General features: G+C 44.3%; 1 long non-coding RNA gene across 1 annotated transcript; it reads right to left on the bottom strand.

The window, feature by feature from the left end:
• Positions 1 to 42,731: 42,731 nt before the first annotated feature.
• LOC140739459 (uncharacterized) lies at positions 42,732 to 50,489 on the bottom strand. The gene is made up of 3 exons (XR_012101651.1): positions 50,304 to 50,489; positions 47,182 to 47,300; positions 42,732 to 42,941 (listed from the first exon to the last, which is right to left on the bottom strand). It is a non-coding gene; the product is annotated as an uncharacterized lncRNA (long non-coding RNA).
• Positions 50,490 to 72,089: the final 21,600 nt, after the last annotated feature.

Below are 72,089 nucleotides of genomic sequence, written 5' to 3'. Positions count from 1 at the left end.
ATGCAGTCTGTCAGAATGCTCTCCACGGTACATCTATAGAAGTTTTTGAGTCCCTGTCTCATGTTCTCGATATTTATTGCGAATTTATTTTTCATTATTATTATTTCTTCTTTCTTTTGTATTTGCAAAGTTTGTTGTATTTTGCACATTGGTTGTTTGTCTGTCGTGTTGGGTGCAGTCTTTCAATAATTCAATTATGGTTCTTGGATTTACTGAGCATGCCCACAAGAAAATGAATCTCATGGTTGTATATGTTGATATATACAATACTGTGCAGAAGTCTTAGGCACAAGCAAAAAATTCTGTAAAGCGAGATACTTTCAAAAATAATGAAAAGTTTTTAAATATTAAATAATTTATTATAAAGAGCAGTAAATAGTAAAAAGCTGCTAAATCTAATCAACATTTGCTGCGACCAGCCGTTGCCTTTAAAACTGCATCAATTCTCTTAGGTAAACTAATGTGTAGTTTTATAAGAAATCGACTGGTAGGTTGTTCCAAGCATCTTGGAGAACTTGCCACAGTTCTGCAGACTTTGCCGGTTCTCTCCAGGTAATCCCAGACAGTCTCAGTGACATAACATAACATAAGAGATAGGAGCAGGAGTAGGCCAATCGGCCCCTCAAGCCTGCTCCGCCATTCAACAAGATCATGGCTGATCCAATCTTAACTCTAGTTTTCACCGAATCCCACAAGGCAACAGTGCCAACCAACAGGGCACCATGCCGCCCATTTTATTTTATTATTCATCCCGCCCAAACCCATGTGATCACCCGGGGAAAAAAAAAACGAGTTGCCAATTGAGTAGAAAAAATCTGGAAAATTCCTCTCCGACCCATCCAGGCTATTGAAAACTGGTCCAGGAGATCACATGGCTGATCTAAACCTAGCCTCATGTCCACTTACCTGCTCGCTCACCATATCCCCTAATGCCATTTTTATCCAGGAAAATGTCTATCTCCGTTTTGAATTTATTGAGTGTAGTAGCTTCCACAGCTCTCTGGGGCAGTAAGTTCCACAGCCCCACTACCCTCTGAGTGAAGAAATTTCTCCGCATCTCAGTCCTGGAACGGCATCCCCTTATTTTAAGATTATGCCCCCTAGTCCTAGTTTCACCCATCATTGGGAACATTGTCCCCACATCCACCCGATCAAGCCCCTTCACAATCTTATATGTTTCAATAAGATCGCCTCTCATTCTTCGGAACTCCAATGAGTAGAGTCCCAATCTACTCAACCTCTCATCATACATCAACCCACCCATCCCCGGAATTAACCTAGTGAACCTTCTCTGCACTGCCTCGAGAGCCAGTATGTCCTTTCTTAAATATGGACACCAGAACTGCATGCAGTACTCCAGGTGTGGTCTCACCAATACCCGGTACAACCGCAGTAAGACCTCCCTGTTCTTATACTCCATCCCCCTAGCAATAAAAGCCAGTATTCCATTGGCCTTCTTGACCACCTGCTGCACTTGCATACTAACTTTTTGTGTTTCCTGCACCAGGACCCCCAGATCCCTTTGCACAGAAGCACTTTCCAGTTTCTCTCCATTTAGATAATAACTTGCTCTATTATTTTTCCTGCCAAAGTGCAAGACCTCACACTTGTCAGTATTATATTTCATCTGCCAAATGTCTGCCCAATCACTCAGCCTATCTATGTCCCCCTGCAGGGTTTCAATGTCCTCCGCACTCATTACACTCCCTCCCATCTTTGTGTCATCAGCAAACTTCGATACGTTGCACTTAGTCCCTTTCTCCAAATCATTAATATAGATTGTAAAGAGTTGGGGTCCCAACACCGACCCCTGCGGAACACCACTAGTCACCAACTGCCAGTCTGAGAATAAACCATTTATCCCAACGTTGAGATCAGGGCTCTGTGGAGGCCATACCATCTGAAACGATAGGGTGCACGGTACTGTATGCACTTTGATAATACATTTACTTTGAACTTTGAAATTTTTTGCTTTGGGTGGTAAAATGGAAGGAAAGACTTGCATTTCTGTGTGTCTTCCTGGAAATCCCAAATAATGCAACAACCAATGTCATTGAAATGTACTCAACAAAATGTACTTGGGCCCTCAGCTCCAAGTAGAGGACAGGCCATCAATGATCTCCCACCTCTATCGTCCAAAGTTGATGTCTGGTTGGAGTTGATCAATGCTTCTGCAATCCATTATATCAACTGTACAGGGGATCGGCCGAAACTGCTTCTCCAGAGCCCTATTGGCCTGTTTCCACCTCCCACGATGGGAACGTAGGCTTGAACTTTGTGAGATGTGTGTAGGAAATATGGCAGTCGATTTGCGTACAGCAAGATCCCACAAACAGCAATGTGATAATGACGTGATAATCTGTTCTGCTGACATTGAAGTGTGGAGTGGGGGAGAATTAACAGGCTCCAGTGTGCAGGGAGTTAGCATTTAGTACAGCAATCTGATCTGGTTTAAAAAAACACACGCTCTCAGGTCTCCTTGATCTTTTAATGTTTGATTTTAAAGAATACCAGAATCTGGACTAACAATGCAGGGATGCTGGAGCAGCTGGGAAAATGAATGTTAGTAATTAAATAAATCTGCAATATAAGACTAGCATTAGCTATGGTGCCTTTGACTAGCTTACTAATCTTTATAAGAATAGGAGCAGAATTAGGCCATTTGGCCCATCGAGTCTACTTCACCATTCCATCACAGCTGATTTATTTTCCCTCTTAACCTCATTCTCTAGCTTTCTCCCCATAACCTTTGACGCCCTTGCTAATCGAGAACCTATCAACTTGCATTTTAAATATATCCAATAACTTGGCCTCCACAGTCATCTATTGTAACAGTGAATTCCACAGAATCACCACACTCTGGCTAAATAAATTCCTCCTCAACTCCTTTATAAATGGATATCCCTCTATTATGAGGCTGCTCCCTCTGGGCCTAGACTCTCCCACTGTTGGAATCATTCTCTCCACTTCCACTCTATCTGCTCCTTTAACTATTCGGTGGGTTTCAATGAGACCCACCATCATTCTGCAAGACTCCAGTAAGAACAGACCCAGAGCCATCAAGTGCTCCTCATAAGTTAACCCTTCCAACCCCAAATTTATCAAAGGTAAATTATGCCCTTGCCTGTAGCATTGCCTGCTTTCTGAAATTGCCGCATCTCATGAATGGTTAAAAACGAACACTTTGCATAATTTTTCTGGCAGTTGTGCGTTGTAGGAGATTTAAGTTCCGATATGTGCTCTAAATTGGGCTCTGAACTGCGAGCCCAAAGAGACAAAAATAATCAGCCAGATGTTTTAACCACAAGTTCAAGTTCAAGTTAATCTTGAAACAGTGCTACTCTGAGGCCAAGGTGCAACACACTATATCATTAGTTATACACAGCACAAGGCACGTATAATACATATTAGATAGCAAACACATTAAAGATATCAGAAAAAGACAGTCATATACAAAAAACTATGTAGTCAAAGACCCTGAGTCCATGAATGCTGCAGCAGTCTGCACTCGAGCACTGTCTTCTGCCGAGTGAACACTGGGGGGCAGCACCAACGCCAGATTGGACATGGTGCCTCACTGCCCCGCGACTCTGTTGGAGCACGCCGACTCTAATGCCTCTTTCCTGGGCAGCTGTAAGCCGGTGACACCGGGGCTTGAGACCTCATCCTTGCTTCCTTGCCACCCGCCCCTAACGTCCACCAATTAATCAGTAAACTGGACTTGTAGCATTCCACGTTAACAATGTTCATCAGGGTCTTGCGATCACAAGGAAAGCAACTAAGACGATCACTTCAAGGACTGTTTCTACCCTATCATTATAATACAATTGAACAATCCCCTAGTAAAATAAGATGAGGTCTTGACCGAACAATTTAACTCGAAACGACCTTGCACATTATTGTTGACCTATCTTGCACTTTTTTTGTACCCATAACACCTTATTCTGCATTATGTCATTGTTTTCCCTTGCACTGTTGTAATGAATAATCTGTAGGGATGGCATAGAAAGATTTTCACCGTATACCTTGGTACAGGTGACAATGATAAACCAATTTGCCAATTTATTTAGGGGCCCCATGCAAACCTTGGGCAACAGTGAAGATGGAGTCATGCTTTGATACTCCCACCACCCAACTCCACAGCACCTACTCTTACTGGAGCAAGATGGGCAATCCTGCTACACCCCAGCAAACAACAGTGTCCTTAGAGGAGTTGGGACATCAAAACTAGAGCAAGAATTGCCAAATAATGCTCAGCTTGCTTCCCCACCCCTCCCACACCACAGAAGAGGTTCGTCATAACCACACTCATACCTTGAATGCTTTCAGGTGAGCTGCCATTGGAAATACCCCGGAAGTTCGGTTCCACAACACCAAGAGTCTCATTTCCTGTGCCATTCATCTTGAAAGTGAGGCCAGAGTGACCTCAACTAATTGAAAGAAGATGTCAGGAAATGAGCAGGCGTACAGCCGCAGGACAAAGACTCACAAGAGCTGCGTTTGTGGCTGCCACTGGTGGGATAATTTCTTACCGTCCGCACTTTGTGATTATCCACTGTGTAAAAGTGAAAATAGGGGAAGGGCGCTGGAGAGATTACTCTGTGGCCGATTGCAATTGATGCATTGCAATCCAGTTTCATGGGGGGGGGGGTGGGAAATCAAGGCCCGGGTCTTGGAGTTTAGTGACTGGTTTCGAGGAGACGATAGTGTTGAATGCTGAGCTGTAGTCAATGAAGAGCATCCTGAACTGGATCGGTAACTTAAATTCCTTGGGTCTGTCCAGGGACCAGCATATGAATGCCATCACAAAGAAGGCATGACAGGGCCTCCTCTTGAACATTGAACGCCAGAGAAATGTATACAATATACATCCTGAAATTCTTTTTCTTTGCAAACATCCACAATAACAGAGGAGTCCCCCAAAGACAGTTAAATGTTAGAACCCCAAGACAAAACCCCCCAGCTCTCCCTTCCCACAACCCAAGCAGCAAGGCAACGGCCTCCCACCTTCTCCCACCAGCCAAAAAGCATCGGTGCCCTCCTCCGAGCATCAATAAAGACACAGACTTGCAGTACCCCAAAGACTGCTCGTTCACCCAGTATTCAACATTCCACAGGCTCTCTCTCTCCCCCTCATAAGGGAAAAAGAGGTGTCCCCATTTTTAGAGGTTTTGTGCAGTTTCGGCATGTCACCTAAAATTTTGACAAACTTTTATAGACGTATGTAGAGTGGAGAGTGTCCTGACTGGTTGCATCATAGCCTGGTAAGGATATACCAATGCCTACAAACAGAATACTCTATAGAAATTGATGGGTGCAGTCCAGTCCATCATAGGCAAAGCCCTCCCCACCACTGAGCATCGCAATGAGGAGCGCTGTCACATGAAAACGGCATCCATCATCCAGACCATGCTTTCTTCTTGCTACTATTATCGGGCAGAAGGTACAGGAGCCTTAGATCTTACACTACCAGTTTAGGGAACAAATATTACCGTACAGCCATCAGTCTCCTGAACCGATGTGCAACTCACCTCAACTCTGAACTGATTCCACAACCTATAGTCTCTCTTTCATAGACTCTACAACTCATTTTCTCAGTGTTTTTCTTTTGCATATTGGACATCTGTCCATCTTTCATTGTGCATAGTTTATTTATCATTAATTCTATTGTTTTTTTTAATGTTCCTGTAGATGTTGTTTCATATGACAGGTGTTTTTCTCTTCACTCTTCTAACTGGTTTATGTCAAACCATTCCTTCAGCTCATGGCCACACCAATGGACCGCAGCAAAATCATCTCGGATCTTGGTGAGAGGGCGTGTTTGGACCAGGTTGAGGACGTCCTGGGTTGAAGCACCACAGGGGTTATATTGGAAAGTTGGCTCGATTCATGAAGAAGTGCACCCCAGGAAGGGCAGATGCGAGTCTGCCCATTCAGGAGCCACGGTTGGATCAATATTTGCCTGGTATCTGGTCCACAGCAGTTCCGACATGGCTGGCCCTGAGTTGGCATCGCCTGATGGAGAGCTTGAAGCACGCAAGCTTCAACGTGTTGATCCAGGTCGTGGAGACCTTCCTGTAGATGCCTACAAGTAAATAAATCTCAAGGTAGTCTGTGGTGATACATACACCCTGTGATGATATATTTACTTTGAATTTGACAGAGAGAGGGCGAGTGAGTTATACTGACAGAGGAAGACAGAATTTACATCGCACCTTCCACATCAAGGTCAGAACATTTCGAAGCCCCTCACGTCCAATGAAATCGTGGAAGTGTAGAGTTGTATTGTAAGTATCAAGGCATCCAGTGTGCCTGCAGTAAACGCCCACAAATAGAAATATGAGAATGGCGAGGTAATCTTTATTTGGTGACAATGATTGAAGGATAAGCATGGGACAGTACAAGAGAAACAACCCCTGATTCTCTGTAGAATGAGGCTTTAGGACCTTGTACCCCAGGCTGAGAGAGCAGAACAGAGCTCGGTTTCACAATGAAAGATGATGCAGTGCTTCTGTTCTGCACTCAAATGTCAGTTTAATTTCATGCACTCAAATTCCTGGAGTGACTTTTAGCCATAAGCTGTAGGAGCAGAATTAGGCCATCCAGCCCATTGAGTCTGCTCCATCATTCAATCATGGCTGATCTTTTTCCAACCCCGTTCTCACTCCTTCTGGCAATAATCCTTAACCCTCTTACCAAACAATAAGACCATAAGATACAGGAGCAGAAGTAGGCCATTCGGCCCATCGAGTCTGTTCCGCCATTCAGTAAAGGGCTGATCCAATTCAAGTCAAGTCAAGTCAAGTCAAGTTGTCACTTTTTATTGTAATTTCGACCATAACTGCTGGTACAGTACATTGTAAAAATGAGACAATGTTTTTTCGGGGTGCGTGGGGTCCTTCATAATGCTGTTTGCTTTGCGGATACAGCGTGTGGTGTAAATGTCCGTAATGGCGGGAAGAGAGACCTGGATGATCTTCTCAGCTGATTTTACTATCCGCTGCAGGGTCTTGCGATCCGAGATGGTGCAATTTCCAAACCAGGCAGTGATGCAGCTGCTCAGGATGCTCTCAATACAACCTCTGTAGAATGTGATGAGGATGGGGGGTGGGAGATGGACTTTCCTCAGCCTTTGCAGAAAGTAGAGACGCTGCTGGGCTTTCTTTGCTCTGGAGCTGGTGTTGAGGGACCAGGTGAGATTCTCCGCCAGGTGAACACCAAGAAGTTTGGTGCTCTTAGTGACCTCTACCGAGGAGCTGTCCATGTTCAGCGGGGAGTGGTCGCTCCATGTCCTCCTAAAGTCAACAACCATCTCTTTTGTTTTGTTCACATTCAGAGACAGGTTGTTGGCTCTGCACCAGTCCGTTAGCCGCTGCACCTCCTCTCTGTAAGCTGACTCGTCGTTCTTGCTGATGAGGCCCACCAAGGTCGTGTCATCGGCGAACTTGATGATGTGGTTCGAGCTGTGTGTTGCAGCACAGTCGTGGGTCAGCCGAGTGAACAGCAGTGGACTGAGCACACTGCCCTGGGGGGGCCCCCGTGCTCAGTGTGATGGTGTTGGAGATGCTGCTCCCGATCCAGACTGACTGAGGTCTCCCAGTCAGGAAGTCTAGGATCCAGTTGCAGAGGGAGTCGTTCAGGCCCAGTAGGCTCAGCTTTCCAATCAGTTTCTGAGGGATGATTGTGTTGAATGCTGTACTGAAGTCTATGAACAGCATTCGAATGTATGTGTCTTTCTTGTCCAGGTGGGTTAGGGCCAGGTGGAGGGTGATGGCAATGGCGTCATCTGTTGAGCGGTTGGGATGATACACAAACTGCAGGGGGTCCAGTGAGGGGGGCAGCAGGGTCTTGATATGCCTCATGACGAGCCTCTCGAAACACTTCATGATGATGGATGTGAGTGCAACGGGACGGTAGTCATTTAGGCAGGACACTGAAGACTTCTTCGGCACGGGGATGATGGTGACGGCCTTGAAGCACGTTGGAATGGTGGTGCTGCTCAGGGAGATGTTGAAGATGTCAGTGAGAACATCTGCTAGCTGGTCTGCAGATCCTCTGAGCACTCTACCAGGGATGTTGTCTGGTCCAGCAGCCTTCCATGGGTTGACCCTGCACAGGGTTCTTCTCACATTGGCCACAATGAGACACAGCACCTGGTCATTTGTAGGAGGGGTGGACTTCCTCGTCACCACGTCATTTTCCTCCTCAAACCGGGCGTAGAAGTTATTCAGCGCATCTGGGAGGGAGGCGTCACCTGCCCAGTCAGTTGATGTTGTCCTGTAATTGGTGATGTCCTGGATGCCCTTCCACATGTGCCGCGTGTCGCTGCTGTCCTGGAAGTGGCTGTGGATTCGCTGGGCGTGCACACTTTGCCCCTCTGATGGCCCAGGACAGTTTGGCCCTTGCTGTTGCTAGGGCTGCCAGTTATCCCCACTCCCCTTCCTTCACCCCATACCCTTTGATGCCAAATCAATGACATACATTGAAAAAACAGCAGTCCCAACACTGACCCCTGTGGAACTCCACTGGTAACCGGCAGCCAGCCAGAATAGGATTCCTTTATTCCCACTCTCTGTTTGGCCAACCAGCCATTCCCACTCTCTGTTTGGCCAATGGCCAACCAGCCATTGCTCCACCCATGCTAGTATCTCCCCTGTAATTCCATGGGCTCTTATCTTGCTAAGAAGCCTCATGTGCGGCACTTTGTCAAAGTCCTTCTGAAAATCCAATTACATCACGTCTACTGCAGCTCCTTTGTCTACCCTGCTTATAACTTCCTCAAAGAATTGCAGTAGGTTAGTCAATTGGGATTTTCCTTTCAGGAAACAATGTTGGCTTTGGCCTACCTTGCAATGTGCCTCCAGGTACTCCATAATCTCATCCCTAACAATCGATTCCAACAATTTCCCAACCACTGATGTCAGGCTAACAGGTCTATAGCTTCCTTTCTGCTGCCTTCCACCATTGTTAATTAGCAGAGTAACATTTGCAATTTTCCAGTCATCCACTACAATGCCAGGATCTATCGATTCTTGAAAGATCATCGTTAATGCCTCCGCAGTCTCTCCAGCTACTTCCTTCAGAACCCGAGGGTGCATTCCGTCAGATCCAGGGGATTTATCCACCCTCAGACCATTAAGCTTCCTGAGCAACTTCTCAGTTGTAATTTGACAATCTCCGCTTTTAATATACCCAATGACTTGGCCTCTACAACCTTCTGTGGCAATGAATTCCACAGATGTACCACCCTCTGCTTGAAAATAAATCCTTATCTCTGTTTCAAAGAGGCATTCTCCAATCTATTGCCTTTCCCTTGCATTCTAGACTTTTCTACTGATTGAATAATCCTTTCTATATCCTCTCCACCCAAGCTTTTCAAAATCTGATACGTTTCAATGTAAAGTGACCCCTACCCCCAACTTACCCTTCTGAACCACATTGAGTTCAGGCCCAGAGGCATCAAACACACTTCATATGTCAAGTCTTCATTCCTGGGATCAATTTCTGAATATCTTTGGACTCTTTGCAGGGCCAAAATATGTTTCCTTAGATGCAGAACCTGAAGATCTGCTGTCCGTGTACCTGTCTAATTGTCTTTGAAATGTTGATGCAACCACTTCCTCTGGCAGCTTGTTCCATATACTGACTGTGCTTTGTGGGGAACTTGTATTACATCTTTCACCTGTCAACATATACCCACACCCTCTAGTCCTTGGTTTTCCAACCGTGGGAAGAAAGACCGTGTATGTTCACCCTATCCTTGGTCTCCAGGGTTAAGGAAGGACATCCTGGCTGTAGAGGAAGTGCAGCGTAGATTCACGAGGTTAATTCCTGGGATGTCTGGACTGTCTTACGCAGAGAGGTTAGAGAGACTGGGCTTGTACACGCTGGAATTAAGGAGATTGAGAGGGGATCTGATTGAAACATATAAGATTATTAAGGGATTGGACAAGATAGAGGCAGTAAATATGTTCCAGATGCTGGGAGAGTCCAGTACCAGAGGGCATGGTTTGAGAATAAGGGGTAGGTCATTTAGGACAGAGTTAAGGAAAAACTTCTTCTCCCAGAGAGTTGTGGGGGTCTGGAATGCACTGCCTCGGAAGGTAGTGGAGGCCAATTCTCTGGATGCTTTCAAGAAGGAGCTAGATAGGTATCTTATGGATAGGGGAATCAAGGGATATGGGGACAAGGCAGGAACCGGGTATTGATAGGAATTGATCAGCCATGATCTCAAAATGGCGGTGCAGGCTCGAATGGTCTACTCCTGCACCTATTGTCTATTGTCTATTATCTGTATATACTTCTATGAAATCATCCCTCAGTCTCGTATGGTCCAAAGAATAATGTGCTACTCTGCCCAGCCTCCTCCAAGAGGACCACAACCTTGTCATAGGGTTTGGAGACTTGTGTGCGTCAATGACCCGGAGAGCTATGTAGGCTGGAGTCAGTTTATGCTTTGGCTCTTGGTAGGGTCGCCCATGCCAAACAGGTCAAAGGGTAGAGGTCAGACTAAGAGTGGTCCACTGATCCTCAAGGTTCAGGGGTTCAGCTCAGGGCTAGCAACCTTGACTGGTAAGTCAAAATTGTTACAGAAACAGCAATGAAGTATGCTTCTACATCCGAGTGTGACCGAATTCCTGAGTCTCCACCTGGGTCTTGCATGACTGACAGTGGTGAAAACCGAGAGGAAGCTACTGACATGACAAAGGAAGACCTTCATTGCTACCCTAAATTCCAGTGGCATAATGGGCAAAAGAGGGAGGCCAGCCTTGCCCTATAACCTGTCCCTCAAGTTCTGGCAACATTCTCTTAACTTCTTTCTGCACCCTGTGGTGAAGCCATCCCACTGCACCCAAACAGCCCTCCCCATTTGGTAAAGCGATTCATTTCTCATTCGGAAGGGAAAATTATAGCCTGGACATAATGTTGACAATCCAGGGGAAATATCAGGGGATTGGACTGTACCACTCAAGGAATTAATGCTTCTGGAGAAATGAGGGAGAAATGCTGGAAACAAGAGAGTCGGAGGGAGACATGATGTGGTGTTTAAGAGGCTGTTAGATAGACACATGAAAATGCAGGGTATGGAGGGGCATGGATCACATTTAAGCAAAAGAGACTTAGCTTAATTCAGCTTTGTGTTTGGTACAGACATTGTGGGCCGAAGGACCTTTTCCTGCATTGTACTGTTCTGTTCTATGTTCGAAGAGAAAGCATACAGAGACTCCAAGTGATGCCAACATGTGGAGCTGAAATGGACAGAAATTATGGATTCTGAAATAAACAGGATAGTCTAAATAGAGTGAATATGGAGAGGATGTTTCCAATGATGGGGAAGTCTAGGACCAGAGGGCACAGCTTCAGGATAGATGGACATCCACTTAGAACAGAGATAAGGAGGAATTTCTTTAGCCAGAGTGGGTGAATCTGTGGAATTTGTTCCCACAGGCAGCTGTAGAGGCCAGGCAAAATGGAGAGAAGGCAGGAGATTGGGACAGAGAGGGAAATGGATCAGCCATGATGAAATGGCCTACTGCTGCTCCTATACCTTATTGTCTCATGGTCCAAATCTATAATGGATCAGAGGTAAATGCACCTGCAAGATCAATGAAAACCAAAGATAAAACATTGCACAGGAACATTAACAAACCTGGACAATATTGCCAAAGAAAAGTGCAACACGTCAGAATCTCCATGGCTTTCTGACGTTCCTCTTCGCAAGGAAAAAGCAGCCATTTCTGGGGCTCTGCAAGCCAGGTTTTGTGCAATGGCAAAACAAGTGTGGATGGACAATATTCAGAATGAGATCGAAAAGAAGTGGAAGCGTCCATCAGCACCCATTGCTGATGGAGATAGATAGATAGATAGATAGATACTTTATTCATCCCCATGGGGAAATTCAACATTTTTTCCAATGTCCCATACACTTGTTGTAGCAAAACTAATTACATACAATACTTAACTCAGTAAAAATATGATATGCATCTAAATCACTCTCTCAAAAAGCATTAATAATAGCTTTTAAAAAGTTCTTAAGTAGTTTACTTAAATACATTAAATACAATCAACCCCAGCACTTTAACATATCTTACTCCTGGCGGTTGAATTGTAAAGCCTAATGGCATTGGGGAGTATTGACCTCTTCATCCTGTCTGAGGAGCATTGCATCGATAGTAACCTGTCACTGAAACTGCTTCTCTGTCTCTGGATGGTGCTATGTAGAGGATGTTCAGAGTTATCCATAATTGACCGTAGCCTACTCAGCGCCCTTCGCTCAGCTACCGATGTTAAACTCTCCAGTACTTTGCCCACGACAGAGCCCGCCTTCCTTACCAGCTTATTAAGACGTGAGGCGTCCCTCTTCTTAATGCTGCCTCCCCAACACGCCACCACAAAGAAGAGGGCGCTCTCCACAACTGACCTATAGAACATCTTCAGCATCTCACTACAGATATTGAATGACGCCAACCTTCTAAGGAAGTACAGTCGACTCTGTGCCTTCCTGCACAAGGCATCTGTGTTGGCAATCCAGTCTAGCTTCTCGTCTAACTGTACTCCCAGATACTTGTAGGTCTTAACCTGCTCCACACATTCTCCATTAATGATCACTGGCTCTATATGAGGCCTAGGTCTCCTAAAGTCCACCACCATCTCCTTGGTCTTGGTGATATTGAGACGCAGGTAGTTTGAGTTGCACCATATCACAAAGATTGATACTGTTAAGAAAAAAACCTAGAGATATGCGCTTAGCATAGAAATAATGGTGGTTGAAGATCTGTCACAGTCATACAGAAAAGTGGCACGTGCTTGTTGAAAAGATTTCTCCCGCTTCTTACAGATCCATGGAGAGATACAGCTCAGAACGAGGCTCTTCAGTGCTCATGAGTTTACACATTCTAGCTAATTACTGTTTCATTATGGTGGTATTCTTTTCGTTCTAGTTTTGCCAAGAATTGGCCAAAAGCACAGTAATATTTATGCTCCCTGATTACCCTCATCCTTGTCCGGGAAAGACGACAGATGCTGTCAAAGAGTGTATACATTTAGTATTAGTTATTGCTTCCAGCCTCAGTGTTGGCATTAACTTTCAGTTTGACAGTCTTAGTTAACGGCCTGATTGGCCTGCTGTTTATTATTTTTGTTTTCCTTTAAATTCTGCTACAGTTCTCATTAAAGTCAGTGAACCGCATCAGTCTCTCTCTCTCTCCCCCCCCCCCCCCCCCACACTTGGGCCGTATCTGAAGGTTTTGACACAGGTAAGCAGCATTTCTTAGAAACACAATAACAAATTCTAGACAAATCTCTCCACACTCTTCACACATGGGCCCATATCCAAACGTTCTGACACAGGCAGTACCATTTCTAAGAAAGGCAAACATAAATTCTAGACAAATTATACAAGAAAGAACACAATTGGAACAAAAAGAATGTTCACGTTAGTGCAGAGTGAACAAAGCGGTCATAGTTTTGCGAAACCCTGCTGATTAGAGTTGTACCAGTTGGTTCAAGAATTCAATGGTTGAAGGCTGGTAGCTCTTGAACCTGTTGGCTTGGGACTTCAGGCTTCTGTACCTGCCGCTGGGATGTACAGAAGCCTGAAGTCCATTTTGCACCTCTTCTCCAACTGATGGGAGCTGAAAGGCGGCCTGGCTTGGATAGTGAGGATCTTTGATGATGGCTGTTGCCTTCCTGAGGTGGTGCCTCCTGTAAAACAATTCCCCGTGCCTAATTAACCTATTCAGCCTACTTATCGACACTTTGGGTTGTGGGAGGGAACGAGAGAAGCCAGAGCAAGCTCACATTGTCACAGGGAAATCATGCAAACTCCATGCAAACAGCAAAATTGAGCCCAGGTCACTGGAGGTGTGAGGCTGCAGCTCCACTCACTGTGCTGATCCACATGATGAGTTTAAGTTCTCAGTCACTGGCCTGGAATGTTTTTCTCTATCTAGACACTGGCAGACCTGAGAGCTCTCAGCAGTTTCAACCGCTCTGAGAGAATTTTTCCCCTCTGTAAGTGACCACGGTTTCACACCACCTGTTTCTTGAGAACGTACATTTGGGATTCAAATTTCTTTATCGCGTGTATGTCGGAACATACGGTGAAATGCTTCATTTGCGTTAACACCAACACGCCCGAGGGTGTGCTGGAGGCAGCGCACAAGTGTTGACACACATTCTGGTGTCAACATAGCCTGCCCACAATACTCGGCCAGAGAACACAACAAGCTTCAAACAAAACAGAAAAACAAGCCGTAGTCCTCCCTCCAACCTACGTACAATCACAGTCCTTTAACCCCAGAACAGCTTGTCTTCTTCAGCCTCCAGTGGACAAGGACCTCGGTGTCGATCCCAGGACATGCCAGTCACTGTACACTAGGCCTCAAACTCCAGTGTCACCAGACACTAGGCCTTGCTGAAGAACTTGGGAGTTCCCCCACTCCCAAAGAGTGAAATTCCCACACCTAGAGGTGTAACTGTAGGTGTCACAGCAGAACAGATGAGCTGTGAACTAATATCAGGAGGACTGACGTTCAAATTTGTGACGCAGGGCTTCGACCTGAAATATCGACAGCTCCTTTCCTTCCACAGATGCTGACCAACTGGCTGAACTTTTCCAGGAGATTATTTGCTGCTTTTCTTAAAAAGCCAGTTTCGGTGACTGGGTAATTTAAGCTCTTAATTAGATGAATTTGGAATTTAAAACACTGGCATCAGTTAGATTAATCATGCCAGACTGTGATGCAAACCCATCTGGTTCATCATGCCCTTAGGGAAGGAAGTCTGCCCTCCTTATCAAGTTTTTGATTCGAAATGCACAGCAACTCACTTCAGTTCTCAACTGCCCTCTGCAAGGGACAGGGTGTGGTGAACTACATATACCTGTCTGGACACGCCCCCTGCTGACTGCTCCTGTGGCTCCTCCCACAGACCCCTGTATAAAGGTGATGGAGGTCTGAGCCCGGCCTCATTCTCCAGGATGTAGTATGGTGGTCACTCACTGCTCGTTCCTTCTTCCAGTCAATAAAAGCCGATATCTCGCTTTTACATCTCAGAGTGAGTTATTGATGGTGCATCACAGGGAAGCGTTCATTTTGCGGGGGGGTGGACGACGTATGTCGGTCTTGTTAAGGACACACAGCAAAGAGGAATGAATGGAGGAGGAAGCAGTTTAGATTGGGGAAGGTCCTGCACTGTTTCCAGTCACCCTGTGGAGTGAGTGCTGACCGCACAGTAAAAGATGGTTTAGCATTAGCTTCGAGAAAGGAACTGGATACTGGAGCAAAACAATACCGGACTGTAGATGTTGGGAATGGCGAGGGTGGAAAAACCGAGGGAGGCGTGTGGGACAGGTGACGGAGGAGTGCCAGGGGCAGTCACAGACACACCTAGCCCTCAGGCACCAGGAAAGATCACTTGATTCTAAACAATTAGTTTATTGATCATTACAGAACATCTCCCTGGTGCTTCCCACTCCCTCCCCTCTCCTTTGCCCTTTTCCCAACCATGATTCCCCTCTCCCTGCCTCCTTTCCCACTCTCAGTGCACAATAAAGACCCGTATCAGAATCAGGTTTATCATCACTCATGAAATTTGGTTTTTTTTGCGGCAGCAGTACAGGGCTGTACATAAAATTACCACAGTCCTATGCAAAAGTCTTGGGCGCCCTAGCTATACATACGTGCCAAAGACTTTTGCACAGTACCGTAGTAGCACCTGTTTACTTCATAGCATCACAGTACCACAACATGGAAGCATGCCTTCGGCCCAACTTATCCATGCCCACCCCAGCCTGTCCCATTTTGCAAGGATTTGCCCCATATCCCTTTAAACCTTTCCCATCTTTGAACTTATCCACTTGTCCCTTAAATTTGTAACTGTACCTGTCTCAATTACTTCCTCTGGCAGCTTGTTCCTTCTACGCTCTACCCCCTGCATGAAGAAGATCTCCCTTGTGTCCCGTTTAAATCTTCCCCCTCTCACTGTAAACCCATGCACGGTCCTTTTTGGTCCCCTTTTCCTGAGGAGAATAAAGACTGTGTGCATTCACCCTCTCTACGCACCTCTTGAGTGCCCTTTCTGAGTTAGAAGATTCCAAGTATATGTAACACTCCAGAGATTTGAACAAAAAAAAAAGGACAATAAGATGAAAACACAACGCTAATTGGAGATTCTGTCTACTTCCTCAGGTAGGTACAGTGTAAAAGTTCCCATGAGGCCTCCGAAGGTCAGAGTTCACCATGGATGTTGCGTCCTAGCTTAACTGTCTAGATATGCAAGCCTGGGCAGTACAACATGGAGATCAAACTGTTGCCTATGTAGCAATTTCCCTCTCTCCATACATTTGATGAAGCCAAAGGAATGGCAGAGACTGATACTATTCAGCACAGCAGCAGAGCTGGAGTTTCCAGTCAGCGTCAAACTCAATCCCTTAGGGACGCCAGCTCGGGGTTTTTCCCTCAGGGTTTGCTCCCGAAGCCTCCCCCATGGGTGGGTATGGCCGCAAGGCAGCGGAGGTTTGAGATCGGAGTTTTCCTTCTCCTAGATGAGCTGCCAACCACGGCTGATGAGCCCCATCTGCCTGAGGCGACGGGCTTTAAGGCAGCAATAACCCGACTGTTCCCCTTCTCCTGCCAGTAGAAATGGTTTCACCAGGCTTAGGAGCTAAGCCACATGCGAAGGCCAAGAGCTGGATTTATTTGTCAGAGGCTTTTTGAGACACACACCATTGGGAGCATTTAATAGGTAGTGGAAGTTTATCCTCATTACTAACCTTTAGCTAAAACAACCATAAGGAAGCAAAATATCCCATACTATGCTACAAAGGAGAACACAGCCCTGGCCTGTGTCCTAGCCCATGTTTATTTTTTCAACCTGCTCCACGAAAACAGACAATTCAGCTATAATCATGTTGCTGTTGGTGGGAGCTTCCTGTATATGTTGACTGCCACACCAACGATAACCACAGTTCAAGAGTACTTGACGGCATTGGGCATGCTAAAAGTGAAAAATCACCCTTTGCTTCTACGTAACTCTGTGATAACCGGCAGTAAGTGGATCAGAGAGTCAAACAAAGTACGGAAGCAGCAAACAAGCAGGAAACCCTATATCGGAATGGGATGCGGCACCTGGAAGGCAAACAAGATGGGCCTTCTTTTGTTCAGCAGTTGAACTTTGGAAGAGTCAGTGCATCATAAACCATTTCCTGTTTCAGTTCTGTGATTATAAAATCCTTGCCTTGCATATAATGCTGCCTGAAGCTGATGTCCTATGTGCTCCCAGTATACAAATTTCTGTGAGGTTTTGTACATGGAAGTAAATATCTGGTGATTCTTTATCCTCATGTCAATTGTCAAACAATAGCTTGTTTATCAGGTAATACAATTTGCCAAAGAATGCTTTGTCGAAATAATATTGTTGGACTTATGGTAGGTTAACCCATGAGTGGATGCTCTTATAAATCTTTTCATTGGCTGAGAGGCCATGTTCATTTTCCCAATTCCATAACACATCAGACCTGCCAGGTAGCCACCTCCCAGTCTCCACCCAGCTAACAGGAGTCACCTGCACCTCATTTCCAATGCATCACCGGCAGCCTATTTAAACCCAGCTCTCATTCACAGTCCTTGCGCACTCATAGAAACAACCAGATGCTCCTGGCCTTCAGCTCCTCTACTGTCAAGATCAAACCACACTCAAGTTGGAGGAACAACACCTTATATACCGGCTGGGGAGCCTCCAACCTGATGGCATGAACATTGACTTCTCTAACTTCTGTTAATGTCCCTCCTCCCATTCTTACCCCATCCCTGATATATTTAGTTTCCCCCCCTTTTTTTCTCTCTTTCTGCCCATCACTCTGCCTGTCTGTCTATTCTCCATCTCCCTCTGGTGCTCCCCTCCCTCTTTCTTTCTCCCGTCCCATGATCCTTTCACTTCTCCAGCTCTGCATCCCTTTTGCCAATCACCTTTTCGGCTCTCAGCTTCACCCCATCCCCTCCGGTCTTCTCCTATCATTTTGCATTTTCCCCTCCCCCTCCTACTTTCAAATCTCTTACTAACTTTCCTTTCAGTTAGTCCTGACAAAGGGTCTCGGCCCGAAACGTCGACAGTGCTTCTCCCTATAGATGCTGCCTGGCCTGCTGCGTTCCACCAGCATTTTGTGTGTGTTGCTTCAGCTACCTTGTTGTCTTGTGTTAAGCATCTGCTCTCTTAAGTTTTGTGGCCCCTTGAGGCTTGTTATGTTGCGGTTTATTATTAAAGCTATTGCTCACTATTAAATCATCTCTGCTGCTCTACTCTTGGGTCAAGCCTCCTTTACATCTGTTGACAGGAAGATAGGATGAGTGAACCATCAGCTGACCCAGAAGGGTATGCTTACCTAAAGGACACTGTCGGCCTTTAGGAGAACGTGATCCAGAAGCAGCAGGACACCAGTGACCATATGCTCATCACTCGCAACCAACTCTCCATCTCAGTACAGCAACCCCATGTCTTTCAAACTCCTCCCCCTGGAGCCCTGGGGTCCTGTGCCCAAATGCATGGATGGGTGCATTTCACTCATCAAACCAGCCAGCCTCAACCAGTTGCTCCTAGCCTTCAGCTGCCTTGTCATGGTCGATATCTCTTCTCTCTTGTGTTGCTCCCCCTCGGAGGTTGTTATTTTGCAGCTTATTACTAAAGCGATCACTCACCATTAAGTCGTCTCATAGAGACATGCAATGAAGAAAAAGGCCCTTCAGCCCATCAAATCCACACTGACAATCTACTATCTGCACTTATTTGACATTAATCCCATTTCTTGTATCCTTGCCACATCTTCGTCCACTCCCCTCAGACTCTACCACTCACTCACCTTTATACCAAAGGTTACTTATGAGGAGAATTTAACTACGTACTAACTTGCATGCACTTGGGATATGGGAGGGAACTGGCTCATCCAGAGGGAAAGCATGCAAACTCCACGCAGACAGTGCTGGAGGTCAGGGATGGAAGCTGGGTCTCTGGTGCTATGAGACAGCAGTTCTCCTGGTTGCGTCACTGCCACCCAACGGTTTTCTTGATTGTGGAGGCTTGTTGCGTGCATCAAGGAGATCAGCAGCCAGGTCTTTATTTATTTATTTATTTAAACATCTATGGGATGTGGGCGTCACCAGCTAAGCCAGCATTTATTGCCCATCCCTAGTTTTTGAGAAGGTGGTGAGGAGCTGCCTTCTTGAACTGCTGCAGTCCCTGAGGTGCGGGTACACCCACAGTGCTGTTAGGGAAGGAATTCCATGATCTTGACCCCATGACAATGAAGGAACGGCGATATGGTGTGTGTGGAAGATTTGGCCCCTTAAGGCAGGGAGCAGGAAGTTAAAGACTGTTTCCGATCACTCAGTCACAGCTCAGCGATTGGGCAAAACTATGGCAGACGGAGATGAACCTGGGGAGGTGTAGTGTCAAACCTAAGTATCTTAATGGCAGGAACTAAGAAATGGAGAGAAGCACAAACTTTACGGTACTCATGTACACCGATTACAAACAGGTGGTAGTCAGGTACAATAATAGCTAAGAGGAGTAACATCCTGCATCCTAAGAGGATTGAGTTCTGTGGTGAGGTTATAATTCTTCAGTTCTGCACAGCCAATATCTGAAGGAGTGTATACAGCTTTGGGCACCATGAGGTAAATCAATAGACAGATATTGGCCCTAGCAGGAGATGACAGCACTACTTCTTTGTAAAAAGTGGGTATATTTTATGCTTCATGTATTCTTATTTTATGCTTCACGTATTCTTATTTTATTGATATACAGCACAAAATAGACCCCTCTGACCCTTTGAGCCACACTACCCAGCAATACAGAGATTTAACCCCAGCCTAATTAGGGACAATTTACCAAGACCAATTAACCTGCCCCTCTAAGAGGATCAGAACATTGTCGCTGTGTTTGGAGTCTTGCAGGCCTCAATGACCCGCTGAGCTAGGTTGTCTAGCTGACTGACCCTGACTGCTTGAAAAAAATTATTACAGAAACAGCAATGAAGAATCCTTCTGAATCTGCTGGCAACAGTATGGGCAGACAGAGATGGAGAACCTTCACTGCTGCCCTAAACACCAGTGGCGTAATGGGCAAATGAATGAAATGAATTGAGCTACCAACTGGTACGTCTTAGGACTGTGGGAGGAAACCGGAACCTTGGAGGAAAGCCACGTAGAGGGAAAGCATACAAGCTCCTTACAGGAGTTGAACCCAGGTCACCTGTAATGCAAAGCATCGTGCTAACCATTATGCCACCATGTTGCTTGTGTTTCTTGTCAATACTGCTTCGATGTGCCAGTCAGCACCTACGCATTCATGTATTTGAGCTGTTGTGATGTGAACAAAATCACTGGAGAAACACTGAAACTAATGGATACAGAGGTATTTTATTCATCAAAATAAGAAAGAGGAAGAGGCCTGTTCAACCCAATATCACATGACATTGTACAAGCTTAAAGATCAAAGGACAATTCCATATTTACAATGTATCTACAATGCTTTCTTTAAATCACGTATAATTTTCACACCTCCTTCTTCACACCCACACTCCAGAAACCCAAAATGAGTGTTAATTAGCATTGTCTGGTTTTCAGGTAACTGGTGTCCACAACTCCAGGAAACTTTTGTCCAGGGCTACATTTTAAATTTAATCTACAATCCACATTCAGGTATAAAAATGGGTTGTAAAAGTTAATATTTGCTATATACCCTAATTCCAGAATGCGTCCTAACTTTGCAAGTGACAATAAACTAAACTTTGACTTTGCCTGGGACCCGAATGGTCCTATGTCTCAATCATGGTCCTGTAGTGTCACTGACGTACTGCATAGTTAGAGGTGTAGCTTTTCAGATGACACATTGAACTTGATAATAAGTTGACACAACAACTTCATTGTTGCCACATCCAGACCTGAAACTCTGCACCTGACAGCATTGCAGGAGCACCTTAACATGAAAGTCATTCACCACCATTTTCTCAAGGACAGTTTTGGGATGTACTATAAATTCTGGCTTCAGCAGCAACATAAACATCCCATCAACAAATAAATGCCCCAAAGCACTCTTGAGGGAGCATAAAAAGAAAATTTCATGGCAATATTAAGAACAAGTGTGCCAGCCAATATTACTGAAGCAGGTTATCTGATTGTTATCACAATGCTATTTCAAAACCATTTCTCTGCATAAATTGTTTTTCACATCACAGCTGCAACGACACTACAGAGGCTATAAAGCTTTATGAGATATTATGAATGATTAAAAAACGCTACAGAAAGATCTTGCATTTATTTCTTTAAATTATGGAGACAGATTACATCAGGTTGACATGGTTCCTTGAGCTTAGAAAGATGACGGGTAATCTAACCGAACACTTATAATTATTAGGTGATACAATGGGATAGTTACAAAGCAGTTATTCCTTCAGTGAAGGAATCCTGAGCAATGTGAGCAGGTCATTTAACACATTACAAAGCTACAAGAAGAGGGGTGGGAAGGGGGAAGGGCAAAGTTGAATTTCCAATTATTAATGCCGATTCTCTTGAGTTGTTCTTTCTTTCTTGTAAAAGTTGTGTATAATTCATGTCTAATTTATGTTTTTCTTGTGAGCGTCACTTATATGACACCATGTGTCTGTGGCAATGCTGCAAGGCTGGCAAGGTAGCATAGTGGTTAGCTTTAGAGTACCAGCGAACTGGGCTGCCTGTAAGCAGTTTGTATGTTCTCCCCGTGACCATGTGGGTTTCTCCTGGGTGCTCCAGTTTCCTCCCACAGTCCAAAGATGTAGCGATTGGTAGATTAATTTGTCATCCGATGATTAGGCTAGGATTAAATTGGGGGATTGCTGGCAGCGTGGCTTGAAGGGTCAGAAGGGTACCTCAATAAATAAATAAATAAATTCCAGATTCTCCAGTCAAAGCAAAGCAACTTCTCCAACTATCCCTCTCATCTGAATCAAAACCTCCTCTTACTCTCTAGAACCCCAGTGGGTCATGGGAAGTCATTACAAAGATTGACTTAGTGAATTTTCCATCTCCAAGGTAAGTGCATTCTACCTTAGAAGATGAAAACTGCACAGGAAGCTGGTCACAACTGCGATTTTGCAGCAAGATATCTTTAACCTCGTACCTGACTTTGGTCCCTGTACACTCATGACTGTGTGGCTATTTACAAGTTAAATTCAATCTGCTGGAAGAACTCAGTGGGTCGAGCGGTATTGGTGGGAGGAATGGAACTGTTGACTTCTTGGCTCAAAATCCTACGTCAGGACAGTGAGTGGAGGGGTGATATCCAGTATAAAAAGAGAAGGGGAGTGCTGAGAAAGGAGTTCATTCATTCACTCAGTCATTGTGAGGTGTGTCGTATGATGCAGGCAATCATAGTCTTGACCGTGATTGTTCTCGGCAAATTTTTCTACAGAAGTGGTTTGCCACTGCCTTCTTCTAGGCCATATATGTCAAACTCAAGGCCCGCGGGCCAAATCCGGCCCACGGTGGAATTATCTTTGGCCCGCGAGATAATATCTAATTACTATTAAAGCTGGCCCCAGTAATCGAAGCGCCTATGGCGTATGATATGGCTAATGCTGAGTTTATTCAGGTACCAGGTTTTCAGGGTTTTTAGTGTTTATTCGGCAGTCTTGCTCGGCAGTCTTCTTCATAAGAAACGGAATTTGTAAAGTGAAACACTTTGTAGTTATAGCAGAGACTGAGACACATGAGAGCAGGCTGAAAAAACGGAGGCAACGAAAGCTGCGTTCGCACGCGTCCGACTGATCCGGCCCGCATGAAGCTGCATTTTGCTCAATCTGGCCATGACCTAAAATGAGTTTGACACCCCTTTTCTAGGCAGTGTCTTTACAAGATGGGTGACCCCAGCCATTATCAAGACTCTGCAGTGACTGCCTGACCTCAGTGGTCACATAACCAGGACTTGTGACCAGAGGTGACTAGTGGTGTTCCGCAGGGGTCAGGATTGGGACCACTTCTTTTTATGCTGTATATAAATAATTTAGATGATGGAATAGATGGCTTTGCTACCAAGTTTGCAGATGATATGAAGACAGGTAGTGTTGAGGAAACAGGTTGGATGCAGAAGGACAGATTAGGAGAATGGGCAAGAAGGTGGCAAATGAGATACAACGTTGGAAAATGCATGGTCATGCATTTTGATAGAATGGTCTTGTGATATGCACCAGCTGCTCATACCACCATTTACCCCATGGCTTTGGGTGACCCTGATCAGGAGGACTAAGCAGGTGCTACACCTTGCCCAAAGATGACCTGCAGGCTAGCGGAGGGAAGGAGTGACTTACACCTCCTTTGGTAGAGACACATCTCCACCCCACCACCCAGAGAAAGGAGCACGAGAAGATTAATGGACTGAGGAGCAGTGTAAAGTAACAGGCAGGCTGTGCCAGGTAGAGGTGAGGACCAGGGGTGGAGATGAAAGACGGTGGCAGGTTCATTCAAAGTTCAAAGTAAAGTTATTATCAAAGTACATACCTGTCGCAATATACTACCTTAAGATCTGTTTTCTTGCAGGCATTTACAGGAAAATAAATACAATAGAATTTATGAAAAACTATAAATAGCAAAGACAATGTGCAAAAAAAGTTTAAAATATTAAAAAGTAAATAAATAAAACTGACTTGTAGAGTCCTTGAAAGTGAGTTTACAGGTTGTGAAGTCAGTTCAGTATGGAAATGAGTAAAGTTATCTTCACTGGTCCAGGAGTCTAATGGTTGTCAGACATTAACTGTTCCTGAACTTTGTGGGAGGGACCCAAGGTTAATACCTCCTTTTAAAATTTTGCACGTTGACACCAGCATTATTGGCCAGATCTCAAACAATGATGGAGAACAGGAAGGAGATCGAGAGTCTAGTAGCATGGGTGTCAAGATAACATTTGCCTTAATGTCATTCTCTCTTCTCGCCGCTCCCATCGGGCAGAAGTTCAAAGTAAATTTTGATATCAGAGTACATATATGTCACCATATACATCTCTGAGATTCATTTTCCTGTGGGCATACTCAGCAAATCTCGAGAACAGTAACTATAACAGGATCAATGAAAGACCAGCCAGAGTACAGAAGACAACAAACTGTGCAAATGCAAATATAAATAAATAGTAATAAATAATGAGAACATGAGATAATGAGGTAAAGAGTCCTTAAGGTGAGATCATTGGTTGTAGGAACATGTCAAAGGATGAGCAAATCATTGTACTTTTCCCCTTTTGTTCAAGAGCCTGATGGTTGAGGGGTAGTGACTGTTCTTGAACCTGGTGGTGTGAGACCTGAGGCACCTATACTTTCTACCTAATGGTAGCATTGAGAAAAGAGCATGGCCTGGGTGGTGAGGATCTCTGCTGATGGATGCTGCATTCCTACAACTGTTACCAGGTTTGGATATGGCCCAAGTGCGGAGTGAGAGACACTGAAGCAGCTTAATGGTTCACAGGGAAAATAAAGCAATAAATGCTAGGCCAGACTGGGCCGTGAACCAAAAATCTCAAGAGGAAAACAAAGCCTACACTGCAGCTGAAAAGAACATTAAACAAATACCGCTCGTCTTCAGAGTCAGTTGACTTGAAAGCCCAATATCTCAGGGAAGGCCGACTACAAAACAACAGCAAAGTGCTGCTGTGCTCTGTCCAAGTCTCGACAAGCACTACGATGACAAGAATGGAGTTACGGTAAATACTATCACGATTAAATAATAATTAGCTGACACATACAAATCCACGGTTGCAACTGCGGTGTCTGCTGTGCTGCAGAATCCGTGGTTGTGACAACAACAGCATTTCATGTAGATGTGCTCAATAGTTGCAAGTGCTTTAACCATGATGAACTGGGCCGAATCCATGACCTTATGGTGGATTTTCCGTTCAAAGGCAATGGTGTTTCCCGCCAGGCCACAATACTGCCAGTCAATACACTCTCCACTACACATCAATAGACGTTTGTCAAAGATTCTGACGTCATGCCGAATCTCCGCAGACTCCTAAGGAAGTAGAGGTGATGCAAAAGCTTGAGAACACGTTCTACCGGGCTTAAGTGCCAGTGTTATAAGACTCTTGGATGGAACTTTCATATGATGGTGATAAGCTCCTAATCTTCCCGTCTGCCTTGTCATGTTCCATGCATTTCACTTGCCCACCTGCACTGCACTTTGCAACTGCAACACTTCAGTGTGCACCCTTTCGTTTTGATCTACCTCAATGCACCAATGCATGGAACAGTTTCTGGATGGCACACAAAAACAAAAACATTCCCCAGAACCTTGGCATGTTCCAGAATAAAGCACAGACTTCAATCCCTCGCAGTGAAAAATAAACTGTTTAGAATCCAGAGCAACGCACACAAAACACTGGAGGAGCTCAGCAGATCAGACAGCATCTATGGAAAAGAATAAACAGTCAATGTTTCAGACCGAGATCCTTCTTCAGGACTGAGAAAAAATGGGGAAGATGCCAGAATAAAAGTGTGGGGATAGGGTGAGGAGGCTAGCTGGAAGATGATAGGTGAAGCCAGGTCGGTGGGAAAGCTGAAGGGCTGGAGAAGGAGGAATCTGATAGGAGAGGAAAGTGGACCATAGGAGAAAGGGGAGGAGGAGGGAACCCCAGGGAAGTAATAGGCAGGTGAGAAGAAGTAAAAGGTGAGAGTGCAGAACAGTGGAGAGGTGGTGGAATTTGTTTACCAGAAGAAGAATCATACGGTATGAAAACTGACCTCTCAACCAACCAGTTCACACCAACCAGAAACCACCCAGTTTTACTAATCCTACAGTAATTCTATTTTACTCTCCCTACATTTCCAAAAACACCCCCCCCCCACATCCTATCACTCACCTACATATGTGAGGGCGGGTGAGTTAATTACAGCAGCATCAAACCTACCCACATATCTTTGGGACATGGGAGGAAAGCCCTTGTGGTCACATCTCCACACACAACACTGGAGATCAGGGTTGAAGCCAGGTTACTGGATCGTGAGACAACGGCTGCGCCTCACTGCTGGCCCTAACTGCTTGCTTCACTCAGCCGTCCTGTGTCTTGTCCATCAGCATTGCTAGGTAATCAGAATCAGAAACCATTTTATTATCACTGATGTATGTCTCGAAATTTGTCTTCTTTTTTGAAAGCATGCACAGTGCAAGACATGAAAAGTTGCTATCAAAAATCAATAATACCAAAGAAGGATAGTAAGGTAGTGCTCATGGGCCATTCAGAAATCTGTTGATGGAAAAGAAGCTTGAGCTAAAATGTTCAGGCTCCTGTACCTCCTAATGAAGATGAGAAGAGGGCACGTCCTGGATGTCGAGAGTTCTTAATAACGGATACGTCCTTCTTGAGGCATTTTGTATGAATTTTTTATTAATTACTTGCCATTCAAAAAAAATGCTCTTTTTTTTGGCTACCTTTTTAATAAAGTGGGCAATGTCACAATTCACCGCACCTTGATGAAATCCTTCTAGTTAAGTATAGTGGGGCGCTGGCCGTATAGTGGCAGCCCCACTGGACTTCGAGGCAAGAGGTCCTGGGTTTGAACTCGGCTGGCTCCTTGCGCACTTTCCATCCGTGCGGGGTTCAGCGTCAAGCTAGCAACTCAGCCTCGTAAGAAGCAGACAGATGCTAATGAAACGGCAGGGTTGCCACCCGTCGCGCCACAAGGCGCGGAGAGGAACGACAAAGTATAGTGGGAATATGAAACTCCTTCTCCAAATACATAGGATAATGGAAGTCGAAATTAATTTCCAAGTTTGAGACTGCTGGATTATCTCAGTCATTCCAACTCTGGAGCACAGATCTGGTTACAAATCCAGCGGGGATTAAGAAGTCCAATCACACTTTGAGTAAGAAACAGTTCTAGCATTCTGGAGTTAATGAATAATAACGCCACAACCCAGAGCAGTTGCTGGATACGCAGCAGGCAGCATTAACAGGATCTTTAAGCGTCTGTCCTTCTCCTTAACATCAAGCAGACTGTAACTCAGAACAGCATTAGGATACCGCGTCTGATATTGCATTTCACCAGTAAAAATAGATTTCCCCACCAGGCCCTCTTTAAAATTTACAATATCATAAAACTAAACAAGGATACTCTTTTCTCTGCCTGCCAGATATGAATCACTTGGAGATGCTTTCAGGATTTTTTTTTACCCCATCTTTAATGAAAAGGAAAGAAAGACACTTGGCTTAGCGGGAGCAAGTTCAGACATCAGCAGTACCAAGGATCCTTGGGAGTTGTTGTGCAGGATTCCCTAAAGGTTAACTTGCTTTGAGATTATTGTAAGAGAGGTGAATACAATGTTAGCATTCATTTCGGGAGGACTAGAAAATAAGAGCGAGCTTGGAATTCTGAGGCATTGGTCAGATCACATAGAGTATTCTGGGGAGTTTTGGGTCCATTACCCAAGAAGGAATGTGCTGGCATTGTAGAGGGTCCAGAGGAAGTTCATGAGAATGATTCCAAGGATGAAAGGGTTAATGTATGAAGAGCACGATGTCCCTGGGCCTGTACTTGCTGGAGTTTAGAAGAATGAAGGGGATCTCATTGAAACCCATTAAATATTGAAAGGCCTAAATAGATTGGACATGGAGAGGATATTTCCATTAGAGGGAGAGTCTATAAAGGGATGTCCCTTTTGAACAAAGATGAGGAGGAATTTCTTTAGCCAGCGGGTGGAGTATCTATGGAATTCATTGTCACAGATGTCCGTGAAGGTCAAGTCACTGCGTATACTTAAAGCAGAGGTTGATTAGTTTAGCGGAGAGAACGCAGGAGAATTGGGTTGAGAGGGACAGTCAATAAGCCATGAAAAAATGGTGGAGCAGACTTGATGGGCCCAATGGCCTGACCCTGCTCCTATTTCAAATGTTGTTACAGCCAATTACTTTCAACATATAGTCACTGTTGTAAGACAGCAAAAAGGAAAAATGCTACAATTCCCCCCCCCCCCAGAATGAAGTAGGGGTTAACTACCTGCCCATACAAAGGGGTTCACATTAAAAACACGAGATTCTGCAGTCGCTGGAAATCTAGAGCAACACCCACAAAATGCTGGAGGAACTCAGCAGGTCAGGCAGAATCTACGAAGAGGAATAAACAGCTGATACTTCAGGTCGAGACCCTTTATTGGGACTGAGAAGGAAGGGGAGAGAAACCAGAGTAAGAAGATGGCAGGAGGGTAGTGGGAAGGGGGAGGAGTACTAGCTGGCAGGAGCTAGGTAAACCAGGTGAGAAGCTGGGAAGTGATAGGTGGAAGAACTGAAGGGCTGAAGAAGAAGGAAAAAGTCTTCTTCAAAGCACAACATTGGGATCCTTCACAGCTACCTGGCAGTACTATGAGGAGAATAGGCCGCCTAAAGATAACTGACTCCACTTAAGGGTATGGATGACAGTTCCACATGATCTTCAGAGATACAGTTAGGAAGCAATATCCCAGAGTGCAGAGAATTGTTTGTGTCTTATTTAGCTTCAAGACTGTGGGGTGGAGTTTGGGCCCTATGCTGAAGATCTCAGCCACAAGGGGTAATGACAACACTAGCTAACTGTCTTTTTTTAATGTTTCCATTAGCAGTAGTGTTCCCGGCAATGGAAGACATCCTTAAATTCAGGACCATTTAAGGATAGTCAGGCAGCATTTCCTTCTGCCAAGAATGATACAAGTGTAAATTTCTCACCACAAAAATATGCAGGCTCAATTAACTATTGCAAATAATGCGTTATATTTTTGGCATTAAAAAAAAGTATAAGGAAAAGCAAGACATGCTGAATTAAGCTACAGTTCTCTCGTGTTCTTGTTGAATGGCAGAACAAACTTGATGGGCTGAATGGCCACCTGCCATGCCCTTGCACTACTTTTCCAACCATCAGGCTCAGGACTATGGGGATCAGTTGGGAATGAGTAAGTCTGCTTCAAGATCATGAAGTTCATTTTCACTCTAAGCTGTTACCACTGCAACCTCAGCTTTAACTCCTTTAAGATCCATGAAGTAGTGTTTGGTAGTTTTTTCCTATGTGTTTACACAGAACGAATATAATACATTGGAGATAAAAAAACAAAATCAGAGAGTCAAGGTGTTTACACCATCCAAAGGTTATATTAATGATACATCAAAGTGGAGCAGAGTGGAGTGCAGATGGTATGTACCATCAAGTTGGTGCCTTGGGTTTATACAGAACTGTATGTAGGATGGCACGATAACACAGTGATTAGTAGAACACTATACAGTGAGAGCAACAGGGGTTCAATTTCCACCACCGTCTGTGAAGAGTTTGTATGTTCTCCCTGTGACCGCATGGGTTTCCTCTGCATTTCTATGCATCCCTAAGACATACAGGTTAAGGCTAGTAAGTGGTGGGCATGCTACACTGGCGCTGGGAGCATGGCATTACTTGTGGGCTGCTGCCAACATATCCCAAGTGTGCTAGTGGTTGACACCAAATGACGCACTTCACTGTAAGTTTCGAGGTACATGTGACAAATAAAGCTGATCTCACTCTTAACCATGAGAAGATCGGCAGATGCTGGAAATCCAAAGCATCACACGAAAAGATGCTGTAGGAACTCAGCAGGCCAGGCAGCATCTGTGGAAAAGCCTATTGACGTCAATGGATCTGGGTGCTATTGATATCGATAGATCTGAGGTTGAGAGGGTGAACAGATTTAAGTTCCTCGGCATGCACATTAACGAGGATCTCACGTGGTCTGTACACGCCGGCTGTGTGGTGAAAAAGGCACAACAGCACCTCTTTCACCTCAGATGGTTAAAGAAGTATGTTATGGGCCCCCAAATCCTAAGAACTTTCTATATAGGTCTGTAGTCTAGGGTAGTTTTTGTGTTGGTTTACGTAGTTCAGTGTAGTTTTTGTATTGTTCATGTAGCACCATGGTCCTGAAAAATGTTGTCTCATTTTTACTGTGTACCGTACCAGCAGTTATGGTCGAAATGACAATAAAAAAGCAACTTGACTTGATTTGACTTGACTTGACTATGGACACTACTGAGAGCATCCTGACTGGCTGCATCACTGCCTGGTATGGGAACTGTACTTCCCTCAATAGCAGGACTCTGCAGAGAGTGGTGCGGACAGCCCAGCACATCTGTAGATGTGAACTTCCCACTATTCAGGACATTTACACAGACAGGTGTATAAAAAGGGCCCAAAGGATCATTGGGGACCCGAGTCACCCCAACCACAAACTGTTCCAGCTGCTACCATCTGGGAAACAGTTCCGCAGCATAAAAGCCAGAACCAACAGGCTCCAGGACCATCAGGCCATCAGACTGCTTCATGCTGACACAATTGACTGCCCTGTTGTACATACTATTTATTATAAATTACTATAAATTGCACGTTGCACATTTAGATGGAGATGTAATGTAAAAATTTTTACTCCTCGTGTATATGAAGGATGTAAGTAATAAAGCCAATTCAATTCAATATTTTCGCTGAGACCCCTCTTCAAGACTGGAAAGCAGGAGGGTAAGATGAGGAGAAGGGGGAGGAGGATAGTTTAGAAGGTTGAGCCAGGTGAGTGGGAAAGGTAAAGAGCTGGAGATGGAAGAATCTGATAGGAGAGGAGAGTAGACCATAGAAGAAATGGAAGGAGAAAGGGACTCAGGGGAAGGTGATAGACAGGGGAGAGGGCAGAGTGGGGAATAGAAGAGGGGAGGGGGATGAAAACTTTTTGTTCCCGGTAGGACAAATCGATATTCAAGCCCTCAGGTTGGAGGCTACCCAAATGGAATATAAGGTGTTACTCCTTCGCCCTGAGGGAGGCCTCACTGTGGCACAAGAGGGGACCACAAACCGACATGTCGGAATGGGAATGGAAATGGAAATGTTTGGCCACCGGGAAGTTACCCTTTTGGCGGATCGAGCGGAGGTGCTTGACGAAGTGGTCCCCTAAATTTACGGCGAGTCTCACCAGTGTAGAGGAGGCCAAAGCAGGAGCACCGGACACAATAGACGACCCCAGCAGAGACACAGGTGAAGTGTCTCTTTATAGAGAGCAGGAATCAGCAACGTCATTACAAAAGGAGGTCAAATGATTTTGTTAGGGAGGGAGGAGCAGGACTTGTAGCTAATTGGACTTTTCTGAGGCTCTCAACAGGCAGGAATACTAAATGAGAGAAGGAGTGCCTCAGGGCCGGATTAGAGCCAATGAAATTTGAAAAGGTCTTCAAACCAGGAAGTGGTAGGGAGGGGAGTAGGACATTAAAATACCGTGTGCGTGGTCCTTGGCTGAGTACCGAGAGGAACTGCGATGAAGGTCATAAACCTTCTTGACCTGCTTCCTGAGAAATTGGTTCTGAACCAGCATCCAGAACAAGACAACCAACAAAGTGAAGCAAAGATGCCTCTCCTCTTTGTAACCAACTGTAGTGAGAAGACTCTAGGGAGTCATCCCTAGAGTGTAGAAGAATGAAGGGAGATTTGAAAGAGGTATACTAAATTATGAAGGATATAGGTAGGGTAAATGCAAGCAGTTTTTTTTCTCCGCTGAGCTTGGGTGATACCAGAACTAAAGGTCATGGGTTAAGGGTGAAAGGTGAAAAGTTTAAGGGAATATGAGGGGGAAGTTCTTCTCTCAGAGGGTGGTGAGAGTGTGGACTGAGCTGCCAGCAGAAGTGGTGGCTTCTCTAGATGCTGCCTGACCTGCTGAGTTCCTCCAGCATTTTGTGCGTGTTGCTTTGGATTTCCGGCATCTGCAGATTTTCTCTTGTTAGTAGTGAAGATGGGTTCATTTTCAACTTTTAAGAGAAATTTGGATAGGCACGTGGGTGAGAAGGGCCTGGCCGCAGGTCAATGGGACTAGGCAGAGACTTAATAGGTCGGCACAGACTGAATGGGCTGAAGGGTATGTTTCTATGCTGTGGTGTTCTATGATTCTATTTGGTACCAACTTGCCAACTACTTCTTGGGCTCTTTTTGGGCCATCTCCCTTGATTTCATGTTGATTGGAAATAAGCCAAGAGGAGTTCTTCTTGATGCCAACGACTGCAGAAACACATGTTTACTTAGACCAGATTCCCCAGTTTCTGCCTGACGTTATTATGGTGTATAATATCAGCACAGCTGGATCTTAAGCAAAGCTTCAGTCAAATGAAGCCAATGAAATCAGGCACCTGGCTTTCCAACTTGAACACTTTACGTGACCATAGCTAAATAACAAGAGATCACTATCACTGAGAAGCTGGGGAGAGAAAATCCAAAATAATATTTCTGTATTCTCTCAAAATTGCTTGGATTTGGGGCATGATGGGAACTTAGTATGGATACAAAGCTGTTCATAAGCCAGCTCGCGCTCTCCTCTGCATAACTGAATTGACTGCCAAGGAAATAGCAATGGACATTTAGTGGTTATCTCTACATTCTAACAAAGACTAAGTAACCGCTTAAAGGCCAGCAAGGGGAAGATCAGTCAAAACTCTTTCAGTCAATCTAAGTGCATCAGCACGGTGAAGGTTTCTGGCTCACCCCCTAGAAGATGCTCTGATGGGGGATCTAGCAAAAACCTTGCCTGCCTGCATTCATCATCACTTGGAAGGAACTGGCTAATGGCTTGTTTTGCATTTAGTAAGTGTGCTTGAAGACACATACAAGTGGGAATAAAACAGCGAAACACAGGAACAGCTCGACAAATGGAGTGACAACTCTTGTTCGTTTGCGGGCTTAGTTACTCCACCTGCCCAGCGGGAAAGAGGTAACGATCAAAGAGACTGCAGGAACACATCTGCATAATAATGTCCAGATAAAGGGTCTTGACCCGAAGCGTTGATTGTCCATTTCCCTCCATGGATGTGGCCTCACCCACTGATTTCCTCCATCAGTCTGTTTTTGGCTCCATATCCCAGCATCTGCAGTCCCTTGTGCCTGCACATTTACATGATATTTCTTTTTGGCATGATTGAACATATTTAATTTTCGTGTTACTGGGGCCACAGTGAGAATAACATTTCTTTTAGCAAAGACCTGAACTGTGTAGGAAGATTGTAACATCTGCCTGACATTACTTTATCTCCAGTGTCTTTCTGTTGTGACTTGTCTTTTCCACTCTCATGCTCTGTTTATTAAGTTGTTAAAGTTATGTTTAGAACCTTTCATTCTGATCCTCCAAATATGCCACCTTCCAATTTTTACTGAGCAACTTCTGCTGCAATTAAATAATTTTACTCTGCCTAATGTTAATTTATTCCTTTCTGGTCCTTAAAACTGATGATCAGACCTCCCTCAGTCTTTACCACATCCTCATCTCCTGACATGAAATTTGCACTGCTCCACAGACCTCAGTTTCTGCTCTGCTCCACCCACGTGTCCTGCTCTTCATCCTTTCTCTCAGTAAATGCTTACAGAAGCTCCAGAATAGAAATCATGTGGTTGTCAAGGACCAGCACACATGGTTTAAAACATGTACCATTTCAATTTAGTCATTAAGAAGTCAAGTATAAGAAAGTTAAAAGTAAACTAATGTTCCATCAACAATATTCTCTGACCTTCATCTCACAAGAACATTTAATAATGCACGATTCTAATATGCTCCAATTTCACGTGCAGATTTATGCCTCTTCATGACAAAGTGGGAGTCAACGTATTATTGCTGAGAGCTCAATATGTCAACTAAGTCTGTAGCTCTTCAGTGGGGAGAAGAAAACAAGATTACTGTGGGAATAAACACAAATAGATTCTGCAGATGCTGGAAATCCGGCATTTCTGGAAAAGATTAAACAGTTGATGTTTTCGGCTGAGACCTTTCATCAGGGCTAGAAAGGAAGAAATAGGAGCCAGAATAGCTATCACCTACCAGCTTCTCCTTCCCTTCCACCCACCTTCTTATTCTGGCAGCATATGTGGAAGAGAATAAACAAGGTTCAAAGCTGAAAGTAAATTTACTATCAAAGTACAGATATGTAACCATATACAACCCTAAGATTCATTTTCTTGCGGGCATACTCAGCAAATCTATAACAGACTATCAACTATAGTTGAATCAATGAATGACCGCAACAACAGTGGATGTTTTGGACTGACACCCTTCTGTTGACTGTACCCCTCTATACATGCTAACTTTCAAAGTTCAAAGTAAATGTTATTACCAAAGTACATATATGTCACCTGAGGTTCATTTTCCTGTGGACATACTCAGCAAATCTATAGAATAGTAACTATAACAGGATCAATGAAAGATCAACCACAGTGCAGAAGACAACAAACTGTGCAAATGCAAATATAAATAAATAGCATTAAATAACAAGAACATGAAATAACAAAATAAAAAGTCCTTAAAGTGAGATCATTGATTGTGGGAACATCTCAATGGATGGGCAAGTGAGTGTAGTTAACCCCTTTGTTCAAGAGCCTGAGGTTTGTGGGGTAGTAACTGTTCTTGAAACTGGCAGGCTGAGTCCTGAGGCTCTTGTACCTTCTACCTGACGGCAGCAGTGAGAGAAGAGCATGGCCTGGGTGGTGGGGATCTCTGATGATGGATGCTACTTTCCTACGATAGCATTTCATGTAGGTGTGCTCACTGGTTGGGAAGGTTTTACCCATGCTGTACTGGGCTGAATCCACTACCTTCTGTAGGATTTTTGTTCAAGAGCATTGGTTTTTCCAAACCGGGCCGTGATGCTGCCTGACCTGCTGAGTTCCTCTGGCATTTTGGTGTAGGAAGTGTTAGTGGAGGCTTGAGGGACATCATGGACTTGGTGGGCTGAAGGATTTGTTTCCATGCTGTATTTGTTTCCATGCTGTATGACTAGAGCAAGGGCTCACAACCTTTTTTATACCATGGATCAATACCCTTAAGCAAGGGGTCTGAAGACCCCAGCTTGGGAGCCCCAGAACTATAGTGAAAATATACAACCGAGACACCGATCCAGACGAGCTATTTGGGCAAATGAGCTAGATACAAGGGCAGATAGAAAATAGAAAAGAGAATTAGAGGGAATTCCAGAGTTTTCAATTCAGACAACTTAAGATAGGACCACTAAAAAAAGCAACCAAGAGGTTTCAAATGATTTTTCAGCAACAATTTAATTAATTTGATATGGAACAAAAAGCTAGCATCTGTCAAAGTGGCCACAAAACTCTCAGAAAGACGTTAATCAAAAACCAAGAACATTCAGATGTTCCTCAGGGGAAGAAATTATTACACAATCTGGCCTAAATGTGATCCTACAGCAAAGCAGTCAACTGTTAAACGTCCATTGAAGCCGACCCAGAAGTTACTCAATCTAAGGAATAAGCAACAGCTGGTGGTCTTGCTAGTGACACCCACATCAAGGGTACAAAGGGTTAGTAAAATGTTAGAGTCTATTATAAAAGATGAGGTTTCGGAATACATGGAGGAACGTAATAAAATGGGCCAAAGTCAGCATGGTTTCCTTAATCGGAAATCTTGCCTGACAGATCCGCTGGAATTCTTTGAGGAAATAATAGGCAGGGGAGACAAAGGCGAGTCAGTGGATTTTCAGAAGGCCTTTTCCAAGATGCTGCACATGAGACTGCTGAACAGGATAAGAGCCCATGTTATTACAGGAAAGTTACTTGCCTGGGTAGAAAACTGGCTGATTGGCAGGAGACTGAGAATAAAAGGGGACTTTATTTCTGGTTGGCTGCCAGTGACTAGTGGTGTTCTGCAGAGGTCGGTGTTGGGACCATTTCTTTTCAAGTTGTATGTCCATGATTTGGATGAAGGAATTGATGGCTCTGTGATCAAGTTTGTGGATGATACAAAGATAGGTGGAGGGGTAGGTGGTGTTAAGTAAGCCAGGAGTCTGCAGAGGGATTTGGATGGATTAGGAGCATGGGCAAAGAAGTGGCAGATAGAATACAGTGTAGGAAACAGTACACTGCACATGCACTTTGGAAGAATGAATAGACTATTTTCTAAAAATTCAGAAATCAGAGGTGCAAAGGGACTTGGCAGCCCTAGTGCAGATTCCCTAAAGTTTAACTTGCAGGTTTAGTCAATGGTAAGGAAGGTAAATTGCTAAGTTTGATTGATAAGGTACAGAACCTGGGCGTCAGTACCTCCCTCTCCAATTGGATCCTCAACTTCTTAACCAGAAGACAATCTGTGCGGATTGGTGATAATATCTCCTCCTTGCTGACAATCAACACTGGTGCACCTCAGGGGTGTGTGCTTAGCCCACTGCTCTACTCTCTCTATACCCATGACTGTGTGGCTAGGCATAGCTCAAATACCATCTATAAATTTGCTGATGATACAACCATTGTTGGTAGAATCTCAGATGGAGATGAGAGTGTGTACAGGAGTGAAATATGCCAACCAGTGGAGTGGTGTCACAGCAACAACCTTGCACTCAACGCCAGTAAAATGAAAGAGCTGATTGTGGACTTCCTGAAGAGTCAGACAAAGGAACACTTACCAATTCTCATAGAGGGATCTGAAGTAGAGAGAGAGAGAGCAGTTTCAAGTTCCTGGGTGTCAAGATCTCTGAGGATCTAACCTGGTCCCAACATATCGATGCAGTTATAAAGAAGGCAAGACAGCGACTATACTTCATCAGGAGTTTGAACAGATTTGTGTATGTCAACAAAACACTCAAAAATTCTACAGATGTACCGTTGAGAGCATTCTGACAGGCTGCATCCCTGTCTGTTAAGGGGGTGAGGGGTTGCTACTGCACAGGACTGAAGGAAGCTGCACAGGGTCGTAAATTTAGTCGTAATTTACTTGGGTACTAGCCTACAAAGTACCCAGCATATCCTCAAGGAGCGGTGTCTCAGAAAGGAAGCGTCCTTTATTAAGGACCCGCACCCAGGACATGCCCTTTTCTCACTGTTACCATCAGGTAGGAGGTACAGAAGCCTGAAGGCACTCAGCGATTCAGGAACAGCTTCTTCCCCTCTGACATCCGATTCCTAAATGGACATTGAACCCATGAACGCTACCTCACTTTTTATGTATATTATTTCTGTTTTTGCACAATTTTTGATCTATTCAGTATACATACACGGTAATTGATTGATTTATTTACTTGTCTTCTATATTATCTATTGTATTAACTGCTGCTGCTAAGTTAACATATTTTACAACACACGCTGGTGATAATAAACCTGATTGGGATTCTGTGATGCAATGCTAGCATTCATTTCGAGGGGATTAGACTATAAAAACAAGATTGTAATGCTGAGGCTTTATAAGGCATTAGCCAGACCGCACTTGGAGTATTTTGAGCCCATTATGTAGGAAAAGCTGTGCTGGCATTGGAGACGGTCCAAAGAAGGTTCACAATAATGATCCCAGGAATGAAAGGGTTAACGTATGAGGAGCATTTGCTGGCTCTGGGCCTGAACTTGCTGAAGCTTAGAAGAGCGAAGAGGGAAATCATTGAAGCCTATCAAATAATGGAAGGCCATGAAAAACCTAGATAAAGTGTACATGGAGAGGATTTTCCTATAGTAAAGGTATGACCTGCTTCTGTTTTATGGTCTTATGGTCTAAATTGTTCCCTGGACTGAAATTCCTGATAATTACACTGATTACATAAAAGGCAGAGAATATAAATCTTTGTAAAATGGAGGCACCCAGCGCAGATACAATGAAGTACATAGAATAATCCAGCGGAGGAACAGGCTCTTCAAACCATTATGTTTATGGGGTGGAATTTGGTGAGCCCAGGAAGGATCCCTGATACAGTACGTGGACAGGCCGACTGGGGAAGAGGCCACACAGGGCAATGAATCTGGTCAGGAGGCAGATCACTTGGTGGGTTAATATTTCAGAGCCAGTGACCACGATTCCCTGACCCTTAGCCTAGACTGGAACACGGATAGGAGCAAACAGCATGGGAGAGTTTTTAATTGAGGTAAGGTTAATTATGATGCCATTATGCAAGAACTTGGAAGTGTAGACTGGTAACAGATGTTCTCAGGGAAATATACAACAGAAATACAGAGGTTGTTTAGGGAGCACTTGCATAGGGTTCTGAATGGGCTTGTCCTGATGAGGAGGGAAAGGATGATAGGGTGACAAAACCATGGATGAGAAGAGAGGTAGAACTTCTAGACATGAAGAAGAAGGAAGCATACTTAATGTTTAGGAAGCAAAAATCAGATGGGGCTCTTGAGAGGTATAATGTAGCCAGAAAGAGCTTAAGAATGGACTTAGGAGAACTAGAAGGGGACATGAGAAGGCGTTGATGAATAGGATTAAGGAAAACCCAAGGTTTTCTACAGATACCTGAAGAATGGGAGGATTACCTACCAGGGATTGTTAGACCAATCAGGCATAAAAGTGGAAATGTGCCTGGAGTTGGAGGAGGTAAGGGTGGTCCTTAATTAATACTTTTCTTCGGTATTCACCAGTGAGATGAACCTTGACAAAAATTTGAGGTCAGAGTGGAACAGAGTAGAAAAGTTTAAGTAAAGAAAGAGGATGGTTTGGAACTTTTGAAAAATGTTAGGATATATAAGCCCAGGGCTGGATGGGGTATACCCTAGGATACTATGGGAAGCTAGCAAAGAGATCTTTGCATCCTCGTTGACTTCAGGAGTAATACCAGAAGACTGGTTGATGGCAAGTATTATTCCTTTGTTCAGCAAAAGTAATAAGAATAATACTAGGGATTATAGACCAGTGAGCCTTACATCAGAAGTGGGCAAACTGCTGGAGAGGATTCTTAGAGATAAGATTTACAAGCATTTGGAGAAGTATAGTCTGATTAAGGATAGTCAGCCTGACTTTGAAAGTGGCAGGTCTGCCTCACAAGCCTGACTGAATTCCTTTGAAGTGATAAACGAAACTGATGAAGAGAGAGCAGTGGAGATGGTGGACATTGATTTTAGCAAGGTGTTTGACAAAGTTGCCCATAGCAGGCTGATTTAGAAAGTCAGGAGGCTTGGAATCCAGGGAAAGTTGACTGCTTGGGTTCAGAATTGACTTGTCCACTGAAGGAAAAAGGTGATAGTAGGCGTAGTGTACACTGCTTGGAGATCCGTAACTAGTGGTGTTGTGCAGAGAACTGTTGTGGGACCTCCGCTCTTTGTTGGTTTTACAAATGGTTTATATGAGGAAGTGGAAGGGTGGGTTAGTAAGTTTGAGATGACGTGAAGGTTGGCGGTGTTGTGAAGAGTGTAGAACATTGTTGTAGGTTACAACAGTCATTGATAAGATGCAGGGCTGTCATAGGTTACAATGGTCATTGATAAGATGCAGGGCTGGGTTGAGAAATGACAGATGGAAATCAATCCAGAAAAGTGTGAAGTGATACTCTTTGGAAGGTCAAACTTGAAGCCAGAGTATAAGATTAATGGCGGATTCTTAGCAGTGAAGAAGAACAGAGGGATCTTGGGGTCCCCAGCCATAATTCTCTCGAGGTTTCCCGCAAGTTGATGGAGCAGTTAAGAAGGTGTATGGTGTGTGGTGGATCGACTTCAAGAGCCATGAGGTAACATTACAGCTCTATAAAACTCTGGTTGGATCACACTTGGTGTGTTCAGTTTTGGTTCCCTCATTACAGAAAGCACGTGGAAGCTTCAGAGATGGTGCAGAGGAGATTTACCAGGATGCTGCCTGGATTAGAGAACACGTCTGACGAGGAAAGGTTAAGTGAGCTCGGGCTCTTCTCTTTGAAACAAAGGAGCATGAGAGGTGACTTGATAGAGGTGTATAAGATTATGAGAGGCATAGAGTAGTCAACCAGCATCTTTTTCCCAAAGTGGCAATGCTAATATGGAAAGACATACTTTTAAGATGTTTAGAAGAAAGTACAGAGGAAATGTCAGAGGTAGGTTTTCTACAGAGTGGTACGTAGTAGGGGTAGTAGTGGTACCAGATACAATACAGTACAAAAGACTACATATACTCTATATAGTTAGGATGCCTAAAGATTTTTGCATGTTACTGTAGTGATTTTATGTATTACACAGTACTGCTGAAAAAAAAACAAATTTCATGACGTATTTGAGTAATGATAAAACTGATCCTGATATGGGTCTCTAAGAGTGGGAAGAGAACAGGGAGAGGGGTTATCATGATTGGGAGATAGGGAAGGGAGAAGGGGAGAGAGTGAGAAGCACGAGAGGGATATTCTGTAATGATCAACAAACCAATTGCTTGGAATCAAATAGCCTTGCCTGGTGTCTCAGGGCTGGGTACATCTGCACCTGCACTACCCCTACCCCACCCCTCCTCGTCATTCGTTCTCTGCCATCTCTCCCCCATCCCTCTCACGGCACTCCAACCTTGCCACTCCCAACAGCCTTTGCAACCTCACTCTCCGCTCTACGTTAACAAATGCAGTACTGTGAAGTCTGAGGCACCCTCACTATATATATGTGCCTAAGACTTTTGCACAGTACTGTACATTAAGGACTTTTAAGAGATATAGGTGAATGAAAAATTGAGGGTTATGTGGGAGAGAAGTGTTAGACTGATCCTAAAAGGTCATCAGAACATTGTGCACTGAAGGGCCTGTATTGTGCCTGACTGTTCTATGCTCCAAAGATAAAGATTTAAAAGATGAAGTTTATGTGTCACATCAAAATATCAAAGTATACAGTGAAATGTATCGTTTGTGTCAATGAGCGACACAAGGAAGTGTTGGTGGCAGCCTGCAAACGTTGCCGTGCTTTCAGCACCAACATGGCATGCCCACAACTTATGAGACCTAACCTGGACATTCTTGGGAAGTGGGAGGAAATCCACGCGGTCACAGAACATTTCCATCTCGGTACAGACAGCAGCGGGAATTGAACCCGGCTCACGGGTACTGTAGTACGCTTGTGCTGAAGGACAGTACTAATGATACCAAATTCCTTCTGCCTAGGGTGATCCACATCCTACCATTCCCTGCGCATTCACGTGGAAGAACTCAGCATAAGGCTCTGCAAATAACTTGAAATAGTCAAAGGGGAGTTTATCAAGAAGATCAATTAAATGATTTTTAATGATTAATTGTGACCTGGATTGACGCTTGAAAGTTAATAAGTTGGTTTCTGCACGAGAATCAGATATAGCTTGGCCAATAGCTCCTGGGTAACTTCACAAGGAGTGAAGTTTGCAAAGGAACAGTTATTAGTTGCTTCTTCTTTTCCCCACTCTAGCCTCTTACCCCTTCTCACCTGCCTATTACCTCCCCCTGAATCCCCTCCTCCATCCCTTTCTCCTACGGTCCACTCTCCTCTCCTATCAGATGTGTTCTTCTCCAGACTTTTATCTTTCCAACCCGCTTGGCTTCACCTGTCACCTAACATGCACAAAATGCTTGGGTTGCTTGGATTTCCAGCATCTGCAGAGTTTCTCTTGTTTGGGATTCATCTTTCACCTTCTAGCTCTCCTCCTTCCCCTCCCCCCACCTTTGCATTCTGGCATCTTCCTGCTTCCTTTCCTGTCCTGAAGAAGGGTCTCGGCCTGAAATGTCGACTGTTTGTGCTTTTCCGTAGATGCTGCCTGACCTGCTGAGTTCCTCCAGCATTTTGTGTGAGTTGTTAGAATAGAGCGAGGTCAAGCAGAAATCCAATACGACATCATCTGCCGTTCCTCTAACACCTTTTGCATCCCTTTGACGACAAAGTTCCTTGTGAAGTTCAACACACACAAAATGCTGGAGGAACTCAGCAGGTTAGGCAGCATCTATGGAAATGAATAAACAGTTGGTGATATTCGTTTCTATAGATGCTGCCTGATCTGCTGAGTTCCTGCAGCATCATGTGTGTGTTACTCTGGAGTTAGAGCATCTGCAGGATCTCTTGTGTCTGTGGAGTACAGCCATTGTTACAATCTCGGAAATTCCATGGGCAGTCTCTGCACAACAGTCTCCCACTAAAGCTCTGACCAGATAATCAGATTTTTTTAACATGAAGATAATGATTAAATATTGGCCAGGAGTTTATAGAGTTAGCTCTCTGGTCTTTTGTAAAGTTGTTTTCAAATTGTCCCAAGGGAGAATGCCCGATAAGACAGCATTTTATTTATACTGCCGTAGATGTGCGTGCTCTGGTGTCAGCCCAGAATGCAGAACCTCATGTTACAGCCCTGATAGCACTCGCCTCTGAGTCATTAATGAAACTTAAATTGTTTTGTATAACAGATTATAAATAATACGGAGCTAATTTTATGTTAAGTAATCTACACCTTTCGTGTATGAAAATAGACAGTACAGCACAGGAATAGATCTTCCTGCTCACATAGTACCAAACACAATGTTGAATTAAACTAAATCTCTTCTGCCCGCATGTGGTTTGCATGACCCCTTTTGCAGGATCTTCATATGTCTATCTAACAGCCACTTAAGTGGCATTATAATATCTGTTTCCATAACCACCGCTGTAAGCTTGTTCAGGGCACCCTAAAGGAATGCCCCATACGTCTCCTTTAGACTTGTTGTCTCGTTCTTGGCTTTCAAAGTTCAAAGTACATTCATTATCAAAGTATGTATAAATTATACAGCCTTGAGATCTGTCTGCTTATAGGCAGCCACAAAGCAAAGAACCCAAACGAACTCATTAAAAAAAAGGCTTTGACAAACACACAATGCAGAGAGAAAGAGAGGGAAAAAAACAAATTAATAAAACAATAAAAGCAAGCAACAGCATTCAGAACGAAGGTGAGTCCGTAGGCACGAAGCCCAGAGCAGCCGGAGCAGGCCCACAGCCTCAGCTTGACTTCATCAAACAGCAGAGCAAAACATCACAGAGCTTGCAGACAAGAAGCCCGGAGCAGGCCCACAGCCTCAACCTCACTGCAGCAGAGAGCGGAGCAAGCGTCACGGAACCACGAGCAGATTCGGCCAGCCCCTCGGTTCTGGTCCCGACTCCCGGACTTTCCAACCTATCTGCTGCACGCTTAAACCGTCCAGACATCGGGTCATTCCTCGCCCTGACCCGGGCAGCATCACATCGATACGCTCCGGGCCTCGACAAATTCTGACTGGCCATCCTACATTCGGAATCAGAATCAAGTTTAATATCACTGGCATATAGCATGAAATTTGTTAATTTGCAGTAACAGTACAGTTCAATACATAAAAAATTATTATAAATTACAAGAAGAAATATATATAAAATAAGCAGTGCAAAAAAAGAGCATAAACAGTGAGGTCTCGAACAAGAGAAAATCTGCAGATGCTGGAAATCCAAGCAACACACACAAAATGCTGGAGGAACTGAGCAGCTAGGCAGTATCTATGGAGAAGTGTACAGTCAGCATTTTGGGCCAAGATCCTTCGGCAGGACTCTGCTTCAAAAAGTCAGGTAGTGCTCATTGTCCATTCAGAAATCTGTGTGAGGCGAGGTAGCAGCTGTTCGTAAAACATGTGTCTTCAGGTTCCTGTAGCTCTGCTCTGATGGTAGTAATGAGAAGAGGGCATGTCCTGGGTGATGGAGGCCCTTACTGATGGATGCCTCCTTTTGAGGCATGGCCTTCTGAAGATGTCCTCAATGGAGCCTATCACCTGCCTATCTAAATTGCCTTCACCATCACTCTTGGCAGCACATTCCAGGCAAAAGCTTACCCCCTCTCTCCTTAGACCAAAGGTTCTTCACCTTTTTAATGCCATGGACCCCTTTGTCAGTCCAGTGAATCCTATGGACCCATTCTCAGAATTATGTATTTAGTTATATAAAATAAAATATATTCAATTACAGAAGAGATCAATTATATTGAAATATGGTTATCAAAATATTTTTTTAAAATTTGTGATATAGTAATATATTTGCTTCTTTATTACATTAAATATCAAGATTTATGGCCCCCCTGGAATCTATCTGCAGACCCCAGGTTAAGAACCCTTACCATAAATGCATGGTCTTTAATATTAGACATTTCGACCCTGGGAAAAAGATGCCGGCTCTCTATTTTGCCTCTTATAATTTTATAAACTACTATTAGGTGATAAACTCCTCAGCCTCCGACACGCCAGAGAAAACAACTGAAGATTGTCCATCCTCTCCTTTTAGTTCTCGCTTGCTTTCTACTGCCTGATATGCTGCTGGCATTTAGGGCAGCATTGGAAGGTGCTCCAGCTCTGGCGGAGTTCAAGGCTTCTTCCATTGTGTCAGCACCTTCTTTCAGTCGTCACTGCTGTCAGTCATGCAAGTCCTGGTGGATATTCAAGAATACCATGACACTCAGATGTAGAAGGATTCTTCATTGCGGTTTCCGTAACAGCTTTGGTTTACCACTCGGGATTGTTAACCCTGAGCTGAACCCCCAAACCTGGAGGACCGGTGGACCACTCTTAGTCTGACCTCTACCTTTTGACCTATTTGGAAAAGGTGACCAAGAGCCAAAGGTGAGTGAACTTGGCCTTTTCTCCTTGGAGCGACGGAGGATGAGAGGTGACCTGATGGAGATGAGTAAGATGATGAGAGGTATTGATCGTGTGGATAGTCAGAGGCTTTTCCCCAGGGCTGAAATGACTAGCACGAGAGGGCACAGTTTTAAGGTGCTTGGAAGGAGGTACAGAGGAGATGTGAGGGGTAAGTTTTTACACAGAGAGTGGTGTGTGCATGGAATGGACTGCTGGTGATGGTGGTGGAGGTGGATATGATAGGGTCTTTTAAGACTCTTGGATAGAAAAATAGAGGGCTATGGGTTACCCTAGGTAATTTCTAAAGTAAGTACATGTTTGGCACATCATTGTGGGCATTGTGCTGTAGGTTTTCTATGTTCTATGTTCAAAGCATAAAGCCCTGTCTCCAGCCAGCATAGCTCTCTGGGTCATTGAGGCACGCAAACCTCCAAACCACAACAGGGTTGTGGTTCTCTTGGAGAATAATTTTGTACACCTCTATTTTGGCGTTTCCTTATACCACACGCCCTCTAGTCCAGACAGCATTCAGATAAACTTCTTCAGCATCCTTTCCAAAGCTTTTCAGTAACAGGGTGACCGATATGGAAATAGTATGGAATGACGTACTCACGCACAAAAGCACCTGGCTGAATAGCTTGCGAACAAAAGCTTATACAGTCTGTAACAATAATAAACCAATTACTGTTTATGAATTGCAATCTAGTTAGCTCTATTTGAAGTAATTCCGGTTTAATCTGGGCCTGCTTATGAATAACCTGGGATAATTTCTGCGTGTGATTTCTGATGGAACAATGGAAGTTTAAGTGTTTTATTTATAGAATAAAGGAGCTGGAACCTAATTGGTAGGAGTGAGGGCCGGGGGAAAGGTTAAACCGTTTATGAATACCAGATAAATGGAAACAGCTATAAGGCTCAAAAGCAATCAAATTGGGATTTGTGGTTCATGAGGTAATTACAGAAGAAGGAAAAAAAAAGAAAATATAATTCATCCGCCTAGAATGGCCCAGAATTAAAACTGTGTTGAGAATTGGGAAGTTGGGCTTTGTTCTCTGTGAAGCAGGGAAGTTTGAGGGCAAGTTTTACAGGGGTGCGTAGAAGCATTGTCGCCTTAGGTAAGGAGGCAGTCTGGTTAACAGACGATACAGATCGAAGGTGTTTGGCAAAGGAGAAATAGGGAAACCTTCTTCGCCATTCTGAGCTGCAGCTGAGCGTGTTGCCTGAAGGTGCAGCGGAAGGAAATTCAACGACAGCTCTCTGAAGAGAATTGGAGAAAACTTGAAAGAAAGGGGAGTCATAGGAAGGCAAAGGAGGACTAACTAGAAGGGTTCTACTGAGGAGCTAGTACAGCCTCAATGGACTGAATGGCCCCCTTCTCAGCTGGTTTTATTTAATTGCATCACATAATCAAATCTTAAACTTTTTTTAAGCTTTAAAACTCAAATGGGAATTCATTGAAAGTGATGATAATTCTCTGCAAGCGCATCCCGAGTAATAAAAAACACGAAAAGCTGGCAGAACTCAGCAGGCCAGACAGCATCTATGGGAGGAGGTAGTGATGACGTTTCGGGCCAAACCCCTTCATCAGGAGCAACCCGAAACATCGTTATTACCTCCTCCCATAGATGCTGTCTGGCCTGCTGAGTTCTGCCAGCATTTTGTGTTTTTTATTTATTTCCAGCATCTGTAGATTCACTCGTGTTGCCATCCTGAGTAATACTCCATTTGCCTTTTCCCGATTCATCCACACGTCCTAGTCCCAGGATGTAACTGAAAGCAATTGTCCAGATTTTGTTTGGCAAGGGTAGAAAATGACACTGCAAAAATCACCTTCGACCAGCTGAATCAAACTGACAGGTTCGAGAGGCCTATATATAGAATAAAGAATACCTTAGAGGGAGAGAGTGGGAGAAGTGTGGGCTGTAATCTAATCAAGCTAGTGCCAGAAAGTATTGAGGCAATATTACAAGATTTCCTTTCTTCCCCCTCCCCACATAATACTTTTAATGCAGAAAGCATCTCGAGATACTGCACATAAAGGTCAATAAAATAACGAACAGATGGTGAAGCATCAGAGGAAGTCATTATATACACCAAAAATATAGCTTTACAGGTCTGCAGCTAACTTGAGTTATGATACAAGCAACGAGTTTTATAGCACTATGATCTGTGAGATGCCTATTTTCTGGGCAAACTGAGTGACTTCTAATAAGGCGTGAATTGGCTCACCTTGAACAATCGGCTTGACGCTAGTTAGATACATCACGTATAGGAGGGACATTGAAAATATGTTTGAATGGCACCACAAGAACAACCTCTTACTCAATGTCAGCAAACCCAAAGAGCTGATTATTGACTTACAGGTGGAGGAAGTTGTAAGACCATCAGCCAGTCCTCAGGAGAGGATCAGAGGTGTAGAGTGTCAGCAATTTAAAATTCCTCAGCATAGTCACTTCAGAGGGTCTGTCCTAGGACTGTCACGTAAGTGTGATTACAAAGCAGGCACAGCAGAGCCTCTAATTTCTTAGAAGTCTGCACACATTTGCCATGCCATCTAAAACTTGGAAAAACTTCTATAAGCGCGAAGTGGAAAATAGCCGAACTGGTTCCATCACAGCCTGGTATGGAAACACCGATGCTCAAGAATGGAAAACGCCTGCAAAAAAAATAGTGGACGCAGTCCAGTCCATCACAAGAAAAGCCCTCCTCCACCTTGAGCACATCTGCAAGGGGCGCCGCCACAAGAAAGCAGCGTCCATCGTCAAGGACCACCATTATCCAGATCACGATCTCGTCATGCTGCTACCATTAGGAATGAGGTAAAAGGGCCTTAGATCCCACACCACAAGATTCAGGAATAGTTATTACCTTTCACTCATCGGGCTCCTGAACCAAAGTGGATAACTTCACTCTCCTCAACACTGAATTGATTTCATGATCTGTGGAGCACACAAAATGCTGGAGGAACTCAGCAGGCCAGGCAGCATCTATGGGAAAGAACAGACAGTTGACATTTCAGGCCAAGATCTATGGGCTCACTTTCCAGGACTCTACAACTCATGTTCTCAGTATTATTTATTTACCGTTTATTTTTTTTTTGTATTTGCACAGTTTGTCTTAGCTTGCACGTTGTTGTTGTCAAACTTTTTATGTAGTTTTTACTAGATTCATTGAAAAATTGTGAATGCCCACAAGGAAATAAACCTCAGGGTTGTATATAGTGACCTATACATACTTTGATACTAAATTTACTTTGAACTTTGGTATGTTACCAAAGACTCTTCAAATTTCTAAAGATGTAATGTAGAGAACAATCCGACTGGTTGCATCACTGTATGATACGGAGGCACCAACACACAAGATCGGAGAAAGTTGGAGAGGGTTTTAAATTCAACCAGCTCCAACATGGGCACTAGCCTCCCCACTGTCGAGAACATCTTCAATCGGTAGTGCCTCAGGAAGGCAGCATCCATCATAAAGGGCTCTCACCATCCAGGACATGCTCTCTTCTTGTTACTACCATCACGGAGGAGGTACAGGAGCCTGAATCAGCATCAGAATCAGGTTTAATATCACTGGCATATGTCATGAAATATATTGTTTTCAATTTTAAAAACTATCAATTACAAAAGGTATGCATTTATATATATATATATATATATATATATCATTAAATTAAACAAGTAGATTAGAAAGAGAGCAAAAAAAGAAAAAAAAAGTGAGGTAGTGTACGTGGGTTTATTGTCCATTCAGAGATCTGATGACAGTGGGGAGGAAGCATTTCCTGAATTGATCAGTGTGTGCCTTCAAACTCCTGTAGGTCCACCTTGAAGGCAGCAATGAGAAGAGGGCATGTCCTGGGTGAGGGGGGGGGGGGGGTCCTGTCTTTTTGAGGCATCACCGTTTGAAGGTGTCCTCAGCGCTGCGGAGGCTAGTGCCCATGATGGAGCTGGCTGAGTTTGCAACCCTCTGCAGCCTTTTTCCGATCCTGTGCAGCGGCCTCTCCGTACCAGACAGTGGTGCAACCAGTTAGAATGCTGCCCACACTCGCTTTTCAGGAACAGCTTCTTCCCCTTTGCCACCAGGTTTCTGAATGGTCCATGTATCCATGAACACTACCTCACAATGTTTGCTCTCTTTTGCACTACCTACTCATTTTTCATATTTCATGTTGCAACTGATAGTAATTTTTTAAAATGTACTGCACCATCTTGGTGCCAAAACACAACAGTTTTCACAACATATGTCAGCGACAATAACTTGATTCTGGTTGTGATTTGGACCTGATATGCAAACTCACTGACTGCAAATGACATCTGCTGAAGACCAGGAGAACTGCCAAAGAGATGATAGCACTGGCATATTCAACCTTTCAATGCAAGATAGAGTGGAAAACATACTCTGAATTAGTCAGTGCACCGATCTGTTTTTAGATGACCACATTTGAGTTGCTGATGATATAGAAAGTGGCACAAGTAATTTCTATTTATACTCCATCTGTAGCTTTGTGTACATGCCCCATTCACTTGATCAGACAAAAAATATGGACATTGTCCAACTTAGAAGGATGTTCAGACTGGTAACTGAAGAGCTGGTTGGAGAAAAACCTTTCAAGGAGTGTCCTAAAGGAGGAAAGGCTGGCGAGGGGGAGACATTTGAGGAGGGAATCCTGCTCCATTCGGGAGAAGCGGAAGATCGTAATTGGTGTGGCTCGATTATAGGGATGGAAATTACAGAGGGAGCTAGGGTTGAGATCATTGTGGGATTTGAAAATGAAGATGAGAACTTCAGAATTTGAGACAATGTTTAACTGAGAGTTGGGAAGTTCAGAATGCAAGTTAGGATGATGCCAGTCTCTGGAGTTTACATCATGGGAGAGGGGCCAGGGGATTATTACCTCAAAAGATAATAAGGTTGATACACAGAGGTTTAAAGATGGAGATGACATCATGGTTTGATCCACTTCCATCTCCATCTTTAAGGTACAGAAGCACAAAGGTAAACACTCAACGATTCAGGAACATCTTCTTCCCCTCAGCCATCTGATTTCTGAATGGACATTGAACCCATAAATGCTACCTGACTATATTGTTATTTCTATTTCTGCACTACTTATTTAATTTAACTATTTAAAATATATATGCCGTAATTCACATGTGTTTCTATTATCATGTATTGCATTATACTGGTGCCACAAAGGCAATAAATTTCACAACAGATGCTGATGATATGAAACCTGATTCTGATTCTGAGCGGGGGTAACACGAGTCTGCTGATGGAAAGGGAAGGAAGTGGGAGTGTGCGTGTGTGTGTGTGTGTGTGTCAGAGGAACGGGGACAAAGGCAGACTCAGCCACAGTGACCTCTGGTTTAATGACTCATCTACACTGAACTCCAGTTCACGCAGGAAGAGTGGTGGCCGTGACAATGAACCCGAGAACAGAAGGCGCCGAAGAAAATGATCCTGAGGCGAAAGGGAGAGGAAAAGGAAAGCCGAACGTCTGCGTTGCTGAAAGAGAGGAAATCAAAACGCAAACTCGCAGTCACCCTTGGCTCTGCTGACCTGACCACAAAACCATGAATTCAAGTTGGACTCCAGCCAATTGACCACAGCATAATGGGCCAACGTGCATTGCTGAGAGAGGACTGCATTGTTAGGTGCACTGGATGACAGGTTACATTCATAGAGCACTACAGCACTGAGAACAGGCCATTCAGCCCATCTATTGTGCCCTCCCAGCCATGTACACATCCAAATTCCTATTAAACATTGACATTGAACCCACATCGACCATTTCCACTGCAACCTCATTCCACAATCACAGTGAAGATGTCCCTCTTAAATATTGCACTTTTCAGCCTTAACATTAAACATTAGCCTTAAGCCTTGATCTGCTTTTTGACCAAAAGACACAAAGTGTTTGTGTGTGAGTCGCTCATTAATGCTTGTGGGATCTCATTGTATATTCTGTAAAATTAGTTAATACTTACCCTAATTTCACTGTAAAGGCATTTTGCTAACTGGAAAGCAGCTTCCAGAGAACCTGGGATCATGACGGGCAGTTCATAATGTAAACTATTTACTATTCGCTCACAGGATTATCTTGCTGCAGTCAATTTTACTCATTTCCAGGGTCAGAAATGCTAAACTAAGGATTATGACTTGCTCCAGGAATCCTTGATGATTGGCAGGAAAGAAGCAATGAGGCACACATCCCAGGAAAATGTCCGACCACGGCCGCAGTGTGTAACACAATATCCAGAGCCGACTGTGTTTATGTGTAACAATCAGTCCTGTGAAAGCTCTCTTTGTAGTTCTGTTTAGAAACTGTATTAGCCACACAAAGAAAGATCCCTCTGGGAACAAAGCTTTCTTTTTCAGCGTTCGGAACGCTGTTAAAACAGAAAAAGCATTAGCCACAGTGCTTCTGATGGTTTGGTCAAAATTTCCAGCAAGGTATTATGTGGGTTCAGTTCCCAAAGAGCTTTATTTAAATCTACCAATGTTAACACTAAAATGAGGCTCAATGTTTTAATTGTTCTCCGGATGCCCTAATTATAAACTCATGCTGAACTGTGGAGACGCATAGGCTAGGGAGGTGTAGGTTTAATTACCTGTCAGTACTCAATCCGTTACTTGGTCTGCAGTGGGGAGCTACCTGCAGCCTCACGGTTGTTTGAAGGAGCTGGATTCACATCTGGATTGAGCCTGGGCTGAAGGAGTGGTGATAGCTTACTGCTTCTGTCAACACACCTCACTTTCTCAGGCATGGCACCAGGACCCACCGGGGGTCCGGAAAGATTAAAGATGAGCTTTATTCGTCACGTGTATATTGAAGCGTACAGTGAAGTACTGTGGATTCTAACTAAGGGGGGGACGGGTGCCACGGCACAGGATCGAAGCAGGCTGCAGAAAGGTGTGTCAGCTCCATCGTGGGCACTAACCTCCCCAGCATCCAGGACATCTTCAGGGAGCGATGCCTCAAAAAGGTGGCATCCATCATTAAGGACTGCCACCACCCAGTACATGCCACCTTCTCGTTGCTACCATCAGGGAGGAGGTACAGGAGCCTGAAGACACACACTCAGTGATTCAGGAGCAGTTTCTTCCCTCTCTGCCATCCGATTTCTGAACAGACATTGAACCCATGAACACTACCCCACACCTTTTGTTTTCTTTTTTGCACTACTTATGTAATTTAACTTTTTTACTATACTGTAAAATATACCGTAATATATACTTCTTACTGTAATTTACAGTTTTATTATGTATTGCAGTGTACTGCTGCCGCATAACGATAAATTTCATGATATATGCTGGCGATACTAAACCTGATTCTGTTTCTAAAATGCATCATTCTGCATCAAATCAAATCAACAAAGATTGCACTGGGCAGACTGCAAGTGTTGGCATACCTCCAGTGCTAGCATAGCATTCCCCTAATTCGCTAACCCTAATGGTATATCCTTGGAACGTGGGAGGAAATCCATGTGATCAAGGGGAAAATATACAAATTCCTTACAGATAGCAGCGGGAGTTGAACCCCAATCTCACAGTTAACGCTGTATATCACGCTAACTACTAACTCCACACTTGCTGGAGTTTAGACGAATGAGGAGAGATCTCACTGAAACCTATTGTATTATAAAAGGCCTGGATAGAGTGGATATGGAGAGGATGTTTCCTGCAGTGGGAGAGACCAGGACCAGACGGAACAGCCTCAGAACAAAAGGATGTCCCTTTATAACAGAAATGAGAAGGAATTTCTTTACCCAAGGGTGGTGAATCTGAGAAATTTATTGCCACATATGGCTGTGGAGGCCAAGCATTTAGGAATATTTTAAACCAAAGTTGATAGGTTCTTGATTAGTAATGCTTCAAAGGTTACAGGGGAAGGGAGAATGAAGGAAAGTGGGCTTGAGAGGGTTAATAAATCACGCATGATTGAATGAAAGAACAGACTCGATGGGCCAAATGGCCTAATTCTGCTCCTATGACTTATGGCCTTACGGCTATGCTATCAAACCATGGATGACACTATGGTACTTCGCACTGATTATCACCTTCATGCCTTCCTGCCATAACCGTTACACGATGAGTTGATGGGAGAAGAAGGCAGGCTAAAGGCTGCTCGCCCCACTATTGGACAGATTTAGCATGATCCTGGTACAACAACCAATGAGGATGGGACTCATTGTAGAGACATATACCATGGAAACAGGCACTTTGGCCCAACAGGTCCATATCAGCCCAGATGCTCATCCAAGCTCATCCCATTTGCCATAGCCTTCTAAACCAGGGGATTCCCAACTTTTTTTTGCCAGTACAAATATGCAAGAGGTCTGTGATCCCCAGATTGGGAACCACCGTTCCAATCTTTTCCTATCTGCCCTGTCTAGCATCGTCTCACCCAACCCCATCATGGGCACTAGCCTCCCCAACATCAAGGGCATCTTCAAAAGGTGATTCCTCAAGACGGCAGCATCCACTCTTAAGGATGGCCACCATCCAGGATTTGCCCTCTTCTCATTACCATCATCTGGGAGGAGTTACAAGATCCTGATATCGCACACGTAATGTTTTAGCAACAGCTTCTTCTCCTCAGTCATCAGATTTCTGAACTGTCCATGAACCCATTGACACTACCTTACTATTTTGCTCCCTTTGGCACAACCGATTAGGCTACCGTACAATAAAATACTCCACAGCCTTGGCACTATCAGCACAGAAGGAATGCTGCACAGTCACAGGTGCTTTGCATTTCACGTTAAACCGAGGTCTCATCTGATGTGAAAGTTACCATGACCAGAGATAATTGTGGACAATATCAAGATTGGGGGAATAGTGGACAGTGAGGAAGACTATCAAAGCTTGCGGCAGCATCCGGACCAGCTGGGGAAACGGGCTGAAAAATGGCAGATGGAGTTTAACGCAGACAAGTGTGAGGTGTTGCACTTTTGCAGGACAAACCAAGGTAGGGTTTACATGGTGAGGAGTGCAGTGGAACAGAGGGATCTAGGAATGCAGATCCATAATTCCTTGAAAGAGGCAGCACAGGTAGCATCTACCTAGCCACAGGTAGATGGGGTTGTTAAGAGAACTTTTGGCATATTTGCCTTCATAAATCATAGTGTTGAGTACAGGAGTGGGAATGTTATGTTGAAGTTGTTTAAGACATTGGTGAAGCCTAATTTGGAGTACTGTGTGCAGTTTTGGTCACCTACCTACAGGAAGGATGTAAATAAGATTGAAAGAGTGCTGAGAAAATTTACAAGGATGTTGCTGGGACTTGAACACCTGAGTTATAAGGAAAGGTTGAATAAATTGGGACTTTATTCCCTAGAGTGTAGGAAAAAAGGGGTGATTTGATAGAGGTATAAAACTATGAGGGGCAAAGATAGGATAGATACAAGCAAGCTTTTTTTCACTGAGGTTGAAAGAGATTAAAACCAAAGGTAATGGGTTAAGGGCAAAATGTGTAATATTTAAGGGGAACATGAGGGGGAACTTTGTCACTCATAAGGTGGTGAGAGTAGGAAGTGGCGGAAGTGGCTTTGATTCCAACATTCAAGAGAAAAATTGATAGGTACATGGATGGGCGGGGTATGGAGGGCTGTGGTTTGGGTTCGAGTTGATGGGGACTGGGGAGAATAAGAGCTGAATGTGGACTAGATGGGCCACAGTTCTCTGTAAGAGCAGTTCCTCCAGCGTTTTGTGTACGTTTACCCTTAGGGCTTACTTGCCACAGACAAATCAGCAATATTAGCACTGGTAGAAATGTAAATTATTTTCACACTTGCCATGACATTACTTTGAAAAGATGGGGTGTTATCCATATGCCTATTAAATAGTTACCTATTAATCGATATTAAATAAACATGCTCTGCTCCACCTCCACCTGAAGTGGGATTTCCCGGTGGCCAAACATCTTAATTCTCATTCCCATTCTGACATGTTGATCCATGGCCTCCTCCTGGGCCACGATGGGGGAGCTACCCTCAGTGTGAAGGAGCAATATCTTAAATTCCATCTGGGTAGCCTCCAACCTGATGGCATGATTTTTGATTTCTCCTTATGGTAAAAAAATCCCCTTCCCTCTTCTTCTATTCCCCATCTCTGGCCTCTTATATCTTCTCAGTTGTCTGTCACCTCCACTTGGGTCCCCTCCTCCTTCCCTTTCTCCTATGGTCCTCTCTCCTCTCCCATCAGATTCCTTCCTCTCTGGCCCTTTACCTTTCTCAACCACCTGACTTCATCTATCACCTTCCAGCTACCCTTTTTCCTGTTCCGTCCTCCCCCACATTTTTATCCTGACATCTTCCTTTCCAACCATGAAGAGGGGTCTCAGCCAAAAATGTTGACTGTTTAATTGTTTCCATGGGGGCTGCCTAATCTGTTGAGTTCCTCCAGCATTTTGTATGTGTTCTGCTTTGGATTTCCAGCATCTGCAGAATTTCTAGGGCATATTAAATAAAAATGATTGGCGTTTTATTGCATTGATGTTTGTGAAAGCTTCATGACTGCCTGTTTTCTACATGATAACACTGACCAAACACTTCATTGATGATAAATGGTTCAGGGAGGTGTGAAAAGCATGATATAAATGCAGGGTCTTATATCTTTTAGTTATCACAAAATCCATTGTCTAATATCAAATGGATTTATGACTTAGTTGAAACTGTCCAGGTGATATCATTTACGCAAGGAATCATTTAAGACCTTTTGTACTCTGGAGGAGAAGAAATATTGATACTGTCATAAAGTACTACAGCACAGGAACAGGCCCTTCGGCCCCTTTGGTCTGTACCAACTGCTTTTTCTGCCTAGTCCTATCTACCCGTTCCTGGACCATAGCCCTCCATACCATCTCTTATCCATGTACATACCTATCCAAACTTCTCTTAAAGGTAGTAATCAAACCTACATCCATCACTTCCATTGGCAGCTAGTTCCACACTTGCACCACCCGCTTAAATATTTCACCTTTCACCCTAAACCCATGACCTCTAGTTTTTATTTATTTTTTTATTTTACTGAGATACAGAATGGAATAGGCCTTTCCGACCCTTCGAGTCGGGCTGCCCAGCAATCCCCCGATTTAATCCTAGCCTTATCACGGGACAATTTACAATGACCAATTAACCTACCAACCGGTACATCTTTGGACTGTGGGAGGAAATCAGAGCACCCGGAGGAAACCACGCGGTCACAGGGAGAATGTGCAAATTTCTTACAGGCAGTGACGGGAATTGAACCCTGGTCCCTGGCGCTGTAAAGCGCTGTGCTAACCACTATGCTACTGTGCTGCCCCTCACCCTCACCCAACCTCAGGAGAAAAAGCCTGCATATATTTATCCTATTGTACTCTTCATAATGGTAAAGAATTTCAGAGGGATTCCCAGACAAGTAATAAACGGATGGGGATGGACGCTGATAGGGAAACTGAACTTTAACCCAGTTAAGTGCTAGCTTCATCCTTGACAAAGAAATGAATTATATACAGCCAGCACGCTCCCCCAGTCGGAGTATTACATTACTGCTCCCTACATGAGCCCTAACCACATTACAAAAACGTCTGGCTGGGAGATTAGACACAGCGATTTTACACATTAGACCTCTTGCCCTCGGAACGTATCAAGTTCCTCTCTCAGGATAACTCAACCGCGTGACCCCAAATGTGCTCAGTTATGATCTGTGTCAAGTCAGGCTGCCTCGCATCTGTTACCTCACGGAATTGTTATCAAACCAATCTTGACACAGGTGGTAGGGCAAATGCCCAAGTCATGGTCAGACAAGTAGGGTTGTAGGGAGAATGTGCAAGGTGGAGAGAAGTGGAAAGGTAGAGAGCTTAAGGGGTTGTCTGTTGTGGGTGGTCCTCCCAATGTGGACTCCTCTACATTGGTAAGACCTGTCGTAAATTGGGGGACCGCTTCGTCAAGCACCTCTGCACCATCCGCCATGAGCGGGACTCCCCAACGGCCAGACATTTTAATTCCCATTCCCATTCCGATGTGTTGATCCATGGCCTCCTCTTGTGCCAAGATGAGGCCACCTTCAGGGTGGAGAAGCAACACTTTATATTCTGTTTGGGTCCCCTCCAGCTTGATGGTATGACCATTGATTTCACATTCCGGTGAACAAAATTCCCCCCCGGCCCGCCCAGTTTCCTCTATTCCCCACTCTGACCTTTCACTTCTTCTCACCTGCCTATCACTTCCCCCGGTCCCTCCTCCTTCCCTTTTTTCCTATAGTCCACTCTCCTCTCAGATCAGGTTCTCCAGCCCTTGAAGAAGGGTCCCGGCCCAAGACTTCGACTGTTTACTCTTCCCCGTAGATGCTGCCTGACCTGTTGAATTCCTCCAGCATTTTGAGTGTGCTGCAGAGAGACTAAGGGAGTGATTAAAAATGGTGACATGCAAGAGGCCAGAATTAGCAAAGGGCAAAGGGGAAAACTTGATTTTAACACAGGAAATATACCAAAGAAAGGAAAAAAACTGGGGGGAAAGTAACGTTCAATACATCTTAGGTCGTCATAATACCTGTAATTGTTAGTTAAATGATAGATAATTTGCAGGTGACATGGCAGTGTAGTAGTTAGTGTAATGCTATTATAACACCAGTGACTCAAGTTCGATTCTGATTGTACCTTCTCTGCAACCGCATGCCTCCCAATGACACCCATGTGACCAATTAACCTACTCACCCACTGGTCCTCGGAACGCGGGAGGAAACTGAAGCACAAGGTTGAAATGCAAAATCAGAATCAGGTTTGTTATCACCGGCATGTGATGTGAAATGTATTAGATAAAAAGCACACACAAAATGCTGGAGGAACTCTGGTATTACCATGGAAATGTTAAAAAGGTTGACATTTCGGGCCGAGACCTTTCATCAGAACTGAGAAGGAAGGGGGAAGATGTCAGAATAAAAAGGTGAGGGAAGGCCTCATCATGGTGTTAGGTGATAAATAAGAGACAATAGATTGAGAAAGATAGGGTCTTGCACCATACAAATTTCTTTTTTATTCCCATGGTGAGAAGAATTCTAATATGGATGTACCTCAATTTCAAAGTAACACAGAATTTTCACCATCTCTAATTGGTAAATAGGTTATTATTGTTTCAAAGCTTATTGTCCTATGGAGTTACACATACGACCGGGTACAATGAAAAACTTATCAAGACGTACTAACAAGCTGGATGAACTCAGCAGGTCGGGCAGCATCCGTGGAAACGAGCAGTCAACGTTTCGGGCCGAGACCCTTCGTCAGGACTGAAGAAGAAGGGGGCAGGGGCCCTATAAAGAAGGTGGGGGGAGGGTGGAAGGTGCCAGGTGAAAAAACCAATCAGAGGAAAAATCAAGGGGTGGGGGAGGGGAAGCAGGGAGGGGATAGGCCGGAGAGGTGAAGAAGGAATGCACTATGGGTAATAGAAGAAGGCAGAATCATGAGAGAGGTGATAGGCAGCTAGAAGAGGAGGCAGAGTGAAAGTGGGATGGGGGAAGGGAGAGGGAGGGAATTACCGGAAGATGGAGAATTCAATGTTCATACCAAGGGGCTGGAGACTACCCAGACGGTATATGAGGAGTTGCTCCTCCAACCTGAGTTTGGCCTCATCATGGCAGTAGAGGAGGCCATGTATGGACATATCCATGAAAAATTTATTGCAGCAGCATCATGGGCACATACTGTGGCATCGTAAAGCCAGCATTCTCAAGAAAAACACCACTTAATCATAAAGTATGCACAAGTTTTACGAGAAAACACCATTAGTAGACAAGACTATTTTAGTGCAAAGTGATCAAAGTGGTTACAGTTTTGCTAAACTGTAGTGTTTAGTGTTTTGCTGGCTGGTTCAAGAACTGAATGGTAACCATATATACACACAACTAGAGCGAAAAGCTCATACTTGCATGCCTTCCTGAAAGATCAGTCCATTCATCAAGGCACTGTTTGGGCATTTTCTGGATTTAGGGTATAAAGCAAATATTTACTTCCCTGGCAACCAAACTTCAGACATAAACATAAATGGTAGATTCAAGGGAAGCATTGTACATACATTGTAACTCTAGAATTTTCCTGCTGATACTTTTGATCTTTAGTGTATAAAAATGTTATGTAATATTGGGCCAGGAGGCCTCTTCCTGCAAGGGTGTCTCATTTTGTTGAATAAAACACTTCTGTATCCACTAGCTTCAGTGACTTTGTTCATGTTACAACAGGGTTTCACTGGTTGGCTCAAGAACCGGATGGTAACCAAATGCCCACACAGATACAGGGAAAAGCTCACATTTGCCTGCCACTCAGAAAGATCATTCCATCCACCAAGGAGTAGAGAAGGAACAAAAAAAAATCAGAATGCGGAATATAATGTGGAACTCACAGAGGAAGTGCAGTGGAGGTAGACAAATTGCAAAGTGCTGTATCCTCTTCCAACTCTTCAACCATCCCATTTTGTAACCTCCTCTGCTCTATAAACCTTTAGCTTCGAAAGCTAAACACAATCCTAACCTCCCCTTTCCTGTAACCACCTCTTCCTGGGCTCTTTCAATCCCTAGCTTCCCCCAAGCTCTACAGCCCTCCTCAGTTCTTTAACCTCCAACTCTAGAACCTCCCACTGACCTCTTCCTCCAATTGTGCAACCCTCCTGATGCGTGTGACTTCCTCTTCTGGCCCACAAACCGCTGAGCTGAATGACTCCAGACGGGTGCCCATGACTTGTGAGTGTTAGAGGTGATCAGGCGGATCAAGTATCTGTGGGTTGCCAACAATTGCAGCAATCCATCATGAGAGACTGTGGCAGAAGGGTGAAGACAGGGAGAAACAGATTCACTACCTGACTCACTTTATGCTGCTGACACATCAGCTTCTAAGGGGCCTGCCCTTCACCAAGAGAGCTAAGAGATCCCACTGCGTGTGCCCTTCATGACTTTAGGATGTCCCCGTGTTCTCTGCATCCACTGCATTATGAAGTGCAGGCATTTCTGTAAAGGAAGCATGGTACCAATTGGCACCCATCAAGTTCCCATGGATACCAATGTAATAATGAGCAAATCATTTGTTTCATCATTGAACAAAATTAATTAAGTCGTCAATGCTGTCTTATCTGCTCCTCTTCAGAAAAGAATCTACAGGAGAGTTAATGGAGCCCAGTTTAACACTATGCCTGAAAGTCATTCATTCGTTCATTATGTATGATGTAGGCGATCATGGTCTTGGCCATACTAGTTCGTGGCAATTTTTTCTACAGAAGTGGTTTGCCATTGCCTTCTTCTGGGGAGAGTCTTTCTAAGCAGGTGCTACACCATGCCCAAGGGTGGCCTGCAGACAAGCGAACGGAAGGAGCGCCTTGCATCTCCTTTGTGTAGAGGCACATCTCCACCGCAGCATCCCTGAAAGTCAGCACGCCCAAAAAATGGGATTCCACCTCCTTCTTTCAAGACATTATCTCGGGAACAGGGATGTGTCCCTTCCACTCTCTTTCTCTGGAGTCTGGAGGACCAGCAGGCTTCATTGTAAGCAGGGATGTGGAGGTCATAGACTCTGCTTCCTTACCCTTTCTGAGTTGCTTTCCTCATGTTCTGGAGGAGGCTCAAACTGCCTGGTGCCTCTTTCCCCACTTTGTGACATTATGGGCCAGGAATTCCCACAACAATGCTACTTTACCTCTCTCACAGTGAGGCCTTGGGAAAAATACTTTGTATTTTCTCTCTCCTTCTGGAGATCTCCTATATTCTGATGGAATTCAGTGTCGATTACTTGCTTCAGGAGCGTCACACGGGAACATGAAAAAGTGCAGAGGAAATTTACATTGATGGTTTCAAGACTTCAAGATCTGAGTAGTAGGGAAAGGCTGAATAGGGCAGGACTTTATTCCCTGGAGGAAATGAGTGGAGATCTTACAGAGGTATACAAAATTATGAGGGGTATAGATAGGGAGGAGGCATTCAGGCTTTATCCCCTCAGGTTGGGTGAAACCAGAACTAGAGGTTTAGGGTGAAAGGAGAAATAGTCAAGGTGAATCTAAGAGGAACTTCACTCAGAGGGTGGCGAAAGTGTGGAACATGCTGCCAGAAGAAGTATTAGATGAGGGCTCAGTTGCACCATTTAAGAGAAATTTGAATAGGTGCGTTGATGGGAGGGGTTAGGAAGGATAGGCTTTGCTGCAGGAAGATGGGCTAGGCAGAGGTCAGGTCAGCATGGACTGGATGGGCCAAAAGGCCTGCTTCTGTGCTATAGTACTCCATGCCTACCCACTAATGTTGACTGAAACAATGGCCTGAAGGAAGCTGCTTAACTTAGTCAATGAGCTTGGAGCATTTGTTGAAGCGCCACTGGTGGCGCATCTCCAGTATTGCTGTAGGATGTCTACATCTCTGATGCCTCCACGTGGGCAGCGGTTTCTGTTTTCTGGTGTTCCACGAGGCAAGCAATTGGTTTGGCGTCGCGATCTTCATAAAGAGATGGCTACACCAGTGCACTGGAGGTGAAGGTGAAGATAGTCTGCCTTCTCTGAGAACTCACCCTCAGTAGGAACACGAGGGTGTACAGTGCAGGACACAACATGGATCTCGGAGCTCTGGTCTTCCGAGTGGAGCTTTAACCAGCCACCTTCTGACAGAGTGCATTCGTCACTGATCCAAAGCTGAAAGATATTACGGCCTCTGAAAATAATGCCCCAGAGCATACCTTTACACTAAATCGCACATCACCCTACCTCTTTACTGCATTTGGTGTTCACTTAAGCACAGCAGCACTTCTTTCATTTAAAGATACAGCATGATAAGGCGACCTTCCAGCCCAGTAAGCCCACTCTGCCCAATTACACCTGTATGATCTACTAACCCGTACATCTTTGGAACGTGGGAAGAAACTGGACAACCTGAAGGAGACCCACATATTCATGGGGAGAAAGTACAAACTCCTTACAGGCAGTGACAGAACTGAACCCAGGTCGCTGGCACTGTAACAGTACTATGCTAATCACGACACCACTATACCGCCCACATTATGGTTCAAATTCATCTATATTCTAAGGAAATCAACACATATTGTGAACTGCTTTGCCGAACATGGCCGTTCAGTCTACAGAGCTTCCAACTGCCTGTCACTCCAGTTTTAATCTTGTTCCAAATTCACAGCGACCTTCTGTTGAAAGATCACTTCTCTCTCCAGTGATGCAATCTGAATTGCGAAGTACTTCCAGCATTTTCTGTGGTAGTTTCTTGTCTGAGCCGGTAGTAAGTAAATCCATGGACAGTCCCAAGCCCGGCTGTGTAAGGGGGAAGGTCGGGCATGGGGCTAACAACCCCATCCGGAGCTACGTAAACACTGACAGAAGCTCCAAAGTCCTCATGCGTGGGAGATGAAGGACCCTCAGTACACTACACCTGTGTATAACCTGAAAGTCTGATCCAGGACAGAGGGCTCTCAGGGGGAACAAAGAAACGGTGGATGAATTATGAAAGTACTTTGCATCCATCTTCACTGTGGAAGACACTAGCAGTATGCCAGAAGTTCAAGAGTGTCAGGGGTCTTAATGTGAATGCAATTTCTATTACTGGGGAAGAGGTGCTTGGGCTGTTGAAAGGTCTGAAGGTAGGTAAGTCACCTGGACCAGATGGACTACACTCCAGGGTTCAGAAGGAGGTAGCTGAAGAGACTGTGGAGGCATTAGTAATGATCTTTCAAGAATCACTATGATTTGGAAGATGGAATTGATAGCATTGTGGTCAGGTTTGTGAACGATACAAAGGTAAGTGGAGAGGGAGAAAGTGTTGAGAAAGTAGGGAAGTACTTAGACAGATTAGGAGAATGGGCAAAGAAGAGGTAGATGGAATACAGTGTCAGGAAGTGTATGGTCATGCATCTTGTAGAAGGAATAAAAGTGTAGACTATTCTCTAAATGATCAGAAATTTCTAAGGCACTTGGGAATCCTCATTGCAGGATTCATTAAAAGTTAACTTGCAGGTTGTGGTGTGGAAGCCAAATGCAATGTTAGCATTCATTTTGAGAGGACTAGAACATAAAAGCAAGGCTGTAATGTCGAGGCTTTATAAGGCATTGGTCAGGCTTCACCTGGAGTATCGTGAGAAGGTCTGGGTCCCTTATCTGAGAAAGGATGTGCTGACATTGGAGAAGATTCAACAGAGGTTATCAATATGATTCGGGGAATGAAAGGGTTATCATTTGAGGAGTGTTTGATGGCTCTGGGCCTGTACTCACTGAAATTTAGAGGAATGGTGGGGAGTGTGGAATATGTCATTGAAACCTACCGAATGTCGAAAGAGTGGAGGTGGAGAGGATGGTGGAGTCTGGGACCAGAGAGCACAGCCTTAGAATAGAGGGACTTCCACTGAGATCAGAGACGCTCAGGAGTTTCTTTAGCCAAAGATAGTGAATCTGTGGGATTCAGTGCCAAAGGCGGGTGTGGAGGCCAAGTCACTATTTTTAAGGTGGAGATTGACAAGTTCTTGATTAATCAGGACACGAAAGATTCCAGGGAGAAGGCAGGAGAATGGGGTCGAGAGAGAAAGTGGATCAGCCATGATGAAATGCTGGTGCAGACTTGATGGCTGAATGGCCTAATTCTGTTCCTCTCTCCTATGGCTTTATGGACTCTGGTGAGCTGCTGGTAGCCTATTGCCCCTGTAGGGGTGCTGGGCTTAAGTAAGTAGGGTGGTGAACTACTAGAACTTTCTGCTGAGGTGCTGGTAGAAGCCATATCACTAGATATATTTTAGTTTATTTAAGTTAAAGTCTGTCCTGAGCCTTATAGGCTTATCAGGCCAGTGCTTATGCCAGTTTCCGTGGTGTGAAGCGACTGAGAGTACGAGACTCTTCCCCCCCCCGGATAAGTCGCCAGTCTATCGCGAGGTTAACCCCCAGCATTTTGCCGGTACCCATTTTCAGCTGGGTGGACTGGAGCAATGTGTGGTTAAGTGCCTTGCTCGAGGACACAACACGCTGACACGCTGCCTCGGCTGGGGCTCAAACTCACGACCTTCAGATCGCTAGTCCAACACCTTAACCACTTGGCTATGTGCCACAAAATATATCTTAGGTGGAGATGAGTAAACATTTAAAAGTTGGAGGATAAGAAGTTCATGAGGGACTGGCACAGTAAAGGAAAAGCATAGATCATCCACAATCATATTGGGAGTAGCTTGGCAGGTCTGATAGTCTACTCCTGCTTCTATCTTCTTGTTATTTCAGATTTCCATAATCTGCTGTAGCTTCTTCTGCCTTTTTGACTCCTAGATTCAGCCTATTAATTCACCACTGACCTGCTACCAAGAAGAAGACCTTGACCATTGACTTCTCTATCTTCCGTTAATGCCCCATCCTCCCCTTTTTACCCCACCCCTGATATGTTTAGCTTTTTTCCCCCTCCTTTTTTCTCTCTCTCTGCCCATCACTCTGCCTGTTCTCCATCTCCCTCTGGTGCTCCCCTCCTCCTTTCTTTCTCCCTAGGCCTCCCGTCCCATGATCCTTTCCCTTCTCCAGCTCTGTATCCCTTTCGCCAATCACCTTTCCGGCTCTCAACTTCACCCCACCCCCTCCGGTCTTCTCCTATCATTTCGCATTTTCCTCTCCCCCTCCTACTTTCAAATCTCTTACTATCTTTCCTTTCAGTTAGTCCTGACGAAGGGTCTTGGCCCGAAACGTCGACAGTGCTTCCTCCTTATAGATGCTGCCTGGCCTGCTGTGTTCCACCAGCATTTTGTGTGTGTTGCTAGAAGAGCTTTATTGTTCAATCCTACACTGGGAAGTTATGCACTGAAACATGGACTGTCGATGGAATAAATTGATGCAGCATCTGACAAGTCTGACAAGAACCATAAGTGCTCTTTCAAAGTTCAGTATGGAAAGAACTGCATCTAAAGTCTCGATACCATGTCTGCATAATTCCAATTTCAGTAACTTCATCACATTCTTGAACCTAATACAAACTGCCTGAACTCAGCTCCTCCCAGTGACGTTCAGAAGCCAAGATGTTATGTATCACATCAAGGATCTTTGGAAACTATTGCTTGCATTTTTTATATAATGCATTTAATGTGGTAAAGTCAACTCAAGGCAATTCATGGAAGAAATTATGACATCAAGGTCTTAGAGCAAGGAGTTACAATAGCTTATTCAAAGAGGTAATCTTTGAAAATGTCTTGAAGGCAACAAAGGTAGTTTTGAATAACATTAAAAACAATTTTCTAAAGATTGTTATGATGATGGAGAGATAGCTCAGAATAGATCAAGTCAGCCCACCCAAGGCAAGTGAGATGAAAAGCGTAAGTGGATGTGGATAGAAAATAGCCCGGTGAAGAAAATGGCTTCGTTCTCCTCAGTAACTTGCGTCAACGGAATGTACTCTTCATGGCCTGAGCTGCTGAGCTTCCTCTGTTTGTTTTATTGGCTCCAGATTTCAGCATCTGCAGAGTACAGCAGAGAGCTGATACAACTTCACCATTCCCCACCCCACCCTCTGGGTACCCAGGGGATTAAGAGGACTCCACAATTTGTGAACTCAATATTATTTGTTTATCTATCTGTCTGTCACTTTTTGTATTTGCACGCACTGTCTTCATTTGCACATTGCTCTTTGCAGTCCTTGTATGCAGTTTTTAATATATTCTGGTGCATTTCTGCTATGAATTTCCAGTGCGTGATCTGTTATTTCCTGCCGGCGGACTGGAACAGGGCAGTAAATCACACGGCATTCACACAAACCGGGTCTTGGGTGGGTGAGACATCCCAATCCCACGGATTTGGTGGGAGTGGAGTCGTATATATCCTGGACGTAGGAAGCCAGAGAAAGGTGGGTTTTCTCGGTGCTGAGTCCGGTGGCTGCTAGCGAGCAGCTAACGAGCCAATCTGGAGAAGCCCAGAGAAAGGGGGTTTCACAAAGATAAAGCAAGGATGGTACCTCAGCAACAGAATACTAAAGAGCACCTTTTGCACTAGTATGGACTTGCCTCTTTTTATTTCACACCATTGTCTTGTTTTGAATCACCTGTTCTTCCCTCTTCATTGCCTTGTACAATTTACGTGCTCTTTGTGTGTGTCATCGGAATCGATGCTGATCCATATTGGCTTTTCTTCGTACCCGTACCTCACTGTATATGTGTACATGACATTAAACTCCACTTGACCCGATGAATCCAGTCTACTTCCAATGATTAATAGGACAATGCCAAACTAATCCCAAACAATCCCAAGCTCATCCTCATCACATACAACGTACTAAGAGATTTTTAAAAACTTCCATCGTTAAGGAGGACCACCAATTTGGGCGATGCTCTCTTCTTGCTTCTGCCATAAGGCAGGAGGTATAGGAGTCCTAAAGGCTCAACAACAGCTTCTTCTCCACTGCTGTCAGGCTCTTGAAGCAACTTGCAAAACCTTAACATCACTGCACCTTAGACTACATTTCCCTCAACCTGCGCTAAAGTCACTAAGTTTATTTTTGTTTATTGTCATGCAAATTCTATATTATGTTAATTTCAGTTTGGTTCCTAAGGTTGTCATAGCCGGGCTGGTAGTGGTGATGAGCTCCCACTACCTATAAAGTGCTTCAAATTTTGTCAAGTTGTATCGGACACAGTCCACCAGCGGCACAAACCCATCATCCCCTGGGATTGACTGCTGCCTACTGTGCTAATTTAAGTTGGTGCAATTTTTATTTTGTCATGTTTGAAATGGACTGAGCTGTTGGCGCAAGATCGAATTTTCAAAGCATTTATACTCCTGATGAAGGGTTTCAGCCCGAAACGTTGTCACTACCTCCTCCCATAGATGCTGTCTGGCCTGCTGAGTTCTGCCAGCATTTTGTGTTTTTATTGATTTCCAGTATCTGCAGATTCACTCATGTTATACTCTGGGTATGTTTGCCTATGACAATAAAACTTGAACATAAAACAACTCTGTACCTTCGGCCCACAATATTGTGCCACACTTTTAACCTACTTAAAGATCAATCTAACTCTCTCCCTTCTACAAAGCCCTCCATTTTTCTAACTTCCATGTGCCTATCTAAGGGTTTGTTAAATGTCACTAACATATCTGCCTCTACCACCACCCCATGCAGGGCATTCCAAGCACGTACCACTCTCCGTATAGAACACTTTCTCCAGTCACCTTAAAACTTTGTCCCCATGTATTAGCTATCTCTGCACTGGGAAAAAGTCTCTGGCTGTCTACTCTATGCCTCTTATCATCTTGTACACCCCTAACAAGTCTCCTCTCTTCCTCTTGTGTTCCAAAGAGAAAAGCCCTTTCTCACTCAACCTACGCTCATAAAACATACTCTGTACTCCAGGCAGCATTCTCTGCACTTGAACATGAACTTGTGCAGGTAACTGCCCCATGAACCCATTTGGACTCACCCTATTAGAGACTTTCCCTTTGTTCTAACCAACCTCCTCTCCTCCTGCAAATTCAGTTATTTCTCTTTCCCAGTTGGTGATGAAGAGTCCCTGCCCCAAATCATTAACTGTTGCTCATCCATACTTACTGCCTGACCTGCTAAGGGTTTTTCTCCTTTTGTTTTGATAAACATTTTTAATTGTTCAGTAAGTCATGAGATTGTGGAAGGTAGAGACCAAAACGGAAGCAAGCTCAATGATTAAGAAATTCAAAGGTGTGTAGAAACAGAAGGGCGATCGCATCTCATGGCTTTTTCCTGTTTTATTTCACCTCTGCACATTTGGGACTGGCAACAAATTTCAGACGTGTTATCACTTGCATTTTACCACCCCCTTGTGCCAAGGACGAGTAGCACAACTGAGATTGAAAGTTACAACGGTCGTTTCTCAAGCATTAGAAACGTGACCACTTCCACTTATAGAACATCTTCAATGTGGTTAAACTGCGCAAGGCAGTGAGTGAGCGGATAAACATAGCTTGCCCACATCCTACTAACTTTAACTCTTTGGAATGTGGGAGGAAACCAGAGCACCTGGAGAAAACCCATGTGATCACAGGGGAAATGTACAAACAGCAGGAATTGAATGTCAATCTTACAGTAGGCACTCAATCAATATGCTATTGTGCTGCCTGACTTGCTGAGTTCCTCCAGCACTTCCCATGTACTACACAAGATATTTACCTGCCTTTCCATTCTTCATGAAAATGGAACACCTTGTATTCTGTCTAGATTACCTCCACCTCCCTTTCCTTTCTCCTATCGTCCACTCTTCTCTCCTATCAGATTCGTTCCTCTCCATACCTTTATCTTTTTCAGCCCTTTACCCATCACCTTCCAGCTCGTCTCCTTCCCCTCCACCCACCTTTTTATTCTGGCATCTCCCACTTTCTCTCCGGTCCTGAAGAAGGGTTTTGGCCCAAAACGTCGACTATATATTCATTTCCATATACTCTGTCTGACTTGCATCTGTCTGTTACATGTGTCGCTTAATCCTGATGCAGGCTTTTGACCCAAAACATTGAACATTTCTTTCCTCCACAGGCCACAGATGTTTCTCGAACATCTGAGCTCCTCCAGCAGCTGGTTTGTTGCTCCAGATTCCAGCATCTGCAGTCTCATGTTTCTCCATTGAAACCTTTAATCCATTCATGGGGAACGCACTACCACAGGGGATGCTTGAAGTATAGCAATGTTTAAAGCGTTCTTGTTAAGCATATAAGGAAGGAAACGTGATAATGCTGATATAAGTAAGCAAAGATCTTGGGACGGTTATGCAAAGCATCAACGCTGCTCAGCACTATTGGGGTCATATAGACAATTTCTCTGCTGTAAGTTCTTTGTATCCCAGTGCATGTTTTAAATGGGTCTGCAAGCAGTGATTTCAAAGATATTCTTCTGAATTAAATCACCAGGCAGTACTCAAGAGGAAACAGTTGATAAGTTGAGCTTCTGCACCATCACAGTTATTATGATGAGTTACTCCCCTTTACACCGCTGGTTTTTAAGGCAACAGCGAAGATCCTCCATCACTGGCAGGTTCACAGCTTCCTTCATTGTGTCAAAGCAAAGGACAGTTATTATCAAAGAATGTATAATTCATACACCTTCAAAATTTGTCTGCTCACAGGCAGCCACAAAACAAAATACTTGAATAACCCACAGATATCCCGCCTCTCCCGGAAGTTCGGGAGTCTCCCGCGTATTGATAGCAGCTCCCTGATGCCCGCAAATTATGTGCAATATCCCGGAAATTGAGTTTTTTGAGAGCGAGTGAGCGAGAAGGAGAGAGACGGACAGAAAGGCAGAAAGAGGGAGTGACAGACATGGCAAGAGAGTGACAGAGAGAGCATCCTGATTGGTCTCTCTTTGTGCTAAGTAGACCTATCAGTTTTCTCTGCGGGAGGGCTTTACAGTCAGCCTCCATAATGTCACACGATGTTTTGACAAATTCAATTTGATTTTTCAAAACAAGGCACCTATCCTCTTCAAGTTGGATCAGATTGTAGAAGAGCTCCTGTATGACATAGCAAGCAGATTTATTGAGCCAAAGGTATTGAGAGAACAGAACGTTCAGGAGATCGATGTGAGCAACCCTGAAATTCACCGCCCAGATGAAGAGCTTTTTTCTGGGTACCTGGCAAAGAGACAGTTGCTCAGCGAGGAAGCACAAGAGATCCCCCCCCCCCCCCCTTACAAGACAAAGCAGTTCTTCAAAGATACCAGAGAATTCTATGTCAGGAGCTTTCAAAAAATCTTGGAAAAGTTCCCAATGAGAGACCAAATCTTGAAAAATCTGTCAGTGGTCAATACAGAGAGCCAAGATGAGGTGAATCCAGAGCAGATTTTGACTTTGGCAGAGAGATTTCCAAATGTGATCAAGGCAGGTGCAAGAGAACAGCTCCACTTGGAAGTCCTGGATTATGTCTCAACTAACCTTGAAGGACTGGTGCCAAACTACAAAAGTTTGCCAGTTGATGAGTTCTGGGGAAGCTGTCCAAAGTAAAATCTGTGAGCACAGGGCAGTTGAGATTCAAAGAGCTCTGCCAGTTGATGAAGCCGCTTTTGGTGCTGCCAAATTCTAATTGTGATGTGGAAAGGGCATTCAGCATGGTGTGTCACATTAAGACAGAATTCAGAAGTCAGCTGTCTCAGAAAACACCTGTGAATCTGATGTCCTGCAAAATTAACAAATTCATTGACCCAGACTGCTATGAGGTTGCGACTTCCGGCAAAATGCTCAAATCTGCCAAGCAAGCCACATCACAGTACAAGGAAAGTTTGCAAAAGAAATAGAAGAGCTATTTGCATTAGCACTTAGCTATTAGCATTGAGAGTGCCAACAAAATACTCAACAAGGAATTATGTATACAAGAAATGTATATGTGTGTGTGTGCGTGTAAATAGTTTCAGTATATGATCAAATAAATTGTTGTGTTCTTTCATAATCAAATGTCCTGTATACATACACCCTTGGAGGTCGACGGGGGGGGGGGGTATATGGGGTTGCGGGGGGCAAAGGTGGTGGTGCTACGTTCCTAAAATGAGTTTTTGCACTTTGGGATATCTGAACCCAATTTTTAAAAAAAACAAATAAATACTATGCAGAAGGAGAGAGAGAGAGAAAAAATGCAACGTGCTAATAATAGAAGCAAGCTGATACCATCCTGAACTAGACTGAATCCCAGATCAGCTCCCGGAACATCTGGGGTAGGTCCAAGCCAAGCCTCGGTCCCAAATTTTTACACCAGCAGGGCATTTACAGTATGTACAGTAGCTGATCAGTTCACAGCTTCGACGCTGCAGAGAAAGAAATAAACATTCGTGGGAGAGCGAGTGAAAGCAGACCGAATGGACCTGACATTCGGGCTTCCAGACTATCTGTGCTGGTGTTTAAATTGTCCTAGCACCGAGTTGTGCCACATTCTCGGAGCTGGATCCAGGCGCCCCGTTATGGCTAGACTGCCCTGCCTGAAGCCGTCTCGATCTCACCAAATTAGCTCAGTGCTTGGAAAGATTCAACCTCGCACCCGGGTTAGGGTGGACGGAAGTCGAAACCCTTCCACATAGATTCCTCTCAAATCACTCACTCCATCTCCGGCAGTGTGGTGAACTACATTTACCTGTCTGGACACGCCCCCCTGCTGACTGCTCCTGTGGCTCCTCCCACTGACCGTGGCTCCTCCCACGGACCCCAGTATAAAGGCAATTGGGGACTCCGCCCCGGTCTCAGTCTCCAGGATGCAGTGTGGTGGTCAATTGCTGCTTGTTCTTTCTTCCAGCCAATAAAAGCCGATATCTCGCCTCACGTCTCGGAGAGTTATTGATGGTGCATCAGGCAGTGATACGAACTCCGACTGCTTCCCCGGCAGCTCAAACACGTTGCGCCTCACGGCGCCCCAGCATGGCCTACCCCCCCCCAAACCAGCCTCACCTCTGCCTGCCTCCTCACACTCTGCAGCGATAGTTCACCAGAATTTGCTTCATGGAAGATGTTAGAAGCAACGTTTTCAGTCGGTTCTCTTGCCTATGATTTACCAGTAAGCTGTCGTTTAAACCAATAGCTCAGCTTAAACCAGTGGCTCGGTTTTCACCACCATCAGTCATGCAAGCCTCCAGCGGAGGCTCAGGAATACCATCACACTCAGATGTAGAAGGTTTCTTCATTGCTGTTACTGTAATAGTTCTGATTTACCAGTCACAGTTGTTAGCCCTGAGCTGAACAGACCACTCTTAGTCTGACCTCTATCCTTTGATCTGTTTGGCATGTGTGACCCTACTAAAAGCCAAAGTATAAAGACTCGACTCCAGCTGACATAGCTCTCCGCGTCATTGAGGCACGCAAGCCTCCAAACCACAAGAAGACTGTGGTCCTCTTGTGATAAGCACTGAGAAAATTCTAGATCCTCTCTGCATTGTTGTGAGTAGAATCTTTCTGGACAATGGAAAGGGTAGCAGCCCCTTAAATGTTAAGGTGAAATTACAGTCCCTGTGTTTGGAACGTCTACCGCAGTTTCATTCGAAATATTGAACAAATGCTACCATGTTGTAACAAGGAAAAAACAGTCATTATTACATAAACCCCCTCTCTCCATGAAGCAACACACACTAAATGTTGGAGGAACTCAGCAGGTCAGGCAGCATCTATGGAAATGAATTTTGTGACGTTTTGGGCTAAGACCCTTCTTCAAGGCTGAGAAGGAAGGGGGAAGATGCCAGAATAGAAATGTGGCCACCTTCAGGTTGCAGGCGCAACACCTTATATCCTTAAATATTAATTTAAGAGAGACATGGACAGCACAGAAATTTTTAAAAAGTATGCTTGCAGCTTTTCAGGGGACACATGCATTCTTTCACCGCCTCCGCCATGCCTCTATAATACAGTGAAGCTGTTTCCCTGCAGTGAATGATCAGACTATGTCCCACAACCCCAATAAATTACCATCCAAGTAAGAGCAACTATTTCTTTTTTTTATTCCTCCCAGTTCGTTCCTCTACTGGTACCAACACTGCCAGGGGTCCAGAAAAAGGACTTGCTGTATATAGTATCGCCATAGAGATACACTCCAGTGTGGGCCGAATGGTCTCCTCTACTTCAAAAATTACCACAATTCTACATTTGCAGAGATGCAGTTACCTTCGTTTTAGAGCTGCAAGGCTCCTCAAATCTCACACCTCAGTACACTTTTGCAATAAAATGAACTGCATGGATGACATGCAGAAAAATGTTTTCCCTGTACTCAGTACATGTGACAATAATAAACCAATTCCATTTCCAAATATATGCTCACAAATAAGAGAAAATCTGCTGGAAATCCAAGCAACACACACAAAATGCTGGAGGAACTCAGCAGGCC

The sequence above is a fragment of the Hemitrygon akajei genome, chromosome 1, assembly GCF_048418815.1.
Source record: "Hemitrygon akajei chromosome 1, sHemAka1.3, whole genome shotgun sequence".
NCBI classification, from domain to species: domain Eukaryota; kingdom Metazoa; phylum Chordata; class Chondrichthyes; order Myliobatiformes; family Dasyatidae; genus Hemitrygon; species Hemitrygon akajei.
The sequence above is the reverse complement of the archived record's forward strand: the minus strand, read 5'-3'. Positions and strand labels throughout refer to the sequence as shown.